Here is a 57,299-nt window from a genome sequence, read left to right on the forward strand (position 1 = left end):
AAAACAACACAGGCTATTGCCATTTCTCTTGGTTGCCCACCATATGTTGATGGCAAAGTCCTATTGCTAAGGACATGACATATTTGGGCAGAACATAGGGACATTCGTCTTGAACTGACCAGGAAACTCTCTCTTTAATGGCTAGCTTTCATAGTATCAGAAGGTGGTCTAGGATCGGCTCCAGGAGGAGCAGGGGCATGTCATCAGAGGTCTTACTCGGTGCTGGCTCTTGCATGCTACAATACCGATCTGCTGGGCAAGATGTACCCACTGGTGCAATTGTGGCAAAACAGTTACAGGAAATAACCAGCTGCATGCTGATTGGCTTGGATTCGTGCCTAGTACTATATGCCTGTTCAAAGGCCCATGTCTGAGGAGTTCACAAGCTCTAGGAAAGATACTAGCGTTGCCTCGCTAAATGGTTATGTCATCAAACTGCTGGCTAGACATTATTTTTATACCCATAAAGATGTGATGCTTTCACCTTCAGCCAGAGAAGCTCCTCTTTTGCAGTTGGAAGTGGATTGTGCAGAGATCCCTAACTCTCAAAATGCTGAGGACTTTGTGACTCTGAGGGGTCAACCATGGGTGAGTCATCTGTATCAGTGTCCCCACACCAAAGGGGACATTGCAGAAGAGGAGGCAGAAAAAAAAACTGTAAGAGTAGGAAGATGGGAAGAGGTCTGTGAAATGCTATCTTTTCAGCCTGACTTGACCATCGCACACATGGACTCAGCAGCTGAGGTTACCTGGCCACAACCTGCACAAGACCAAGCAGCAGGGGTGGGGGAAGGGCTCCCACCTCTCCACCCTTGTCATCTGATGGGTGGCTGCCAAGGGAAAGAGATTTCCTTCTGAGGGGATGTAGCAACATGGAAGTTGTCCACGCCCCAGTGGGCAGTCACACACCCATGTCCTTAGGAGGAGCACCGATTGGATTCTGTGGGCTATTAATTATTTAAAGAGGAGGAAGGCATTATTTATATTTATATTAATAATTTACATTCTAATATTTCATATTATTATAATAAAATTATATTTTATTTTATATTGTTCATGGTTATATGCATTATGATAATTCATATTAATTATTTAAAGGGGAAGAAGTTGAGGGGAGTGTGTTTAGGAGTTATAGGGAAGCTGGAGGGAGGTGGTGAGAACGGATGTGATCAAAATCACTGCATGCATAAATGGAAATTTCAAAAATTACATTTTAAGATATTACTAAAAATAGAAAAAAAAAGAAATGTAAAGGGACAGTGCATTTTAAATGGAGGAATCTTCTGAAGAGTCTCTGCTTCTTCAGTCAATGAAGAACAAAAATGGTACCAGCTCAACGTGCAGCAGATGGAGGAAGTGCTGGAGGGTAAAGCGGCACAGTACTGGTGTAAAGCTGCCGCCATGCACAATACGCTAAACAGCTTCTCACAGGGCGCTGGGGCAGATCAGTGGTGCAGGTCAGGCAGCAGTCAGTCCTGAGGACAGAGGACCAGCTTAGGCCAGCAGCTCTGAGCTTTCCCCCTGTGACTTCTCAGGGTGGCTCAAGCCCAACAGGGTCATTCAGGAAGTATGACCAAGTATATCAAATGCCCTAGGCCCCAGTGGCCCCTCCTTCTGGCCATCAGGAGAGGGTCTGCCCCCTCCCCCTGAGGGGGCTCACGGGCTTCCTGTAGCCTGGGCCAGAACTTGCAGAAGTGGGCTATAGTTTGAGACGTACCTGGGATTGATGCATCACATCTCTGCCCAGGGGTCATGTCATTTACCATCGAAGCTAGCCCATCTCTCACACAATGCATATCCCCTCAGTTTTCCCATGTAGCTCTTGTGGAAAAGTGTAATAAGAACTCCATTGGTATTATTAGTACAATGCATCCCGGCATTAGTTTTATTGGTGAAAGAAAAGGAAGAACTATTTGAGGCTTTAAATATAATTTCAGCTGCTGTAAAATTCTGAATGGCTGTAAAAATGGTTCTAAAACTTTTAACACCTACTCATGTGAACAAGTTCCTAGTCACGAGTACCTACCTGGAATCTGAACAAACGATCACGATGTCTGAGGTGTGAATTGCGCCGTAGCTCCTTGGAACATAGACAGTGACATATAAAAAAAACCCTGTGCTGGGGAAAGCCAGCTCAGCTTTCTCACTTAAAAGGGCTTGTAGATTTCTGTACATTTTATACAAGTTTACTGTGTACCATTCTTTATTATTTGCCTAATATTATTTCATCTTTCTTAAAACTGCATATTTTGTAATTTCTCATAGACATTAGGCCATGTAAAAGATGCTGTGAACATTTCTGCCAAGTCCCATATAGATACCCAAGCCTGCCCCTGTAAATCATTCAAACATTTTCATCATGACATGAAAAAGGCACATGAACACGAACCCCCAGAAATCTCCCCACAAAGCGCTGTGAGGAGCAGCCCTACAGCTTGGGACAACACCATATACCCCGAAAGAAGGCTTGCCAGTCCCAGACCCAAGCCAACCCAATGTGTAGCTACAATCAGATGCAGCCCAGCTGGGCCAGCCTGGAGTTGGCATCTCCTGCCCAGATCTGGATTGGAGATCAGCTCTAATCTGCTAAACATTTATGTGGCTGAATATATTCAACTGTCCCTCTTGCCCTATGGATAACCTTCCCAGACTACTTCACACACACACACACACACACACACACACACACACACACACACACACACGTGTACGCCGCACACACACAGGCTCACATGTGCCACATTTCACAGGTGTGACAGTTTCTATTACCTTTCATCGCAGTTTTCAGTCCCCTGCAGTATTTCTGGGTCTCTTTTCTAAGAGTGGCCACACGTGTGGACCTTTGAGTTATCAACTGTCAGGCATTGAGCCTAAACCCAGCAGCCACAGGTAGCAACCACACCATGAGAAGCACTCCACACAGAACGCCATTCTTGGTGGAAAAGATCTGAACCCTGATGAGGATAGTAACGCCTGGACTAACCCCAAGGAGTCTCCAACTCAGCTCAGGACAGAAGAGAACATACTGGTGCCCTCTTGGAGGTTCTCTGTCTGCGGCTAGCCTCCAGCTGTGAATACCGTCCCTGACCTCTGGCCATCTTTTTTTTTTTTTTGAGACAGGGTTTCTCTGTGTAGCCTTGGCTGTCCTGGACTCGCTTTGTAGACCAGGCCGGCCTTGAACTCACAGCAATCCACCTGCCTCTGCCTCCCGAGTGCTGGGATTAAAGGCGTGCGCCACCACTGCCTGGCTGGCCATCTTCTCATACTGAGTTTCCACTCAAAACAAGTTCCTGCATGTCCACTGTCAAAGTTCCTTACCACACAATTTCAGGAGGCTTTATCCACATGGTAGCTGTTGCGCCAGATGATCTGGTGACCAAGTCTACGGATACTGTTCACAAGGCAGGAAGTCTGGAGAAGAAGGGCAGTCTCTATCCTTAATGACCACGACGTGGGATGGGCAGGGGATGCAGCTGTGATAGCTGTGGACGATGAAGCAGACTCTGACCCTGAGCCTCCCCTCACCCTTCGTCACGTATTTGGCAACATCACAGGCAACTGTGGATGTCTGTGGCCTGGACATGCCCTTGAATTAAACACCAAATATCTTCTGTGAGGCCCGGAAAGCAGGTGTGTAATGACTCAGAGCTTTTCCAACCACAGCGTTAGGAAAAAGCATCCTGATGTTGCTGTCTCTTCTATTGCAGAACTAGGTCATCCCATCAGAGGCAGCCAGTCACGTGACACCCATCAGCAAAAAATCTGGATCCCCACCTCCCTAGCTCAGTCTCTTACAGAGCCTATGGAAAGTGACCAGAGCCCAGGACAGGGACAGAGAATCTACTATCCTACCCATTGCACTGTCTATTTAAACAGACCCAACTCCCCAAGAAGAGGAGAATCGGTTGTCTCTTGAGAAACTGCTTCTCATCTTGGCTTCAAAACTACATTCTCTCCCTTCTCTTTGCCTCCTGGAAACACAATACATAGTTTAAGTGAAAGCAATTAATCTAGCCTTTTACCCAGACCGATGGGTGTTTTACTCTACGATGTACCAGTTCATTATTTAATGGCCTAGCAGTGCCAGCTGCCTGCACGGGCTAAGGTTGCAGTGCATAAGAGAACCCGCCTCCTCTTGTCCACTCCTCCAAGGCAAAAAGGCTGAAGCCTGCCCTGTCCTGCCCTTGTCTTGGATGCGCCAGGGCTCAGTGTACAGCTGGAGAGGGCAGCACTCCCTACAGTCAGCATCTTGCCCCCTATGACAGCTGAAAAGAGCTACCGTCCGCTGCAGAAATTAGCATCTAGATCTGTTTCTCCCATAGCATGGATAAGGAAGGGAAGGAGCCTTCTTCCTTTGAATTCCAAAGGTGAGAGGCAGAAGACTCATCCCATTCCCACCCGGCCACAAATGGAATGCTTTCCCAGGGGTGGGAACAAAGAGAGCGCTTTGACAAGGCAGCGGTCATGGTCATTCAGGTGGTCAGTGCCCCTGTGAACCAGTGTCGGCTCGGCCTGCCCTGCCCACAAGGCAGCACACACAGGCCAGAGGGGCAAATTTTCACAAATTAGACAGACTTCCCCAGTAATCTACAATCATCTCACCGTGCACACTCTAGGGGCCAGAGGAAGGTTTGAGTTGAATCTGCATATTCAAAGCTTGCAGACCAGTTGACATAACACACCCTATCCACATGAGTAGACAGGCATGCCATGGTGTTCCTGCTCACTGACAGAGAGTCACATGTAAAGTACTGAATACACCATTACAAGGACAAATCCTTGGAGGCCTAAGGACACTGAGGCCACAGTATGCTTTGCAAGGCATACCTCTAAGTCCAAGAATAGGCATGCTATATATCCAGGCCAAGCATGGGTGGGATATGCCAAGTGGACAATGGACGCCACCTCCTGACTAGAAGTGACTTCATAGACACCATAAATGTGGACCTTCAGGGCTAGTGACGGATTTTGATGTGCTGCACTAAAAAATCTGTAAAGATGGTTAAGATTTAGCATGACTGGCTGCCTAAATGCTTCTTTTTATGTGTCTATAAAAGGGATATCATCAAAGCAGAGCCCAGGGGTGATTAATCTGGCTGCAGCCTTCAAGGAATCTAGGCTTATTGCTGAGGCTGGGTGGTACAGCCAGCTGCCTGAGTCACAGGGAGGGAGGCAGAGATGAGGTGAGAATGAGGCCCCCCACCACACATAGACATCAAACAGACCTGGGGGAAGAGCAAAGGGCACAGGAGCTCGAAGGTGATTCTTCCTTTGAACATGGTTGCTAGCAGCAGAGGTCACTCTGCTTCTCAGGAGAGATGTAGTTTCCCAACATCTGTCTCTTAGCTTGTAAACAAGGGTCATATTGTCCCTTAGTGTGAAGAATCATGACGTTTTATGGGGACGAGGAGCTCTGTGGAGATATCAAAGATGATATGATGAGAGGCCTTTGGGGCTGCTGCCCCTGAAAGCCAGGGAGGAAAAAATGCCAAAGGAAGCCTCACCAGCAAGTGAACCAAACAGTCCAGGGCTGCAGCTGCTTCAAGATGCACCTGCTTGGGTGCCTCAGACGAGGCCTGCAGCTGCAAGATGCATCTGCACAGGTGCCTCAGAAAAGAACTGTAGCTGCAAGATGCTCCTGCATGGGTGCCTCAGACGAGGGCTGCATCTGCTTCAAGATGCATCTGCTTGGGTGCCTCAGACAAGGGCTGCAGCTGCAAGATGCACCTGCATGAGTGCCCTGAGGGAAACCTGATAGTCCTATGTATCATCTGCTTGGTAGAATGGCTCTTCTTCTGTTGTGAGATGGAAACAAATGAATGCGGTTGTCTTCTCTGGCCCTCCATGCCCTGCCCATGTGGGACAGAAGCTAGAGCCCATGCCCAGTGCTTAGCCACCTCTATATCCGGCTCATTGGACATTTAAAAGCTATTGTTGGCCTTTGAACCTTATAGCATCAGCTTCTTTTTCATCCTTCTTTTAAACTCCTCTTCAGAGCACCAGACTCCACCGCCATCCTCTCCACACAGGAAGGCAGCATTGGTCCTGAGAGAGAAACTGGAGGCACATCAGCACAAAAGGACACAGGAGGCTGCTGCCCTTTCCAAACTCAACTGGAGGAGAAGCTCGTAACAGTGCCTGAAGAAGGCAATTTCTTCACTATGCCAACCAAGTCAGTTCGCAAGGTTCTTCCAGCTTTGCAAGGACTCAAAGCACAGAAGGGTCATGGCTGCAACGATCTATTCAGAAAGCTGCATCCTTCTGCTGGATCTTGGCTCTGATGATAAGCCTTATAATAGTTTGGTTGGAATGCTGAGATAGAGCATATATGCAATCTCCCGTTCTCCCAGGAATTTTCAAAAACCATTTGAGATGTCCCCTCCACTTTATATCCCCCAGTAGATGGCCCCTGCAATAATCTGACTTGTTGTTGATAATGTTGTTGTTGTTGTTGCTGTTGTTGTTGTTGTTGTTAAGATTTAATTTCAACATTTCTTCTTCTCTTCCCTCCCTCTAAACACCCTACCTGCTCTCTGAGCAGATTTCTGAAGTCCAATCCCATTAACATCACTAAAAGTGTTTTAGGACCACAGTGAAGAGCAGCAGGGCCTTTGAGAACAGCAGAGATCTAGATCTTCTTGGATCTGGAGGATCCAGGCCTTCTAAAACAGAGAACAGAGAACATGACTGGCCACTTATGGGTGGAACTGTGGCCCAACACAATTGGCCCACGGCCCCAGCTGGGAGAACAGGTGTGATGGGTTTGCTCATTCTAAACCCTCAATACCCATCCTCCCAAGCCAGGGTCCACCTGACTCAGTCCTGACCACCACAGCATGGCTTCAATTGCATCCTCACAACCACAGGTACAGAAAGTGTAGGATAGAAACATCACTCCAATGTCCTTGGCTTCCCTGGGATGGGGCTTTTGCCTTGCCCATTGTGGCGACTGAGTGTTCATGGGCAAACTCATAAGCAGAGCAAACACCAGGGGGAAGACATTGAAGGGGGCTGAGCCCACCACTATACCTCATTTCACTGGTGAGCAGACAGGAACTCTGACAGGCTAGGGAGCTCCCAAGATATGAGGGACAAGTCTTGTTCTGCTGCAGGCCAATATGATGTTGAAATCTACAAAGGAAAAACACAGCTCGGGCACCCTGGAGAAAATATCCTAGGCAAGGGTCCATAGAAGATTTAATGCTGTCTTGGAGGGTGATGAAGGCTGTAGAGTTTTGTGCACGTTCATGGCCCCTGGTAGACCATAGAAAGTGAGACTCCCTCATCATAAGCCTGCCTCCAGAATCAACCTGGCCCATCTAAAAAGGAAGAGGATTCCGTCCATATTCTTGGAATCTTTCTTGGCCTCAAATGGTCTTTGTTATTGTCTTTAATGCCCAAGGTGTATGTTAAATGCAAGAAATAGAGATGTGATCCTCTACTCATCCCTAGGCCCCCAGCCAATCCCCGTCTGTGAGTGGCCCTGGATTTATACCCAAACCCTTTACCAGCTGAGTCAAATCCATCATGTGATTCCTCTGTCTAGAGCTGAAGCAGGCAGTGAGCCAGAAGCACTCTGGGCGGTGCCCACCTCACCTCTCTCTGTGTCCAAGCAAGGCCCTTCTCTGGAAGGCTAGAAGCAGAGCCCTGGAAGACTTGCTCTCAACGGGAGCTATTCTCTCTGAGAGGTGGATGTGCTCTCTGTAGTCATGATACCTCAGCAAGGTGAAATAAGTCTCTCAGTGCCATCCTTTCCTGCAGTTGTTGGGATCAAAGAACAGCTTTCCTGGGGGAGAAGAAGGAATAGAAATAGTCAAGGTAAATGCAGCCAATGAGACAACAAGGTTCCACTGAGCTGGATTGGAGTCGGGCATTGCTTTGTCCTTTTCCTCCTTCTAAGACACAGAATAGAACTTCTGAGAGGCAGTGCATGAGCATCTCTGCAGAGAAGGGAGGAAGGAACCACCTAAGCATCTGGCTGCACTGGGCCTGTGTAAACTGCTGATGCTGGGCCTGGGCCCAGAGCTCTGAACTCTGATTCCATAATGAGTCACAGAGACAAAGGCACTCGCAAATGGTAGTAGATCCTAGCCTTCTGAGGACCATTGGGGTATTTTGACTGCTGCCCCATTCATGTCCCAAATGGAAGTGACACACAGGTGGCCAGTGTGGAAGAAGAGACGTGGACATCTGATCCTGACACCTGTGTCTTCACATGACACCAGGGCCTGGATAGAGGTTATATTCCCATGTATAAAAGCTGCTCTCCAGCCAGCAGCTGGGCACAGTCAAGGAACTCTGACCTGAGGGCAGGAATAGGCAGCATTTAAAACTGGATATTACTAAGCACAGAGGAGCATGGAGGAATCAGAATGCTTCAGAAGAAAGTTTTTTTACCCAAGGATGACAAGTCTATGGATCAAACACCTGCCGACCTGTGACAGATTTTTGGCTGGAGATGGCAGCATTGAATGATAACGTTAATAAAAGTGTAACAATAAATAGCCTGCAATTCATACTTGTTAAACACTTGCTATGTGCATAGCACTCCAAGCAGTGGGGGGGAAAGCACAGCAACCCATAACACATCCAACTAGTCTTCTAAGATCCAATTCATTCTCCTGTTCCCATTGGCTCCTTGCTAAATTTCGTAGTCTTTTAAGCCCCTCCCACTAAACCAGACACCACCACAAGAGAAGCTAAGAGATATTATGGAACACTTTCTTTTAGGGAACATTCTCTGGGTATAGAAAGAGTGGGCATGCGAAGCAGACTTTTTGGGTTGGGCCTCCCAGAAGTGGGAAGAGAATGGAAAACTTTCTGAGTAAAGAGACCAATGTTATAGTCACACAACAAAAAGGTTGTGTGACACCACAAGAAACAACTAAATGGCAAAATGACAAATGTCATCTGAGTGTTTCTGATGGCAAATGGCAGACAAGTGAGAACTGGGGTGATTGGGAACAGTGTGTGGGGAAGGGATGGTTTATCAGGCTCTAGAAAAGTGGGCATGCTTCACCTGAGCAGAACAGAAAAGGGGCTTGTCACCAAGAGCATCCTTCATCCAAGACTGGGCAGCTTTAAGATGGTTGGTCCACAGAAAGCGCAGGAAGCTAAAGGTGGAGAGATGGTGAATGCTTGGCAACCATCCCTCTGGAAAAGGTAGGCGAGTGCGCTGGGCCTCAGGCTTACAGGACACATGCATCACTTCAACCACTCAGAATGTCACCCTCTCTCCCTCCCCTCCAACACCACACCATGTGGGGACACTTTTGATTCGGAGCACTTTTTCTATCAATAACAAAACGGCAACCTCCAGGTCTCCTGAAAACGGCTTATCTTAAATTGCCATTTTCCACTTGTTCTCTGTGGGTGGCAAGGGCTCCCTCTCTATCCCTCATTGCTCTAGGCAATTTGCTAACACACTCCTGGAACCCAGATGAGCTTGTGTGCTCTCTGAGTTTCCACACACCACTGACAGACTGGCAGACAGAGCTGGGGACTCATGCTCAGTAATGCAAAAGAAGGCAGCCAACCAAAACCCAGGCTTGACCTCACCTCACACAAGACGGAGTAAGGCAGGAAGTGAACCGCACCAACTAGTCCTAATGCCACTCTGTCTCCACTGGTCCTGTTTTTTAGAGTTTTCATGCCAGTAATACCCCAATGAGTGAACAGGGTGTTTCCTGCCCTTTATACACACTGCCCAGGATCTAGATCCATCCCTCTCCCTCTCCTTCCCTTTCTCCTTCCTCCTCCTTCTCCTCATCCTCCTCCTCCTCCTTCTCCTCCTTCTCTCTCCTTTCTTCCTTCATTTCTTTTTTGTTTCTGTTGCTATTGGCAATGATTTGGATGGAATCCAGGGCCTTGCATGTACTAGGCAAATGCTCTCCCTCTGAACTACACCCCACCTCTCTTCCTTTCTCTTTTTTCCAGGCTCATGCCTACTTGTTGTTGGGTACCAACTTGGATAGTGCTAAAGTTTTCCGTGTAGGTTTTGCTACCAAAGGTTCATGTGACAGAGGCATAGTCCCAGAATAGCTATGTTGGGAGGAGGCAGGGAAATTTGAAGGGGTCAGCCTAGTGGGAGGTGATTAGATTACTAAAGGCACTTTCTTTTGTTCTTCCTCTCCCTCCTCCCCTTCCTTCTTCTGTTCACTTTTTTATTTTGCTGTTGTTGTTGTTGTTGTTGTTGTTGTTGATGATGATGATGATGATGACTTTGGTTTTATTTTCTTTTTCTGATGCTAAGAAGCTAACTCAGGGCCCTATGGGTGTTATCCACTAGGTGTTCAGCCACTAAGGTTCACTGCGAGCCTCAATAAAGGAGTGAATGCTGGTCTCCTGGAGGAAATTCTCCAAGAGGGTTGTCATGAAAGCACAACCCCTTTCCCACTTCTCCCTCTGATTCCTGTCTCTACATGATCTCTCCTTTCCACACATGCTCTCACCATGATGCCTCACAGAGATAGCACCTCACTAGAGGCCAAACCAAACTGTTTAGTCTCTCTTGGATTTCCAATCTCCATATGTGTAAGGTAATAAACCCAGATTCAGTTGTGTTGTTGTAATAAAACAGCGTCACGTCACAGATAAGACTCTGTCCCCTTGCCCTCCCACCATCTATTCTTTCCCATAGACTGCCTTGGTCTTGTATTTCTGTTACAGTCTCAATCAACAGTATCATGACTTCTTATTAAGAGAAACCTGTGAGTGTTATAACTACACTTAGCTTGACGACTATATCCACTATGCCTGCCATTGCTCCTTATGCCTACTAAATATTCAAAGGACATTTGTTGAAAGGGTGAATACCATTATTATTTCTTAAACATTAGTTTTCATAGTCATAAAATTCTTTATTTTAAGGATATACCAAAATTTAGCATAATCAATAATACCAGTATTCAACAATAACTGCTGAGCAGTCATTTATTGTCTAATTCATTTATTGTTTGTCCTCTCCGCTAAGTTGGGAAATGAAAACTGGTTTCCTACAATACATAAAGAACACAGGCTATTGTTATTTCCATTCACCAATGTGACCCCAACAATTAGTACAGCATTTATAATAACTAACAGATTTAACAGGCCTTGACAGTTATTAAATTTTAAAAATAAAAGAATTAATGGCCTTGTGAATTTTTTCCAATGTATTGTCATTATCAATACATCATAAAGGGCTGGAAAGGTAGCTCAGTGGCTGAGTATTTATCAATGCAGGTTCAGTTCCCAGCACCCACATCAGGGGGCTCACAACCACCTTCAACCCCAGTTCCAAGAGATCTAAACACATGCATACAAAAATACAGACATGCACATAAATAAAAATAAATCTCTCAAGTCATCATGATAAGCATTCTTGTGTACATTCAAGTACAGCTTACTTACATTGACCATATAGAACGGTTTCTGTTACATATGCACACAGTGCCAATTTATCCTTCAACCATCCATCATGTGAGAAGGCTGTTTGTCATGTCCTCCACACACTGAAGCACAGGAAAAATGTGCCTTCTAAATATTTGCCAGGAAGGCTGATGAAAATGGAAGTTTTGTTTTTGCTATTTTGCAAATATTTTATGTCAGGGGAGAATTTTTCATTGATACAGTGGTCTACTTCTGATCTTTGTCCATTTTCCTTCTGGAGTCTTCCTCGTTTTTGTTTCACTACAGATAAGTTATTCAGAACATTCCTGCATTGTCTTTGGTAGCTGTGGAATTTGCCTTTTCATTATAGATTCCTTTTGATACATGAAGATTTTTTTAAATAGTCAAATCTGTGGATATTCATTTCATTGTTTTTTGTCTGAAATATAATTTTTCATTTAAAGGCAAGCACAAGCTTAAATTTGTTTCTAACCTTAATATGGCTTCATTTTCCTTCATTGATATAGATCCTTCTTGTTATATGGCAAAAGTGAAGTTTGAAACTTTACATTTTCCCAATCCTGATGGTATGTGCACAGTGATCCATGGGTCCTGGCCACAAAACCTTCCTTGTCGGAGTTACCCATAAACAATAGGGTCCTCTGCTCTTCTGTCTTCTGAGACAATGACTCATGACACATTCTAACGCATGGAAAAATGAGCCTTCCTGCACTCAACATCTTTGTCATAACTTGAGGCTATTTTCAACCATTTGATTTTCAAATAATCTTTAAAATTATTTTTCAAGTCTTCCCCTCACCCTGCAAGAAGTCAGACTTTGAGGAAAACAAATGTATATGTTAATATGAAGAGAATCAATTTAAATGTTCACGTTGATATGAAGAGAATCGAGTTCTTCCTCAACTCAGTTTTCCTACTGGGCTTTTCTTTGGCTCTTTCTGAAGTTCCTGGGTGTCGCTGGGTGGATGTGGTGGGAACTAGAAGTGATCGGCCCCATGCAGGCATCTTTCTCTGCTATCCAAGCAGTACCCAGGCTGGCTCACTCTCTCGAGCTGTGGCATCTCTGACGGAGGTGCTCCTGTGAGAGTCGTACAGCAGTTATTCAGCTAATTTACAGCCCAAATGAACATTTTGATCTGAAATCATTTGGGAAATTGGGCCAAAATTAAGATGAGATATAGGATTTAGGAAATAGCAGTAGCGAGACACAGTTACATGCGGGCCTGACAGGGGGCAGAAGTGTCTCTTCCCCTCACAGGGCTTCGGTTTCTGCATCTGAGGGTTAGGGGTGGACAAGCTCATCCTGACAGTCCTTTCCCCAGTGGCTTCTACCAGCCACTTCACACACTGCCCAGGCCTGTCTGCTCACTGCTTAGCAAATTATGGAAGCTCTGATTTACTGGCCCCACTCCAATTATACAAAATGCAAGTTTCCTTTGCATCACTGTCTATGACTTCAAGGACAAGCCAATAGCCCAGATGACTAAAGCAGGACAGAAGGACAGGGAACACTGAGGACCATCCCTTTAGCGACTGGACTGTGAGATTAAGATGGCACGTTAATAGCCCTGGTCTGGACTCTGCAGGGACCGCCACTGTCCCTGAGGGTTTTCCTCTTACTCTGTGAAGACTGCAGTCCTATCTGCAGTCACCGCTGGGCAAGCCTCTCCCCAGTGCCTCGCCGACACAGAGATGAATTCTGATTCAGAGACAGCCTCCAACCCCAGAGGACAAGGCTCTGCCGAGGACCCGCCACATGTAATGCCAGCTAAATGAAGTCACTGACTCCCTCTGCGACGCTCAACTGCACAGATCCAGTACTATACTGTTTCAGTGCACACAGGGAATGGCTGAGAAGAAGGAAAGCTCAACGGGACATTCTAGGGACATCCTGAGAAGAGGAAAGACAAAGACGGTGAGACAGCTCTGGGGCCAAACCTTGGCACACAGCTCAGCAACTGAGCAGCACTGGCCCTAACTGCTTACATCTCTGAGCTTCGACTGCTTCACCTATAAATGGGCTTTTTTTTTTTAAGCTTGGTAGTTCCATACAAGGAACGTGCCTCCCGCACGAAAATAAGCGTGCGCTCTTTCTTTCCTTTTCCCACCCTAGAAGGAGCGATGACGCCGAGAGAAATATAATTTTTTTAAATCCCTTATCTCCATCTATTAATGAGGCAAATTAGACTCTCTCAAGCCTTTCTCTTCATACCAGTTAAACAGCAATAAGAATATGCACAACAAATAAGCTAATGGTTGTGAGCCTTCTTCATCAGGCAAAACACGTCCTGAGGAGGTAAAATGCCAAACTTGACAGAGGAGAGGAGAGAAGCTGCCATTGTGCCCACAGAGCCTGCTGTTGCTGGGTGGGGGTGCAGAGGGCAGGTTGGAGGTAATTAGCCCCTGGCTCCCATCATTATAGCTGCTCCTCAAGGCTGCCTGGGTCTGGAAAAGGGCCTTCTGCCTGCTGATGCTAATGATGATGTTCCTGTGTTAACCTTCCCCCGGGGTGTTCTCCATCACTGGGCAGCCAGAAGATGAGTGATTTCCTGGCTTGGCTTTGCCTCGCACAGCTGGGCAGCTGCCTCTGGGCTGGAACCAGGGGACTCTTCTAGGGTGATTTTCTTTCACTGTAATGGTATTTTCCAGGAAAATAGGATCAGAGGCTTCGGATACACTCCCTGACTCTCTAGAAAAGATCCAGTGTAGGCAACATGCCCTGGGGGCTTTCAGACTGGTGTCTGCCATTTCCTGCATGCAGGATGCTTTCCCTGGCCCTCTCATGAGGCTCCTTATCCCCCCTGGGACTCCCAGCACAGGTAGGTGCCTGGCATCCTCCACCTCCATCACCAGGCCATATGGATTCTGATCACTTTGGGCCCATTTCCTGCAATCTCCTGCTTGTGCCCTCAGCATCCATCCTGGTTAAGACAGGCTTCCTGAGGGCCTGACAGCAGAGTGAGGAGAGCATAGAGACACAACAGAGATGGGGGCTCCCTAGATCACCCTGTCATGTGGGACCTTCAGCCTCACTAGAGTCAAGACAGTCACAACTTTGATTTCTTCTATCTAAAGTAATCCCCCCTCTTTTTTTGTATATCCAAAATTAGAAAGTGGTATCTCGCTAAAAGAATCCGTTTTGTCAGGATAAATACAAATGTGAGAGCTATGGTGTATGTGGTAAAGTCCAGGGCTGCCTATGATCACACCACTTGGAAAAGACTTCTAGGGGGCTGGTCACCCTAACTTCAGGGAGCTTCAGGTTAAGGTGTAAAATGCTGATTGTAAATAAAGCCGATAAAGTACTTTGCAAATTAGTGTAATGGATGGTGACCCCAACACCACTGGGTGGGTCCCTGAGCAGCCTACAGCCCCCCACCCAACAGTGAGGACCACAGAGTGCTACAGAGGCCTGCCAAGAGAAGGAATGTTTTCTCCATCCTTCAGGCCCCACCTTGGTTGTTAGACCTAGCACGATCCCCTGAAGGACCTCCTTAAGTGACTTCACCAAGTATATGAGCTCTGCACAGGCCAGGGGCTCATAGACCAGCTGCACTCAAGACTCCCTTCCCTCCCACCAGGAGAAAACACAGACTTGCTGCCCTAAGAGATAGTCTTCTTTGGGATTTATTCCCTAATAGAGGAACGCTTGGGATGGAAAAGTGTATAAGCTTCTAGCCTTTTCATTAAAAGCACCAGTTAATCTCATGGTCTAGAGATGTGGTTTACAGGGAAGGGTCTCAGGAGGCAGGGATTGGGGGCCCTGGCTGCTAACAGGAGATACCCCTGGGTGTCAGGAGGCCAAGAAGAAAAAAGCTGCCGCAGCTGCAGACACCCCCCCTCCCATGCCCCACCCAGTGGGACTCTCATTTTTGCCCAGGAAAGAGAAGGAATCCATTCCTCCTTCAGAAAGTGTGGTCTGCAATGGACATGAAGGTTCCTGTAGGTGATGTGCTGCTTGGAGAGAAAGCCACCTGCAGACCCCACACACGCCAATCCCTCACAGCCATGCTTGTCTCATACTGCACGGACCCATGCCTCCTTCCCCCAGCTTGCCGCCTGCTCTCCGCTAGCTCCGGTACCCCCATGTGCTCCCACTCTCGTACAGACTTGGAAGTCCATGTTGCAGGTCCTATTTCACAGCTCTCCGGCCTCCCTGAGAGATGGCGCGCCACTGCTAGGCAGGTAGGCTGGCCTTTGGATCCGGCCTTTGCTCCTGCTCCTGTCTACCTGGCTCCAAATAGGATAGGACCAAGGCTACCTCCAGCATGATCTGTGTGGGTACAGAGAGATAAATACTGCTTCTTTAAGAGACTGCTGGATGTGTGACTGCCAGCAACTGCTCCCACTTGCCATATTTTGGGCCTCCTCTGAGCTTTCTTTGAACTCTGTTACCTGTCTTATCTGGCTGCCCCCTACTCACACCGGCTCTGTGGTTGGCCTGCACAGTGCTACGTCCTGATCTCCTCACCCCAGGAGTGTACTCACTGTCTAGCCAAGTTCTGGTTTGGGGGGTCTGCCTGGCTTCCTTTGAACTTTATTAAACTCATCACCATGGCCCTGTTATACCTGACAATCAAGCTCTTCCTCACAATGATATCAAATCGACACTGCAGGATTGCTGAAGTAATGAAGCTGATGAGAAACTGACATGAACACAAATTACATATATTTGGAGTTAGAGCGGTACATCTAGCAAGCCTCGCCAGTTCATTTCAGTGTTTAAGAAACAAGTCTGTCTCAGGAAAGGGAAACAGATGCTGGTGGTCACACAGCAAAGCTCTCCTTGGGAAGCAGTATGCATCCTTCTACAGCCATAGCCCATGGTGGAGGTAGCCTTGGCCCTATCCTATTGGGAGACAGAAACAGGACCAAAGGCCAGAGTTCAGCAACAGGAAGATAGATGAAAAGAATCCTTGAATGTCTCAACTTCTGTGGCCCCTTTGAGATTTCTGTCTTCACTTGAAGCCCAGGAGAGCAAAGGAAGCAGCTAAGATGTTTTTGTCTGTGCTCCCCAAATCTCAACAGCCTGAGTTTTCTGTTTATGAGGTAGCTCCCACAAATTCCATTTAGCTGTAATGAGTCAGCTAGGTGTCAACAGCTAAGGCAAACTGGATAGGTTGGGTGCTTGAGTTCCCAACCACTCTCTAACTGTGGGCCTGGGGACATGTTAGGGAGGAAAGACTGTGTTCCTGCAGGCTACACATCCCCAGATGCCTGCCTGGCCCATTCAGAGTTGCATTCCCTCAGCCAGATGAAGGGAAGCCAGCAGCAGGGGCGGCTGAGGGAACACCCTGTGTTTCTGTCCTTTCCCTTCTGGCCTCTGAACCTGGGTAGCGGATGTCTGTGCTGTTTTAATTGATGGGAGGAATCTGAAACCCACGACAGAAGGATCCAGCTCAATCTGCAGCTTGTACTGAAGAGCTAAGCCGCACGTAATTCAGTTAAAGAAGAAGGAAGCAAACCTCATCACAACAGTCGAAAACACAAGAACAACAAATAAACAGCTGCTTTGAGTCAGAACAAGGAGGCCAATTTGATCCTTACAGAGAGAAACACGCCGTTGCGCATGCGCGGGTGCGTGCGTGAGCGCACATGCAAGGAGGAACAGCTCTCTTCAAGCGCCTGCAGCTGTGAGTACAACGTTAACCAAGTTCCTCCAACAATTTGCTAGATTAGAACTACGCCATTCACAGCACGCAGATTCAGCTACGTCTCGATACTAACAGGCTGCCCCTACCACACTTGCTTTCCAGGTGCTGTACATAGTAGCTACATAGCAGGAAATATTTGTGCTCAGGGAGCCAAAAGCCCTGGATTTATAATGTATGCCATGGCCACCAGTCACAGGTGAATGTGTGGCCAATTACAGAGCTTTGCCCATTCTCTGTGCAGTAAACAAACGGGCTGTCCCAGAACTAACTTCCTCTGATAAGTAGACCAGAATCTCCTAGGGTTTTATGAATTGGTGTTTTAACAGGAACCCTAGGGTGACTCTCTTGCACATGAAAATTGAAGTGTGGGTAGCATAAACTCCCCAAAAGCATCAGCTCATAGTAACGCCACATAACAAGAATAACCCTCGCCATCTAAATGGTGTGAAAAAAACAGCTGCCAGAAATCAGTGGTCAACAGAGGCAGCTCAGCTCCCAGCTTGGGAGGGTGGGGTGGGGGCTGTTCCTCACGTAGCTATTCAGGGCCCAGGCTAAGAGCCCACTAACTCTTCTCGTAGCCACAGCAAAGGTGGAAGAAGGCAATGTGAAAATCAGGGCCGTTCCTTGAGGGCCGGAGTCAGAATCGCTTCTCTGCTACTTGTACCCCAAAGGAAATTACATAAACAGACAGAGTAGAAAGATGAGAAACGCTGCCTACAACAAAGCCACAACAAGGATTTTTATTCATAGAAGGGTAAAGAATTGTAGCCATCTGGGCCTTGCAACTATTTCCTTTAACAAGAGCCTCAATTCTCCTGTCCATAAAATGGGCAGAGTAAATCATGCCCTAATCTATCTCCTGAAAGTATTGCTAGCATGTTGTAAGAGATTTCATTTGACAGTATAGGTGATGTGTCCCTTTGCTGACATTTCCTGTCACAGGAGCCTTGCAGGTTGGAAGATCACAGTAGACCAGTGACCTTATGTTCTGCCGTGTACTAATTATATTGTGAGACCATATGTGTGTGTGTGTGTGTGTGTGTGTGTGTATGTGTGTGTATGTATGTATATGTGTGTGTGTGTGTGTGTGTGTGTGTGTGTGTGTGTGTGTGTTATGTATGCACACTGGTCCCCACCTATGCACCCTCCCTGTTTACTTGCCTTCCCCATAGCACAGAGGTCAAGAGAAGGCATCCCAAGCATAAAGTCTCTGTGGAAGAGACCTTGAGGAAGACTTCTTGGTATCCACCTCAGTCCCAAGAGCATCTGCTTGTTATAGTCAATGAATTGTGATTACCATACATTTAACTTGTAAGTGTTCAGCCTGATAATTTAAAATTAATATCAGGGGCATTAAAAACTGATGCTGCGGTGTCCCCACACCAGTACCTTAATCGTGACAACCCAATGGTGTAGAATCATAGCACAGTTTTTAACCATTACTTTCTCAGAGCTCTGTAATATCCTGGGGCCATTGAGAGACTGTATCATGTTCACACATGAAGGGAAGTGTGCAGAGATAACTGCGGGGATCTGGATCATGCCTATTCCTCCCAGTCTACCTGGTGTAGCCTTGTAGACAGACTCTAGCCACAGGCCCCTCCCTTCTCATTAGTATGCGCACGAGATTCAGCTCTTGTGTTCTTGTGGGTGCCCCAGAATCCCTGCATCCCAAGGATGAGCCTTCCCACAAAGCTGCCAAGGAAAATGGCATGCTTAGATAAAGGAACATGGGTCTTTGGGATGAGGAGGGATGAGGAAGATGTCATATCCCTGAGTTTCTCCAAAGGCACACCTGAGTAGGAGAGTTTTTTCCAGGTCTCACCTACAACTTCCGGCTTTTGATCTCTCAAGTACTTGGCAAACCAAATAAATAGATAAATAAATAAATACTGAGTTCATTCCTTTTGGAAACAATATCTCTCTATCTGCTCACTTTTCCCAAACCTTACAAGCAGTCTCCAGAATCCATCTTCTAAATATCCTATTTTTCCTTTGTATTTTCAACTATTTTTTTATTCAATAATTGAGCTTCTTTCTCCCACAGATCTTTGAAGCCATTAATTTACCTCTCAATCATTGCCATCTTCTTTACTCATCAGCTACCACATTCTCCGATTTGAAAGCAAGGATTTTAGTACCAGAAAGTATGCATTGTACAGTGGCTGCCTCTTCCCCCAGGCGTTAGTTTCATAACTCCTGTAGCTCCGAGTTTTACCCTGTGGGAGTGTAAGCAAGCTACTCGGGTGCTCTGGCTAGGCTTCTCTCGCAATGGTCGCCTTACGTGTGTTTTCATTCTCCACACCTTACCTTTGAGCCTTCCAAGCTGCTGAGTTTCCAAGAGAATGGTAACTATCAAGCCTCTACCCAGGACAAGGCTGAGAGAGAACCACCTCTACAACCCTCTGAAGCTTCTCTGGACCAAGAAGACCAGTGACATCCAGCTTTTAGCATCTCCCTTGAAATATTTAATATGTATCTCAAACTTTATGCCCAGCCCAAAACTCTTGTTTTTTTCCTTGGAAATTTATCACCCCACCATTCACCTCTCCCTTTAATCCACAAGCTAAGAGTTATCCTTCATTATGTAACTTCCTTCACTATGTGCAACCAAGGCCATCAAGCCCAATTACCACATTCTCCTAGAAAAATGTGTACACTTCAGCCTATAGTAATTGGGTTTTCTCAATTAGGATATAGTACTACATTTTGACATCTAACTTCTAAATATTTACTCAGGTATTCATGGCGGCAATAAGTATGCACTAAGTATCTCCTACATGCAAGGCCTTGGATAGGTGCTTGGAGATAACGGTGTGCAGATCTTGCTCTTTGCCCTGAGGAGCTTATTGTACAGAAATGAGAAAGCATGTACAAAAAGAGAAGATGCTGAAGAGAGGCCTGCCCAAGTACCACATGAGGATATGAACAAATACTGTAAGGATAGGACTATGGATGCCTATTACCTCTGAAATGTTGAAGGGATCCAATGTCTTCCTCCCTCTACCTTCATTATCTATTTCTCTTCAATAGAAATTTTTTTATTTTTAATATATTTTTAATTTATTCATATTACATCTCAATTGTTATCCTATCCCCTGTACCCTCCCATTCCTCCCTCCCTCCCACTTCCCCCCTACTCCCCTCCCCTATGACTGTGACTGAGGGGGACCTCCTCCCCCTGTATATGCTCATAGGGTATCAAGTCTCTTCTTGGTAGCCTGCTATCCCTCCTCTGAATGCCACCAGGCCTCCCCATCCAAGGGACGTGGTCAAATATGGAAAGTGGGACAGAGGGGAGGACATCCTATTGGGACTCTAGGTGAGAGAATCATGGAAGAATGGGGAAATAGAAGGATCCAGAGGGCCCTAGAAACCTACAAGAAGAACATTATGACGGGCAGATCTGGACCCAGAGGTCTTGTTCAAACTATGGCACCAGCCAAGGACAATACATGCAATAAACTTCGAACCCCTACCCAGATCTAGCCAATGGATAGGACATTCTCCACAGCTAAGTGGAGAGTGGGGTCTGACTTTCAATAGAAATTTCTAATAGCCTCTTTTCATCATGTGTCTACTTCATATTTCCTCTGACAGTTGCCCCCTCCTTCACACACATCTGTCCAGCTCCATCCTCTATGCCCTGGCAGAAGCTACAAACCCTTACCATTCATAAACTTCAGGAACACAGCTAGGAGCATCACATCTCTGTGCTTCTACCTCACACAGCAGCTGGACACCACATCTTATCATCATTCTTCATTATTTCCTCCTCTCACTATGCAAACAGCTTCAGAGAGGAGAAGCTTAGCTCCCTGCACCTAGGTCTAGGTCCCACCTGCTTTGTCTCTATGACTCTCAGGGCTCTTCTGACCTTTGTGGACCTCCATTGCAACTTTTGAAAAATGAATAAAATTAGACAAGAATCCTTTTGGGGAAAAGATTCCATCTAGACTTGACATTCTGTGAACTCCTAAAACCTGTTTCCTCTGCACTTAACAGAGTCTATGTCTTTGATCCTGGTGAAGAGAACGCTAAAGTTGAGCACCATCCTATCTGATGGTGAGCACCATCCCATCTAAATGTGAGCACCATCCCATCTAAGTGTGAGCACCATCCCATCTAAGTGTGAGCACCATCCCATCTAAGTGTGAGCACCATCCTATCTAAGTGTGAGCACCATCACATCTAAACATGAGCACCATCCCACCTTCACACCGGCTGTGCTTGAGAGAGCTTGTTATTATTCCAAGGGGCCTTCCTGGGCCAGAGGCATCCTCATCACTTTAAAAGACAAAACCTTAGGCCTCCTGGTTCAGAATACACACCTTACTAAGATGCTAGCCAGATGATTTCCTGGGTATTTTAAGTTTGAGGGGCACTGCTGCTGAAGATGACAAATCCCCAAGGCCCAAGGGAGGCAGGTTTCAATTTGACTAAGAAGAGATTTCTTTTATAGAGAGGAGACTATAGGAGATGAAATGGGACCTTTGCAATTGGGTGGGAGCAGAAGTCGGTCCAGCTTTTTTCAGAGATGGAGGATGGAAGATCCATAGGGGTTTCGAAGCAACAAGCCCTTCCCTTCTAACTCTGAGGCAGGGGACTTCTTTCCGTTTACTGCTTCCCCTTGCTGTGGTTTCATTCTGGGTGTCAGTAGAGGCAGAATCCATGGCATGGCTGTGTTGGTCAGGTTTTGATATAGTGTTTGCCAAGTGTGGAGGAAATGAAAGATGGAGGCAGAGCAAACAGCCAGTGTAACCGGGACTATCCTGACTGTGTGATTCTGGAAAGTCCATGGACTTGCTGAGAATCCTGGGAACCTCCCTCCGGATGACACAAGGACCCTTTCTCCCTTCCTGGTCAAGGGCCTGGATTCTCAATTTAGAAGCTAATTCTCATTCAAATTAGTCCGTCTCACAGATAGAATTAGAAGCTGGGCGATGATTTGGAAAATACAATCAATTTAGTCCAATTGTTCTTGCATGTCATCTCTGTCCAATAATGAAAAATTTGTTCCTCGGGCTCTAGTGCTGACAAGGAGCCATTATCCATGGGAGTGAGTTCATCTGCTGGGGCACAGGAGCTAAAGGGGTGTGGGCATGGTTGTAGGCCAGAGCCAGGAGGGAGACTGAGGCAAGGAGTCTGGTGATCAGATGGCCAAGCATAATACATCTCCATAAGGTCAGGCCACGAGACAAGGTCCACTTCAAGACAATGTCCTGTGTATCACTGCTTCCTTTGACTCAGTGAGGATGCAGTAACACTTAGAAGCCCATCTGATGTGATGAGGTCACACTGAAGAGCAAACAATTAATTTACGTTAAATCTCATTCATTCATCTATTTAAAAAATACGTCAGACAATCATTGCGCGTGTGCCAAACATTTTACTGGATGAAAGAGCAAGACATACTCTGCACTTCTGTGGCACTCTTATGAACTTATACACTGACTGTAAAAAGAAATAGTGGGGATGATAATAGTGGCACGGTGATGCTGATGACAATGATGATGATAGGCATTTACCCCAGAAGACAGCGCTGGCTGACAACTGACTGTAATGTGCAGTGAAAGGTTGTTCCTCCCATTGCTCTTCTGGGCTATGAGCTAAGAGAGATTAAAATGCTGTTGTAAGAAGCAAACAATATGCATATTTTATGAAACACATTTCTCTGCCTGTTTAATTGTGGGATGCTCAAAAGAGGCAGGGAGATTTGCTGCTTACCACTGTGATGAATGGTAGGGTTTCAGGGCAGCATCTGAAGGCTCCTGACCCCAGGTGTGCCCTGGCTTTCCAAGCCTACTGAAGATCATGGCCATGGCATATGGCTTGGCAGTTTCTCCCCTCCTTGGGCTTTGCTGTATCCAATTATAAAATATCTACTTTCTTTTATTGTTCACTAATAAATAACATGGATGTCTAGGAGGATGATAGCAGTGGGCTGGAGAATAAAAAGGAGCATTAGAAAGACTTGCTGTAGCTATTGTCACTGCAGCCTCATGGGAAAGAGTTGTTTGGAGACACCTGGAATTAACTCACAGGAATTTTTTTTGACCTTTGATCTTCCCACATGCTCACGTGTCTGGGTACCCCCATTCTTGTACCTCAGCCTCAGTCCAGAATGTAGACATCCCAGACTCTCTTTCCACCCCTAAAATAGCATTTGCAGATCCAATGGTGAGTTCCAGCTAGGACTTGCTGGGCTCTTCTCTATGAAACCCCATGGTTGTCCAAAACCAAGGCAGGCATTAAAATAAAGACTTTGTAATCATGTAGTCTCCAATGACAGGCAAACGCCACTCACTGTTTCATCAGGATGCTTGTGCCCTCACGGAGAAGGCCTTGCTCTGTGTATCTGCACTTCACTCTTAGAAATCCTTGTTCAGAATTTGCACAGGCTGCCCACTTGTAGAAATGATCATATCTTGGTCTGAGCAACCCAGAATGTCATCATAACTTCTCTACCCGGAGAACAAGTCACATAGCCTTCCAAACACTGTTTTTATCCCACACTTTTTATCCCTTCCTGGTAGACTCTAATCTAGGGCTGGGGGAAAATAGGATGTACTGTCTGGTAACAAGCACCTAGCAAGCACTTAGCAAGTGTTGATTAAATGAATGGGGGAAAAAATGAAACATTGTTGAATGTGAAAGACATACAATTCTCAAAATTAAATGGATCTTAGACATTTAGATAATATCACTTACTTACTAGAAATGGCTACATACCCCCCTCACATGCACATGCATATGCACACATAATTACCCTAACATGCCACTACTCAATCAAAGTAAACATCACTAAGTAGTCACGGTGCTCTGTCCTATTTAGCTCATGTGTAACTTCAGAACATCTCACAGCCTTTCATACATTCACGACCAATTTACAGAATTGGCATGCATAGTAAAATTGATTTGCTATCCTTGATAGGTCACTTAGCTTTATCCTGTCATCCCTTGAATACCCTGTTTCTACTTATAAAGAAGAGCCTATCGTTTTTCAAAGACACGCAGCTACGATGCCCAGAAACAGCTTCATGTAATGTCAGTCTAGCTTCCACAGCGTGATGCCCTCCTGCCAAGCACAAGCTGTGCCCCCAGAGCCTGGACACTGCCTCAGTCCAGATGTGGGAACATATGCTGCTTGTGAGTGGTGCTGGCCTTGGTGCTGAAACACAGATATGCCTGTAAGACTGTGAAGCCTACATTATTGAGGATTTAGGGTGTTTGCTTTTCTGAATGGGGGATTAGAGACCAGAAAGCCCAAAATGACCATCCATTTTCAGGAAACAGAGCTGGAGAGTTAAAACTGTCAGATGTGTGCTCAAACCCAAGGACCCTGATTAAAGCTCTCCCTAAGTCTGTGGACCTTTTATCTCTCACTGGGCTATGTGAAAGCAGATCACCAGCTCCCCACAAGAGACTTCAATGTGCTTTCAGGAAGGAAGAAAACGGAGGATAAAATGCAGTTTTTCCAGTTCTCAGCATAGGTGAAGACCAGAGGCTTGGGGATAAATTGTCTAGACAGCCTACCCTGGACTGCAAGCTTTGGGATCTCAATGAAGAACCAACTACTACATGACTTGTTAAAAATAGTTTCCAGAGATTTCCAAGTGACCTTGCCCCATCATATGTCTCCCAGATGTCCATAGAAGAACAAGCTTTGTCCGGAAATCCAACACTCTTTCCATGAGTGTGGAAGTTCATATTTCCTCTTTTTGTTCCCTGCTGACAGACTTGGGTTTCTCCCACAGAATCACAAGGGAACGTTCTTCGATGCTTTGCAGCTCCTACCACATTCCAGAGAGCAACAGGAGCATGTCCACGACCCCGTACCAGGCAGAGCACCTACTGCAGGCCATGCAGAGGCAGTGCAAAGGGAATCTGTGCACTGGTGTTTGATCATTCCCTCCTTGCTTCTGCACCCTCTTGGTTCCAGAGAAAGAGATAAGGAGAAATCACAGGCCTGAAGAAGTTTGAGATGGAGGGAAAAAGCTGGCTTCCATTGCACAAAATTGCTTCTCATACCTTTCAGAACAATGACATACCTAGTCAAAATTAATTCCTGGATGCATGAAATTTATTTGTGTCTATTATAAGCATCTCTCCCTCTTCCCCAGATACCCAAAGCTCACTCACTGTATACTGAACCTGTACATGATAGCAAAAAGCATTTGGACAGCTTCCCACTGTTTGCCTCTGTTCCTCTCCCATTTGTGCCTTCTGCTGCAGCCCCTTCCTGGATCTCCATCTGCCTGACAACCTGCCCTTTGCCTGCTTTTTCCTTCATGCAGAAGAATTCAATGGCAGGGCACAAGAGAAAAGGCAGATAGGAAAACTGAGGTATAAGAAACTTCAGACATGAAAGAAAAATTGGGCTGAAAATACATGCTAATCTTTAACTTCTGTGATTCCAGTACCTATAAAACTTCATAGCTAGAGAAATCTTTGAAGTCAGGAAGGAAACATGAATGGATGGATGGATGGATAGATGGACAGATGGACAGATAGATGGATGCTAGAGTTAGAGCACCCATGGGAAATGTCTTCTTATTCCTTTCCTACATTTTCCAAGTCCCAAAAGGAAGTTGTGCAGAGCTGTTCATGCAGAAGCTCTACGAACACCCAGAGGTCTAAGATGTTTGCTCATCACCCAGCTATGGAGGAGCATTTAGGCAGGAAATTAAACAACTACATCCATCATATTTATTGAACAGCTTTTCTCTGCAAGACACTAGTGCAGGATATCAGTCGTGCTCAAATTCCAAAGAGAGAAAGAATGTGCCTCTCTCTCTCTCTCTCTCTCTCTCTCTCTCTCTCTCTCTCTCTCTCTCTGAATCTTTGCTCATTGCTTTACATCCTTGCTTGCCTTTACTGGTTCCTTCTTCTAGCACTAATTTTGCTTTTCTAGTCCCTTGGCAAGCCCTGATCACTCTACTCGCCCTTCTGCAATTCTCAGCTCAAGTGAGACTTCCCTTAAAGGTCTTTCCTGTGTTCCTGCATCCTTCCTGAACTCTGACTCTGTCATGCCCCTCCTACAGCTCTTTCTACATCCATATGTGCCCTGGCTTCTTGTCTTTGGCACCCAATAGCTCCCAAACTTCTGAGGCAATCAAATGATGAAAGAGCTATGCCTTGGAGCTCAAACATTTGATTCAAAGCCAAATCTGTCACTGCTGAGCAGGTGACCTTGATTAAATTACCTAAACACTATGCCCTGTATTGCTGACCTATACAATAGAAATCATAATGCAGCCTTGTCATAAATGGTTCCTCATAAATAACGTTTAATGCACATAAAGACTTAGACCCTTGCCTGGTTTATGGAAAGGCCTTATCAACATTGGCTGTTCTGGTGTCTGTCAATCTCTGTTTCTAACTCCATGGACTGAGGTATGACAGAAGCTCAATAGAAATTAGGTAAACAAATGAAAGTATATGCATCTAAATAAAAGTCCCCACAGGAACCCAAGTAAGTGTAATCAGGATCAGAAGACAGGCATCTCATACCAGAGATGACAAAGAGGCTGTAGGAGAGCAGTAGCTCATGACTGGGTTGAAGGAAGCTTCAAGGAGACTCTGGAAAAAACAGGTAGGAAGGTCATAGACAACCTGGATCCTTCTCACTTCCCCAAGAACACACAGAAGAGTCCTCAGCTTGCCTCTGAGAGGGCTTCTCCCAGCACACAGGGCTCTGCTCCACAGCCTCTCATCCCCCTCATGCCCCAAATGCAAAGGGCAGTCAGTAAATTACAAAAGCATTTGAAAGCCGTGCAGCTGCACCATGGCACTGGGCCTGTCCATTCATAGCAGCAAAATCACTACTGAAGAGTCCCAGTGCCAGAGAAGGGATAGCAGGTGACTCCCTAAAAAATAGACGCCCCAGCATAAGACAACTAAGAGGGGCTGAAAGTGTGGGGCAGGGGCCTAGGGCAAAGGCCTGGCTCAGTTGTCCTATCTCATCTCCTTGCATAGTAAGCAGAGAAGGAAAGGCTGGCCTGAAAACAAACCACCAGTGAGGAGCCTAGAGCAGAGCAGAGCTCCTGATGAAAAGAGGGCCAAGCAGAGAAGCCCCTAGGGAAACAATGAGCCAGCAAGACTAAACTAATTGCTATTCATATTAAATTTGGGCACAGGTGATCTGGTCCCAGATGTGTTTTAGGTTTTGCATTGCAGATGATGCTTTTATGGGACCCTTCTGGGATTCAGATGTTGGGAGCTGAGCCAAATATCAGAGGGCAGGGCAGGGCTCTTGCTCTGCTTAACTACACAATAAACATATAACAGCTTGTCCCAGAAGGCAGACTGGACCCGAGCTTTGCATACTAAACATTCTGGTCCTAGGCTTTGGGAGCCTCTGGGAAGAGGGGCTCTATCCTGCAGAGAAGGGGGAAAAAAAGAGAGATGAGTCATTCAGGGATATCCAGGAGCTCCTCCAGATGTTTGGAGCAAGGACCAAGTTGTGGGGATGCAGGAAATCCAGATGTGGAATGAAAACACTGCTGCCTTTCCGCAGACAAAGAGAATAGAAAAGTGGTTCCTACAGCTCAGACCCCCTAGTGAAAGACTAGTGGGGGTATACGGGGTGGTTAGGCAGGTATGTGCACACATTCACACATGCACATGAAGTGTGTAAGAGGCTATTTGTACGCGCTCGTTTCTCTGTGCTTACTTGTGTATCTGCCTTTCTGTGCACACTTTACATGTGTGTAGACACATGTGTGTCAGTTGGTCCACACCCATGGAATACTGCCGAGATGAGTGGCAGGCTGTTGTCTCTCCACTGAGCCTTCTCGTGCTAATTTTAATATCACATTATTGTTTCAAGTTGGCTTTTATAAATTAATACTAAAAAGAATACCATAAACAGAGCCTGAGGCTAACTCGCAAGACAGGCTTCCAGAATTGGGGTTTTATTGCCACCCTTGTCCTCACAAGAATGGTGAGATAAAACTTGCAGCCATTCCTGTTCCATTTGGTTGAACTCCAAGCTCGAGAGGGAACCACCCCACAGAACAACCAGAGGACATTCACTGGCCTCAGCCAATGTGGATGGACAAGAGCCTGTCAGCTTACTGAAAGCCTGTCCTACTCCTGAAGAGTTGGGCCCAGATGGTGGTCTTTGGCTGGGTCCCTTGGCTAGTGTCTTCAACCTGATCATTACCCCCACCATTGTCCTGAACTCCTGACCTCGGGATTTGGCACAGTCCCAGGGGGAGAGATAAGGAATGGGTGTGACCCACTCCTGTCTGTGAGCACCAGCTTTGCTGTTGATGAGAAGCTGCATCCAGTTCACGGCTGCCCTGTCACTTGGTGATTTTGAGTGCAGAAAGCCAGCATGCGCTGAGCTCCCCAGTGTGGAGTAAGGGGAGAAGAGTCTGGAGGAAGTCTCTCTGGAGAGACAGGAATTGCGTTTTTCTCACATTGATGCGCTTATGTAGACTGTGGCTCCTACCTCACCTCAAAGTCTTCAACAACAGTATTGGTTCTGGAGCCCCTACAAATACACACCTTCGCCTAGGAGGAGCACCAGGCATCATCACAACAGGCAGAGGTGATGGTGAAGACTGTGACCTCAGCCTCAGCCCACAATGTAAAGTAAAGTACACGTTGATCCAGCAATGCCCAGCTGTGGATCTTTGGATTGGGGAAGGGGGTGACAGACCCTGGCCAAAGCCATGGAAGAGAGCTGGCCTTTTCCAGTTTTAAATAAAACACCGCTGGAGGTCTCAGTGAGGACTATCAGCAATGTAAACCTGGAGGTAGATGGTTGGTATCTTAGGCAAGTGGACAAAAAAATTAGGGAACCTCCCACTGGATGGATGGCTCCATGGCCTCTGCATGAAAACACACACACACACACACACACACACACACACACACACACACACACACACACACACACACGTTCCCTATATCCCATTTCCCCAGTACTGAAAAATTCCTGGATGCCCTGCCCACCCACTTTGGCCATCTCTTCACTGCTCTGCACCAGGCAATGCCTCCTGCCTCCTGTTAGAAATGTCCAGTGCATGGGGTCGGGAGAGAAGAGAGTGACACTCAGCAGCTTGGCAATGTCTTTAAAGAAAGAAGCAGTGCCCACAGGTGGTGCCGCCCCAGTGGCAGGCTCCTGGGGACTCTCACCTCCAGGCCATTCAAACAGCCCAGTACTCACTTCGGATTGTCCGGATTGTCCGAAGCCAAGCTGGCCGCCTCACCCTCTTTTGATTCTAGCTCAGTCCTTAGTCTTAGTCCTGCAGAACCATCCCCCGGCACCACCCCCCAACCCCAGCATCCCAGCCCGAAAACAATCGCCCTTTGAGAGAGGCTGCCAAGCCAGGGGCCTGAGCAACCAGGATGGAGGGATGGAGGCGGGTGAGGTGGGGATGCGGGCAGGGAAGACGCGCTCCCACTCCTCGAGCCAAAGCTAGGGGTGCCTTGGGCCCAGCCCGAGGCCATTCCAGTATCCGAAGCCCAAACCACCCCAGCGGGATGGCCACGGCAGGGAGCGTGGGGAGGTGATACCAAGCTCGGGGAGGGGGTCCAGCGCCGGCCCCCTCCTCAGCCCGCGAGGTTGGTACGGACCGCGTGTGGCCCGGGTCCCGGCGGCAGCTCGCGCTCGCGGGGGCGGGGTGCGTGGGGGCGGGGCGGGAGGCGCTGTCACAGCCGCGGCCGCGCCGCGCATCCGCCGCCGCCGAGGGCACCACGCGCTAGCCCGCTCGGCTGGGCTCCGGCCGCGCGCCCAGCTACCCGGGCCCGGCCGGCCCGAGCGTCGCCTCTTGGGGCCCCTATCACCGCCCCGCGCTTCGCCTCCCGCGCCCTCCGGTGCTCCGGCCGCCGCCTGGCTGAGCTCAGAAGCCGGGCCCTGGCAGCTGGCCGACCCGGGCTGCGGACAAGCGGGCTGACGGCTATGAAGTGGCCCCCGAGGGCACGGAGCCGGAGAACGCCCGGAGAGAGAAGCGCGCGTGTGGCAAGACAGCAGCCTCGGGGCGCTGTGGCCAGGGCATAGGACTGCCACCCGTTATGGACCACTCCGGGGACGATATGGACTCGCTGCAGCAGGTCAGTGTCCCGCGCCCAGAGCTCCCACCACCGCCGTGCACAGAACCCCTTTATGCGCCCCCATTAGTACCCACGCCATGTCCGCCTGCGTGCTTGGTGTGTGTGTGTGTGTGTGTGTGTGTGTGTGTGTGTGTGTGTGTGTGTGTGTGTGTGTGTTGCACAAAATGGGGACAGCGGGAAAGAGGGCCGGCTGGCAGGGCCTGCAACCTGAGGGGCTAGGAAATAAAAGCTAGACTTCCAGAATGCCGCCTGCCCCGCTCCATCACGATGAAGGCAAGAGTCTTCTAACAACTGGTCTTTCTCTTCGCTATTCTGTCCCTTGCCACCTCAGCAGGTGGTTCCTGGTGGCCCACGGGATCACCAGAGTAGGGGTCAGCTGTAGCCGCACCCCTGCTCACCAGCAGACACCCCAACTGCTCTGCCTTTCCTGGGCATTTACAATTTAATTCTTTTCTGGGGAGTCAAGTGCCTGCCAAGCACCTCTTCTGTGAATGCTGAGGAGCTGAGAGATGTCAAAAGTGACAGCGATGAATCCTTGAGTCCTTCAGTGCAGCAAAGGAGAAGGAGGCGGGACCAGGTCATGACTGTCCTCTGTGCACTTGATCATACAAGTTCAGGAAAGGGAACCGAGATGTGAGGCAAGAAAGAAAAGTATCAGATCCAGCACCTCGGGGACGGTATCAGCCTCACAGTAAGAAGCTCGAGGGGTCAAGAGCACCAAGCCCCGCCCTGGCCTGCCCCTGATCCCGGCCCCAGGAACTTGGTTTTGCTGGGCTACCACTTTCTCAGTGAGATCTAATCCTGGCAGAAGCTGGATCTGAGATGGCCCCCCAGATTTCTACTGAACAGACCCTGAGAAGGGCTTTTTGTTGACAGTGGCTTCCCCGATGCTTGTAGAGTACTTCGCTAATGGAGACCTGTGTAGCTGGAGTGCCCAGCAGGACCTTGATCTCGGACTCTTTGGCATTACAGTTTCAAGTGACTGAGGTGGACACCCGTGTGCCTGGCACAGAGATAGTGTGTGTGTGTGTGTGTGTGTGTGTGTGTGTGTGTGTGTGTGTATGTATACGCGGCAAGCACACGGCTTCAGAAGGGACTGGTGCTGAGGTGGATATTTAGCTGTGGAGGGCTGTTGCTCTAGGCTTCCTCTCCATACATCTCCCTTTCCCACGGAGAGTCACCACAGAGCGGGGACTCCCTGTAGAACTTGCTCAGTTGGTGATCACCATTGGCCTTCCTGAACCAAACATCAAGTCCTTTCTGTGTTCCTGCAAGGTACAGATACCTTCCTGGGAAACCCTCACAAAACCTTCCCCATCGCTCAGTTCACTTCCAGGATCTCCAAAGGTCCCAGGGTTGCATTCCATCTCCCCATCTCCATCCCTTTCAGCAAGAGAAAAATGCTTCCTGGGGAGACAGGACCAGGGATATGAATGCATTTGCGCCCCACTTGGCACTGAAGCCATTGTCTTGCGGCTCCCATTTGCATAGATGCTCCCTGAGTGTTTGGGGATTATCCTGTGCCTATGGGCATGGTTGCATAGGTGCTTGTGTTTCTGGGGTGATGTGCTAATGCATGCTTCACCTACCTGAAGCCTCGGGCAGGTAAATCACAAGAGAGGTCCCAACTGCTACTACCTGTGGCAGAAAACAAGCTACCCAGAGGAAGAAGCTCATTTCTTCTGCTCAAGCTTTGCAATAGACTTGGATTTTCCCCCACAGTTTTTAGGGAGGACCAAACCTAACATACCTTCATGATATGGATCCCATCCTGGTAAGCTTTTACAAGGATAAGAGATGGAAGAGGGTGAGCTGACCAAGGAGCCAGCCTCTGGGCCAGAGAGGCCGGTGGTGGTCCCATGTGAATAGAGGAGAAGAGCAAGGGTTCCAGGGCCCCCCTCTGCCTGACAACTGTAGGAGAGGCCAGGCCTCAGCAAAAGGAGAAATCAGAGACTGAGAAAGGCAATGAGGAGGCAGAGTGAAAGCTTAGACTAGATGCAGCCTTCTTCTGCAAGTCTGCAGCATCCCCCTGAGAGGCTCCTCACTGGACTGTCTATGGAGAAAGACTCTGCTTGAGTCAAGGTGGCTCACAACAGGGGTAGGTCATGGAATCAAAAGCACAGTGTTCCGGGACTATGAAGGAAAGCCACCTGCTGTGGCATCCATCACCCAGTGTTCAGAACTGGGCCACCTTCTGGCCTTCACCAACCTTACCTGAACCTGGGATGTAGCGTGATGGGGAAGGAGGCAGAACATGGGCAAGGCTGACACCTAGGGAAGAGGGAGAGAAGCCTCTTTCATGTAGCATCCTCCTTGTCAGAGATCTAGGCGAGAAGATCTTAGGAAATCCCCCACCACCACCAAAAGACCAGCAAGGAGACATGGTCATGGTCCAGAGGTGACAGGCCCCCAAATGGGCTTACTGGGGTCCTACCTGTCAGTACCTCTGTCTTTAGCTAAGTGGACTTTGAGAAAATAATTAGTCCTTTCAGGCATGTTTTCCTGACATTCTATAAATTGGGGAACTATCATCTTTTTAGACTGCTAAGGACAAGGGCCATGAGTGTTAATTTCATTTATATATTTTATACATGCTCCTCCTTCCCCTGTTCCTCCAGTATCTGGGTCTCCCTCTCACCCTTGACCCATGTGGATATCTAACCTCTGACTTTGACTTGGACCCCACCCTTCCTGATCCAGAACCAAATTCCCCAGAACATCTCCCCACTGAAAAGCAACAAGAATGATATTTTCATATCAAGTGACTTTTCATTGTAATCATCTCATATTATTGGCGAGTGGCCATCTAAAAATTTTTTGAGATTCATTAACACTCTAAATCTATGACCACTTCCTTCCTCTCCGTGCTGAAAAGTGACTATCTATGGCCAGAAGTCACCCAGAATTCACCGCGCTTGCGTTCACTCTAAGTGCCTACTGTGTCCCAGGCACTGCACCTGGTGATGAGGACCCACTGCATCAAACAGTCTAAACCCTGTGTTTTCTGTTTAGCTTTGGGAAGGTTGGGTGGATTGCTTGCACTTTTCCCCCTGCAGCTACAGCAAATTTACTTTTCTAATGAGGTTTAGCTCTGGCCAATATTAAAATGAGTCTGCGCTCCCTGTACACACACACACACACACACACACACACACACACACACACACACACACATACACCAGCTGACAGCAGCACAGTAGGCAGGCTCTGCGCCAAGTTCCTGGCAGGGATTAAGGCTTTGCCATCACCAATAAGCCCCAAGGTGGAGAATCTAAGTCCAGATCAAGAGCTGGGTGGGTTGGAGAACTTACCGTGCCCAAGGAGTCGGAGGTCTTCTGCTCAATGTGCAGAGCCATGGGCAAGATTTCTTTCTCCCTGTGTGCATAAACTGTCCAGTCCAGTCATGTGCCCCTGTGAAGGAAAGGGGACCAGTGATGGAGGGCAGAAAGGACAGAGACAAAGGTCTTGATGCTCAGGAGAGACCAGCTCCCCATTTTCACAGTGTGGCCTGGATCCTAGGGGTGAGGCTCTGTCTTCTCTATCTTGCTTGCCTTCCTTATTGCCAGGGCAGAGAAGGATCTGACCGCTGGGGCCAGATCCAACTCTCTGGGCTCAGGATTGCTGCTCGTTACTTGACTGTGCTTCGGAGCTCCGGGATAACCAATGCTGGGTGTAGAGTGGACCACTTCCCTTTGCACACCAAGCAGCCCCTCACTGCTCCAGTCATATTCAAGGGCTCAAGAGCCACCTGTAGCCAGTGGCTACAGTCCTGGACAATACATTCAGAATGCTTGCCTGCAGCCCACAAAGCTCTTAAACTGCTCTTTTGACCGCGCCTCCGCACAAAGGGTTTGGCATGGTGTGGTCACAGGAGCCACAGAGGACAGACTCTGATCCTGCCTCTGCCTCCTCTTAGTTCTACGGCCTTGGGGTGCTGCTTACCCTGCCCGTGCCTCTGATTCCTCACCTCTAAAATGGGAGTAATATTAAGATGGTGAAAAGAGAGATGAGTCACTGTAGTTCATCATGCTAATCGCTCAGAACGCACAGGAGCGGGTGCTTTTTTGTTTTTTTATTTGAAAATAGAAAGCAATTTGTAGTCTTCATTTATTTAGCAATTCACAGAAGCGCTTGCAGAGCAACCCACTCCGTGCCAGGCTGTCTGCCATCAGCACATGGCCTTGCATGCAACACCAACCCCTCTGGGGCCTCTGTCTCCTGACCTGAGATAGAATTCAGCCCTGAACATAAAATATGACTGGGATTGTGTCCTTACTTTAAATGACTGCTGCCAGATTTAAAAAAAGAAAAAAAAAAAAGGAGGCTGCTTTTGCTGTAGCGTCTAGGTTCATCCACAAAGTCAGCCACTGTGACATCTTGCTGAGTGGGATAAAGGGATTTGAGAGGGCTCTTCCTAGGCCTATTCCATGCCTGGTCTTAAGGGTAACAACACCAGGAGGCTGTGTCCCTGAACTCTATGGAGGCTGGAGGCCAGGAAGGGTTGCTGCCAAACAAGAATCAGCCTCCACCTACCCAGCAACTGAGTGAGTGAAAGAGCTGGCTTAACCCTAAGTTATTGTCCCAGCTCTGTCACTAACTCACCCCGATGCTAAAAACTGAGAGGTGCCTGTTTCCTCTTCCAAAGTCTGAAAGGCAGGAGCCAAGTGGCATCTGCCCACTCAGCAAAAAGTCACATCACATAGCTAGCCCCTCTGCCGCACACACCTGGAAAGTGGTGTCCCAGAGATGGAAGTGGCAGATGAGGAGAGCCAGCAGGGAGCCCCTGAGGAGCCTGTGCATGGATGCTTGGGCTCCCCGGGCCACCAGGCTTCTCCCAGCACTGGGCTCTGTGACTCCAGACTGTTTCCTACACTTGAAGATGAGGGAACGGATGCCACTGAGGCTCCACCCTTGTCTCAGGGCCACTCGTACCTAAGTGTCTCCTCCCATAGTGCACGCTAACTTTCCTAACACCCCGATGGCCTGCCTTTGGCGAAACAGGTGTGTGAGGGGTTGGGATCCTCCATGGCTTAACATCTGGTTCTGCAGCTTCTAACTACTCAGAGCCCAAATCTGCAGGCTTCTGATCGGGGTCTTCCTCACCAGCCCCCCCCCCTCATTGTTGCCCTGGGACCCAGTCAGAGCAGAGCTGCGTCCAGGAGCTGTTCTCAGGTGGTCCCCTGGGGTGCACGGTGAATGGGGTCATCCATACATCAGGGAAGATGCTATGCTGTGCTTCGGAGACATTTCCATGGTGGTGCTCGTAGATAGCTCTTCCCCTCAGAATCCTTCACACCCTTCCTATGTGCCTCATCAGTTCTCTCTCTCTCTCTCTCTCTCTCTCTCTCTCTCTCTCTCTCTCTCTCTCTCTCTCTCTCTCTCTCCTTGCCCAATGGCCTTTGCCCAAAGGCCTCACGGTAGAAATGACACTGTCTTCAGAGGCTGAGGGACTGCCCAGCTGGCATACACACTGCTCAGCCACAGGCCCAGGACCCTGGCTCCGCGGCCTGCTTAGGATGATGAACAGCCTGTAGGCGTGTGATTTTCTTTCTCCGTCAGAGTTTCTGAACTTAAGCTGACTTATGACTCTCCTAACTCATCACTTGTCGATATTAAGTTCTTCTCCCCGTCATAAATCTCCCTCTACGTCTCAGAGCAAGCGGCCACTATTCTCGCCTCCTCCCCTGCCAGGCTGCAGGCTGCCACCTACAAATACCCATTATTGTAAGGGGTACACCCATAGGTGCGCTTGTGCTCTGAACTGATTTCTTCTTGGTGACATTTCCAAGAGACGAACCAGAAAGGTTCGGAGAACTCACCTGTAACCTCATGGGGAGCCAAGCCTAACCCAGCTTCAAGGGAAGCTTGCTGGACCTGCTTCTTGTCCTTGTTGGCCAGGTCTAAATGGACCATGAGTACAACAAGCTCCTTTTAATTTATTGTGTCAAAAAATATGTAACACAAAACTTAACCATCTTAACAATTTTAAGTATACAGTTCAGTAGTCAAATATAATGACTGTTTCATAAAACCAAACTCCATCTTGCAATTTGGAACCTCTACATCTGTTAGACAGCACCACCGCTGCCCCGTGCTTCCATCTTGCTCTGGGTACGTCATATGGGTAGAGCTTACAACATGTGTCCTTGTGTGGCCCGTTTGCTTCTCTTATAATGTCCTCAAAGTTCATCCAGGCGATTCAGAATCGCCTCCCTTTGTAAAGCTGAGTGATATTCCCCCATAGACACATGTAACATTTCATTTAAACGTTCATTCAGTGGACTGGTTCTTTTCTGCCAAGCCATGGAGAACAGAGTGCTAGATCGATGGCAGTTGGCCCCAATTGCCCTTCCTGATACAGGAAAGACCCAGAAGATATATTGGTACTCAGCGTGAAGTTATGTGTCAAATGCCATGGGAGTACAAAGCGGGCAGGAGAGCCCCCATTTTATCTGGTGTCTGTTTGGGCCTCTGGCCTCTGTTCCCTCCAGAGTTGTCTACACAAATGTACAGGCCACAGAGGGATGTCCTGTGCCACCAGCACTCCTGCTGTTTTCCCAGAGCCCTGAAGGTGAAATCTATCTGCCCTTTCAGGATCCTTGTTTGGGGCCAGAGCCCATGAGGCCCTAGAGAGCCCTCTGCAGGGCGTAGCAGGCAAATCAACCTTATACATGTGCCTTTGTGATATTCAGGCTTCTTTGCAGAGAGGCAATCAGTGATGCACATCCGCGCTGCAGCTTGCCATGTAATATATAGTTCAAGACGCACATAGATAGTGTCAGCATACTCTCCACATGCGGGAGTTAGATTTAGGGTGCCCTCCATTCATCACTTACACACCTTGCGATGAACCACGTGCTTGCAATGAGCGGCACACACAAGCTGGCCGCTCTGGCTAATAATACCCTCACAGGCATGCTCACCCAGCCGGCTTCAGCACATCATATTAACTGTTTCTTATCCTGTCGGTAGGGATAGCTGATGCCACACGGCATGGACCTTAGGGACAGAGCAGGCATTCTAGAAGGGAGAGCTTGGAGTTGGGAGGTAACAAGAATGAAGATTCCCAGGAACCTACGACCTGAGATAAAAGGACAGCGAAGTTATTGCATCCAGGAGTACCCAGCCCGACGTCCCCAGTGATGTACCCCCCCCCAATACCCTAACGGCTTTGGCCATAGGACCTACAGAAAGAAACCCATAGTCCTTCTTTAGGCTAGAGAGGCATGCAGGGTTACCCTGTGCAAGAAGAGGGGAAGGAAGAAGCAGTCTTTAGCAGGGGTCAGAGCACCAGGGCAGGCACAGTGTCTGGTTCTCATCTCCTCGGGCATTTATTTCCAAGCCTCCCTTATTAAGCCCGAAAAAGCAGAGCTATAGGGAATGGGGTTTTGGGGTATTGTTAAGGAAGCCAACCGTGAGCAAAAGCAGGGTGAACCAGGGCCAGAGTGCCAGGTTCTAGGCAACGCTACCTTTCCACCCATGGAAAGCCTACCTGCCCTGGGCCACCCTCATTTAACATTCTGCTGCATGCCAACCATATATATTCCCAGGAGCTGGCGTCTCTGCACTGCCTAGCTTTATGGAAGGAAGAATATGCTAGAAAAACTACCCAGCAAGTAGTTTGTACTGACCCCTGGGAAATAACTGAAGTGTCCCCTTTCCCTTCGTGGTGGTGGCTTCCAACTGACTTTTTAAAGTTTTTGTTAGCATATATTAATTTTATGTAATAATGTTTCATTATGATTTTCATGCATATATAAAATGTATTTGATGATGCTGTTTCCCTCTCACGTCCCATCTCCCACTCCGGGAGCTCTGTTTTTGAAACAAGGTGATAGTGCCGGCTGCCAGTGCTATTATATTTTTCATGATCTAAGTAATTTTAGTGCTAATTGTGAACCAGATGCTTCCAATGGATTCCCTCAAAGGACTACAAATAGCCCTGTGAGGGTTATAGTTAAGGAAGCTGAGCTGCAGAGATATTGGGGACAGTTCCGCTTTGTGTTGGGCCCTGGGCCCCAGGTGGGAATGCACAGGTTTGACCTGGAGGACAAACATCAAACCCAGCAAGCTTTGAGTGTGATGACCGTACATCAGAGATGCTTGGGCTTGGGGAGGGTGAGGCTAGGGAAGGCACAGAGCTCAGGGGCATCTCGCTTTGCCAGCACCCTTCTCTCATAGATACAGCACAGACCACAGCAGCAAGGGGGTGGGGGGTGAGGCAGAAAGTGGCCTGTAACAGCATCAGTGTGAGAAGGACAGTGCTAGGGGAGTAAACGAGTGTCAGCTGACCCACCCTCCCCTAGAACAAAAAGCCCTACAATAACATGAAAGGCTCTGCATGCTCTTTCAACATACTCAAGGTTCAGACACTTGGCTCCAGGGAGAGACCCACCCTCTGTTCCTTAGCCTGCCTGGTCCTGGTACCCAGGTCTAGTAAGGATGGAGTAAGTCTCCATATCAGGCTCCATCTTGTATATGGACACCGTCACCTCCACTTCATTCAGGCACCAGAGCCATGGGCTATCCTCTGTCTTGAGGGTCTCGGAGGGCAAATGCAATATCTCTCCCAGCCTCCGAGCCAAGGATGGTAGAGGCATTGCAGTGCCTCTCGGTTTACAACCATTCTCTGCCAACTGTTGGTGCACGGCAGCCTGGCACAGGGAGAGATGTGGCCTCCTGGCCAGTTGCCCACATGGCTTCTGCTGCTGCTGTTTTGGAGCAGCTGTAGCTCTACTAGTCCCCACTGCCTGCCTGGTAGCAAAATAGGCTGAGTTCCTCCCCTGCAAAGCAGGCATCCACTGGCAGTACTAGCCCAGTGGGTATTCAGTAACTGTGGAGCCAGAACCACAGATGTCCTGAGTAGCCCACAGGCCTCTCACGGAGCACTAAGCATTGCAGTAGGCTGGGTGGAGAGATTCTCCAAAAGCAGACCTTTGCCTTACCACGTAGAGTCTAAAGGCAAGACAACGCCCTCGTGTGGTCTCTTTGTGGCATGGAATGACTTGCACTGCTGGTCCAGTGCTGGTCTCCAGGGAGCAAGGGGAGGGGGAGGATACGAGAAGGCTCCTGTTTGCAGCAACTCACACTCCCTAGCTCTCAGAGCTCATAGCACAGGAGGGAAAGACAGCTTTTGGATCTGCTAGCTCCTGAAGGTTGATCATGAAGCCTGGGACAAGGCTGGGCACTCATTCAGGGATGAGGAAAAAAGAAACGTGCCCATCTGTGCTCAGCACTCACACTCCACTTGGCACTCAGTCCCACACCTGCATTAGGATTAAGCAGTGGGTCCTGGACCACTGGTGATACCCAGCTGTCCCACAGTCTACGTGCGGCTGATCTGTTAGCTCCTGTGAGTTATTCTTACTACCTTGTCACACCTTCAAACCAGTCCTGTTTTGGATTTTTTTTTTTTAAAGTGTAAAGTCACACCAGCCCTGGTGAGCCAGAGGCAAAGGAAACTCAGTTTCTCAACTGCCATTTGAGCATAGGGCTACAGTAGCCAGTAGGGAAGAGCCCTCTGTCACAGGACTAAGAGGAAGGAATTGCCACTCTCGGGAAGAAGACTGTCCCAGCAGGAAGTTAACAACTGACTTTAGCTAAAAGAGCTGTGGTACAGTCACACTACCTGCTACCTGGGACATTTAAAGAACTATAACCCCCACCCCTAGGCCTAGGCCTCAGCTTCCTCATCTATTGCAAAAAGAAACAGAGAGAAAGAGGGGGGCCTACTTGGAAACCACCCTCATGAAAGTTTTAGAGTGCTGCCTCCTGCTCCAGCGCTGCAGAGAGAGCAAGCTGGCATGTTGACCTCATCCCTTTTTGTGATAATCCCAGGCCTGAGTGTTGGAAGCCAAGGGCACAGGAGACACCCTTTCCTTCCAACTGGGACTCAATCACAAGAGTCTCCGAGAGGCAGTAACCAAAGCTAAGCCGTAAACTCATCGCAGGTGGCATGCTAGGCCCCTGCACACATGTGCACACATACACATGTGTGTCAGGAAGAGAACCCCTTTCCTGAAGCCTCTCAGGACGTGCTCTGTGGTTTGCCATCAGCCCTGATGTGCTGTCAGGATGGAAAATTTAGAACCAACCCTTTCCTGATTTAAACTATAAGCATTCACACCTAAGAAGATGAAGGGCAGGGACCTGAGACACTCTCATCAGATAAACTCTTTCTACCCCATCAGCGTTATGAGGGCAGTAGGTAGGAGTCCTGTGGCTGATCTGATACCACACTTCCTCCTCCTAGGGTCTGTGACAGCCACTGGACTCAGGTGCTCACCCTCAGGCAATCAGACAGTGACAGGAACCTGGCAAAGAGAAGCAGGGACTGTGGAGGCCACAGCAGGGAGGCAGATTAACATCTGAAGGGCCCTGGGGTAAAAGATGCCCTGCTGGGCTTGCCCCCAGAGCATTTATCAGACCTCTCCCTGGGGCTGGCCTTGGCAGTGACTCTGATCCATAGGTTCATGGCATGTGATAAAGCCAAGGTTAGCCCTTGAGAAGAAGATAGTCTCTTACAATCCCAGACCCTCTTTTCCTGCACTTCTTCTTTTAAGGGATCCCTAGAGGAGCAGTGGGTTTCACTGGGAGTAATCAAAGGACAAGCTAGGAATCCCATGCCAGACCCTTCATAGGCTGGGCAGATCATGGTTACAAAAGTGTCTGTTTATTGGTACCAAATACATGCTAGATTGTTGGTGCTAACATTTCCCTAACTACCTAATAACATACGTAGGGAAATGCTGTCTTATTCCCATGAGACATGGGGGCTCAAAGGAGAGGAGAGGCCCACAAGATGCACCATTCCTCCATGGATCACTCCAAGAAAAGGAGAGCAAAAGGAGCAGGCAGAGAGGTGATGGAGATCACAGAACCTATGGCTTGGCTGGTCCTTGATGTTAGCGGCGGGATCTGTGATGAATGGGCAAGAGCTAAGGATCTCAAAGAATGAGAGGACGACCTGGCAGTTTGGGGTAGGCAGCCAGCCACTAAAATGGCCCTCATGATCTGTCACTCCATGTGTTCATATATCAATATTCTCCTGTTTCTGTCACTAGCCTCTAACCAATAGAACATGGCAAAAAAAATTGATCTGTCACTGCCACAGTTCCGTCCATCATATAGGACTTTAATCAGCTCTGGAGTCTCTCCTTGCTGAGTTTACACAATAAGAGGTCAAACAAAAGAGAGCCTTATGACAAGGTGTCATGGCATAGACAGGCCATAGGAGGTAAGCGCCTGTGCACCCAATGCATTTTGCCAACAACCTGAGAAATCTTGGAAGTAGGTTCTTCCCCAGTCAAGCCCACAGATAGAAATGCAGCCCAGTCAATCCTTAAATGAGACTTCAGTGACCCAGGCTTGGAGGCCTGATCTCAGACTCTGAAGATGGCAAATAATTGCTATTTTAAGTTTCTTGGCACATGGTAATACATTAGCCAGCAATAGCTAATGGATCTGCTTCCCTTGTGCGTGGTGACATGCCCTCCCTAAAGTTGGCATGTCTTTCAGAAGACGCAAGGAAGAAGAGGTAACAGAATGAAGGGCCACAGAGGTAGGAGAAACTGAACCTCTCCCTCAGATTAGGATGTGAGGTTCTTTGCAGGCAGGGACCTTCTCCCACACCGCAGAGGCAAGGGCTGAATGGCCCTATGCTAGCCAGCTGCTGGCCAATAACTGGCCATTAAACACCTTCCCTCACTGACCACTGACTACTGTCCCTGAACCAAAGCAGTCATCAGCCACATGTCTACTGAGTGGCACCTCCCAACTGGTGCTCCTCCCTGGACCGCCTGGCCATTTCCAGCTGCCCTCAGTTCTCCAATAGCTTTCCAGTTGCTGTGACCTGTTTGGCTCTGCCCATCCTCAAGAGCCAAACAGTGAGTCGTCTGCTAATGCCCTACCTACTCCTCAGGATGGGTATTTGATGGCTCCTCAGGACAAAGTACAGGTGTTTGATCCAGGTCCCCCTGTGCATTAGATCTGGGGAAAGTGAATGTTTCACCTGTTTTGGTCTACGAACCGCTAGCATGACCCAGGTAGCTTCAGGAAACCCATTATTTATTCTGTTTAAATTTCTGCCATAGACTAGAGAGGGCTTATTAGCCTTGCAGAGAATCATGCTAAGGTAAAACCCAATTTTCATTTTTAACATAATCATAATCTAAATCTAATTCAAGGCTGTTTCCAGAAAAGAAAAAACAAAGGAATTACCTTAAAAAAAAAATCAACACACCATGTCGGTTTTCACAGTGTTGGGCTGGAAGAAAATAAAACCATACTTTACACACCAAATCTGGGGTGACATAATGTCCCCTTCTCCCTGAGTCCTCAGCTTGGTTTCCAAGCAGAAAGGAGACAAGATGACAGGAGATCAGAACCTCATGCTGTCCTTCCTATCAAAGTACCACAAGTGCCAGGCATCAGGAGCCAGGACACAAAGGGAGGATGCCATTTCCTGCCCTAGTCTTCCTCTCTTCCAGCAGCATAGAAGTAGGGCAAAGGCAGCCAAGCGTGGTGGCACACCCCTTAATCCCAGCACTCAGGGAGGCAGGGGTAGGTGGATCTCTGTGAGTTCGAGGCCAGCTGGGTCTACAAAGCGAGTCCAGGACAGCCAAGGCTACACAGAGAAACCCTGTCTCAAAAAAACAAACAAACACAAAACAAAACAAATAAAAACAAAGGAGAATGAAGAAGCCCTAGAGCCTCAAGAGCTTTATAGTTCCTTCCCGAGGCAGAACTCTCCAGTGAGTCGGCTCAAGGAGATCCAGAAGAATCCATAGAAAGGAGGTAGAGTGGATATTGAAGGGAGAGGAAGCCATGGTCCACAGCCTCACCTGCATTTAACACTGGGACGCTGGGCCTATCAGGGAGCTTCTCTAAGCTCCATGCCCTCTTATCCAAGGTGGGGGCAAGGTCTCTTGCCTACCAGGCAGAGCTGTTGTGACTATCAAAGAGCTGGGCTCTACAAAAATGCCATGTGTTAAGGGAGGGTTCAGAGTGGAACTTTCAGAAGGCCCCTCCCCTTTCCTTTCCCTCCCTTTCTCCCTATGAATGAAGAATAGGAGGCGCTACCAGCCCTCTATGTGTTCCAGGGGTCGTCACAGTGGGGGCAGCCAATGTCTGTGCCCTGCCCCGCAGGAGAGACTATGTGGGCCCAAGGCAGCAGTGCTGTGGCTCAAGGGCTGGGGCTGGGTTAATGAAGTATGGATTGACTAGGCTGCAAGCTGATTAGCTCTGGCATCGGGCTTTTCCTGAGCAGCGCCTGCAGAATCAATACTAATCCCTTGATCCCATTAGGGGCTCCTGTAGATCTCTGGGACAGAGTCCATGCCTCTGCTTCTGTGGAGAGGCCCTGTGTAGGGAAGAGAGATGCCTGGTTGGGGCCAACACCTCATCACACTTACATTCTTTACAGTTTCTCCTCATCCTTCTGCTTTCACCCCTCTCCCATGGAGGGCCAAGAACCTCCCCAGTCACCAGGGTCACCAGCTCCAGCTCCTCCTGAGACGATGGCTGTGATGTTGTGTATAAAAAGAGGTTCAGTCGCCTCTGTCAGTTCCCAGGCTCCCCAGAAAGGTTCCACATTCTTCTACGCATATGGGAAGTGTTTTATTGGGTGTTTTGTTTGTTTGTTTGCTTGCTTGCTTGCTTGCTTTATGATGCTGAAGATTGATTCTAAGAACTCACACATACTAAGCAAGAATTATCTCACTGAGAATAACATCACATTGCACAGTCTGGAAGACACATCTTCTCTTCATGGGTTTTCTAATTGAGAAGTTAAATGAGAGAAGTTAAGTATACAGAATTGCTGGGCATAAAGGCTTGATGCACAATTAATACTTTTCAAGTGGAGATCAATAGCCAATCTTCAGGTACCAGGGGCATTGTTTAAACACCTGTGGGCTCTGAAGAAAGCCTTCTGTCTCTGTACAACCAGCCAGCATTGAGGCCCACCTCACACACCACTGTGGTCTTCTTGGGCCAGCGGCTTCTGGTCCATTCAGCTTAACTGTCCCTCCAGCCTTGATAGAGCTCTCTGTTTTGATCCCCAGACACCTCTAGTTTTCATCTGTAACCCACAGCACTTTGAAGCCTGTAGCAAAAATCCTGTGACTAGCTCTCCCCAACTACGCCTATCTCCAAGAGTTTTGGGGGTTTTAGTGTGACCCAGTTCCATAGGGAGCAATAATGGTGGCCCTCTGAAACCGACTCTGGAATGGTACCCTTGCCTTGTGTAGGACATGTCTTCATCCTCATAGAGCCAAGTCATCATAGCTTCGGGTTATTTTTAAAATGATTCCAGTCCGCTTCCATGCTTTAAAGCTAAGAGCAGAGAGCAGGGAGGTGAACGGTGTGAACACAGCCCCCCCACCCCCCGGGGTGACATGGCTTGCTACTGTCCTAGCTCTTGCTCCCAGTCCAATAGATGCTCCTTACTTATGCCTTTCCTATTGCACCCACAACATAGCCTCTGTCCCTGCTCACGGGATGCTCAGGGGAGCGGGGGCTCCTCATGTCCCTACTTTCCGGGAAGAGGGGTCAGAAGTCACTGGGTGATATAGAGCTTGCATGTGAGCAATGGCATGGGAAATCATGAACACAGCAGCCTCGCAGCACCCACGCTTCTCCACACAAACACGTCCCTCCTCACCACAAAGCCCCTTTCAAAAGCTGTTCGTTTCTCAAACGCCCCGTTCTCTTCACCTTGCCTCCTGCTTTCTCCCAGCTTTCTATCAGTTCTTCTGCCCACCTCAGCCAAGGCCCTAAAACCATACTGCGGTCCATGCCGATGCCACGGGCAACCACCGCATTCTTCCTAGCCTAGGCCAAAACCATAGTCTATGTGTGGCAAGCCACCTTGGTCTCTGAGCCCGTTGTAGGGCCAGCCGGCACCTCTGGCCTCCTGCCCACAGCCAGGCACCATTGCCATTGGACCCGTCCCCTGCTGACCAGATGGTGTTCTCCAAGTCTGGGGGTGCTCTCTGCTCTACTTAATAACTGCCTGGTAATTAGCTCCACGAGCTTGCCACTATGCTTATAATAGCCTCCATTAAAGTTATGGGGTTTTTCGAGCTGTAATGGCTTCCAGAGTAATTAATGCACAACTGGGTTTATTGCTAAATTTATTTTTAGAGCTTGTCTCTCTGCCTCCTCTCTCTTTTCTTTCATAGATTTTTTTTTACCAAAAAAAAAAATAAAAAGTAATAGAATCAGACATTCCTAATGGCCCGCTACATCATGCCCACATCCCTCCCATTGTCCCTTCCTGTTCCTTCTTCCTGTTCTAGCACCCAGAAGATACTGAGAACCATAGTGCCTGCCTCTCAGGGTAGCTGTGAGGACAGCACAGAGGAGATGTAGGAACATTGTCAGCCATCTTTATCGTTGGGCACCATGAACGCTGTAGGAAAGCCAGTCACCATACGCAGTGCAGTAGACAAGAGGAAGGCTGAGTGAGCCACAGGTCTAAGCAGCTGCCCGGAAGAAGAGGCACGGAAGCAGGAGAGCAATAGGCTGAGCCCACCTCCCTTCTTCTGCTTTCCCAACCTAGACTCAAACCCTTCACCCAATTTGAGAACCAGACATTTCTGAAGCCCCAGCTAGATGTGGCCGCCCTGTGCTGGTCTGTTGTTTGTTCCTGTAAGAAAATACCTAAGGCCGAGTTGCTTATAAATGAAAGGAGGGTTTTGGGTTTTGGGAGGGTTTTTTTTTGGGAGGGATGACATGCAGCATACAGGCTGGTGAGGAGTGTGTGCTGCTTCTCCTCACAGAGGAAAGCAGAAGAGCAAGTGGACGGCCATGGAAGAGAGGGGACGTGAGGGGTGACCCTGCTTTACCACAACATGCTTTCAGAGGGTTGAGAAAAGCATTCATCTCTGTTTTGGGGATGGGTGTTTTTGTTGGTTGGTTGGTTATTGAGACAGGCTTTCTTTCTCTCTGTTGCCTTGGCTGTCCTGGACTCACTTTGTAGAACAGGCTGACCTGGAACTCACAGAGATCCACCTGCCTCTGCCTCCCCGAGTGCTGGGAACACAGGTGTGTGCCCCTGTGCCAGGTTCATTAGTTCTTCTTAATGACTTAATCAGGACTTACAGGCCTCACCTCGCAACACTGACACAAGATAAATCTCAACCTGTGTTTCAGAGAGGAGAGACTACACGAGTGGGGAGCTGCAGAGGATGCTGTGCCATAGCTCAGCATTTGCTCCCTCCCGAGTGCCCCACCGTTAGCCTATAACATGGCATTTAACCCGCTGCTCTCGTTTCCTAAGGAATGAGGTGGAGGCAGATGACACTGATTCTAGAAGCTGTGAACCTTTATGAGAAGGGCTGGGTGTAGGATGCTGGCTTACCCAGGGCGATGCTCTTAAGTAGAAAATAAAACTTGGCCTCCCAGAAGACACCAGGACTAGCAGAAAGAAGACGTGAGAAGAAGAAAATTGCATTCTAGTTCCAAAACTGGGTCACAAAAAGTTCTGGTTGACCATAACTGTCAACATTGGCAGAGACCAAGAACGCATGTGGACTGGGTGGGGCAGAAAACATGGCCTCTGGGGTGACTCTCAGGGTGACTGTCTAGCGCCTAGTGATGGGCTCTGGCGTGTTGAGCATACTGAGGGCCAGCCAGAGTGTTAAATGCTCCTCCCAGCCATGGGCCCAGCAGCATCTGCATAGGAAGAGAGGGGAGGAAGAGAAGGCAAGGGGGTGATCATTCCCAGCGGGGCCATGAGCTGCTTACACTTTCTCTCCTGTCACAAGGGAAAGCCAGTTCCCGAAAAAGTGTCTACAGCAGACCCTCTGCCGAACCAGGAGAGAATTCCATGGGCCGTTCAGTAGCATGGGTCTTTCTTGGGGCTCTCACAGCTGCCGTTTCTGACAAGTGTCTCCCTACTACCTGGCAGCTCCTTAGAGAACAGCCCTTCTCCCTCCCTGTGCTGATGCTCAGCCCTCACCTGAGGCTCATCCTGTGAGAAGAAGATGCTCTGCAAGAATCCCCCTCAGACATAAACAGAGGAGGGCACTTGGGACCTTTCCTGGTGGTGTCCAACCTTATTCACCTCTGCTTATCCTTGAAGGGGGTCTCTTAAATATGACACTGGGCCAAAGCTATGAAGAGACCACCAATGCCACTATGAACATCATAGCAGCCAGAGTTTCTGGTACATATCTATGAGGGATGACCCTGAGTGCTTTCTGAGAATTAACTCATCTAATTGCGAGAACAGCTTTGGAAAGCAGGTGACTGGTCAGTAGTTGAGAAACCAGTGCAAAGTTGATGGAACTGGCCAAAAGCCACAGCAGATGCCTCTAAGATCTGTGTCCTTAGACACCGCATCCTACTGTTCTTGTACAGGTCTGCATGTCAAGGGAAGTTCGTGGGCTCGTTCACCCAAACAGCTATACAAAAAAAACAAACAAGCAAAAAAAAAAAACAACAACAACAACAACAACAAAAGAAAAAAAACCTCTGTTGAGGGATAACCTCTTGAGTAGGCTAGCCTCTGAGATCCATGTCCACATCTCTGGCCCACCTATCGCTGTTCTCTCTTGCAGGTATCAACCTCTGAAGGTTCCTGACCCTGCCCTGGACTACTACTACTGCCCCCTTCGCAGGCTCCCATCAGGCTGGATTCTGCGAACTCGCTTCCGCAATGGGTGGGTGTGAGCGCTGGTGAGAGTTACAGGCCAGTGTTCGGCTTCTGCATCCCTGTGCCTGGCCGGCCGGCCCATGCCTGTTCTATTTCTCCCTTGTGCTGCCGGCGGCGTTCCGTGGCCACGCTCCCCTGACCTTGCCACCGCTCAGGGAATGAGGAGCTGTGGGTGCAGCCAGCCTTGGAGATGCCGAAGAGACGGGACGTCCTCGCCATTGTCCTCATCGTGCTTCCCTGGACACTGCTCATCACCGTCTGGCACCAGAGCAGCCTCGCGCCTCTGCTTGCTGTGCACAAGGGTGAGCCCACCCCTACCCCAACCCACACCCACACCCACACCCACACCCACACCCTGGCCTGGCTTTGGTAATAAAAGCTACCCCGCTGTCATTCTTTCTACACCTGCCCCGCCCCCCGACCTTACCTTGGGGGAATCTGGGGCCCTCTAAGACTCCACTGAAACCATCCTCCTGTTCCCCTATCCTTCTTCCTCTTCCTGCCCCCCACCCCACATCTCCCACACACGCGTTGTTTTAAGCACCTGGGATTTATTATAATCAAGTATGACACAATGCAGACAGACACCAAGTCAAGTGGCTTGAAGAAGCAACTTGTTGCTCTCAGTTCTTAAGAGGAGTGGGTATGCCATGATACATGAGGCAACATGGGGAAGGACTGGGGCTCTTGGTCAGGAGGCAGCGGGGGTGAAGCAAGCTCAGACAGAGCCTACACTGTGGTCATTACACATAGAAAAGAGCGCAGAAGCAGCCAGGTGGGCTTAGAGGCAGATGGTTTGGTTTAGTCAGATTTTCCTTTTTTGAGATTACTGATATTACAGCTCTGATTGGCCTAGTACTCAATACATAGTCCAGATTGCCTTCAGACTAGTGTCCTTCTAGCTATGAGTCTTGAGGTATCTTTTTTATTCACACTCAAATCTCCACCCTCAGGCCTTCCTTGCCTTCCACCTCTAGCTACCTTTCAGTCAGTCTTAACTAAAGCTACCTTCTGCCCCAGCAGCAGTTCACACATTGTAGTGTGCACCATCTTTCCTAGGAGCAAGGAAAGAAGACGGTGCCCAAGCGGTTCCCGTAACAGAGCAGTGCCCGGGAGGCTGCTATGGTCAGAGACCTCAGCTGATTTGGTTACAAAAGTTTGCAGTTCACAGCCCATGCTGTGCCCCCCACAATGGAAGGCAGGCAGTCCTTCAACCCCCCTGCAGCTCCACAGCCTTCCTGCTGTGGTCCCACTGCCCTTGCTGAGCACTCGGGTCTTCTCCATGATGTCATCCCCTTGCTCAAAAGCCCAGGGCCACTCTTTGGGGCTTGTCAGATTAGAATCATGGTTTTTCTGTGAATACATCATTCCAGAGGAGTTGAAACTGCCATATATAAAATGACATAATGTCTCTTGTCCTCTGGGCAGAGTGAGGGTCAGAGACATCACACCAAGAGCCTTTTAGGATTCAGAGGTGCAAAATCCCTGAAGGCAGGGTGAAGGATGGAGGGCAGGTTGCTGCCAGCCCTAACACATGGAGAACTCCTCAGGACACAGGCTTCCACCTGTTTAGGATGATCTGGATAGCAGAGGGCTATAGAAAATGGCTCTGAATCTCCACCCTAAACCCTAGTTTCCAAAATATTATCAGCTACCAGATAAATGAATTCTTATATCCTGAACACTGTCCCCTTTCCCCTCAACATTGTTTCTTTTCAATTTAACCCAAAAACTCCCCTTTGATGAGCTATATCTCTGCCAGTGTCCTTGGTTCCCCTCCCCCATCCCCACCAAGACACGCAGCATTTGATCTATGGCCTGGGTAACACACTCCATGTCTCTGTGACATTAGCTCGTAAGCACTCCCTCGGAGACAAAAGTTGATCACTTGGTCTCACCTGCACTGGACTCCACCTTGCAAAAGCACCTGTTGTTAACTGCGATGGCAGGACAGTCGGAGAGAGCAGTGGGAGATGTGGCCCAGCCCTTTCATGCGGCTTGCTCATATCATCCTCACCATAATTATGTGGAGCCACAAAGAAGCAGGTTAGCCAGTGTCCTGCCCAGGAGTAACTGTTCCTAGTCACAGTCCAAGCCCTTGATGTGTGTTGTTATCTATACAATAACTCCAGCCAACAGATGCTATTAGCTAATATTGCTAGCTCCATTTTATGGCCACTGAAGTCAAAGCACCAGAAACTAAGAAACGTATTCTAGGTCACACAATTCGTCACGGCAGGCAGCAGAGTCTGAGCCTAGGTTTCCAAGTCTGCCCTCCGGCCACTAATAGCCTACTGAGATATGTGTGAGCAATGAGCACTACACTGTATTTGACTCGTGAATCATTCAAACCTAAGTGTGTAACTCGGAGATCAGGGACTTGATGAAGACAAGAAGGCCAAGAACCCCAATTGCTCTTCCTAGTAGCCCTGCCAGGTTCCCCAAGCAGGAAACAGACCCAGATGTACAGAATCTTCAGAGCTGCCCAACTTGGAACTGGTTACTTTAAAATAATAAGAAGAAGAAAGTAATCCCGCCGCACCCCCGCCCCATGTCTGTGAGCATGCGCCCAGAGGACAGGCTTCTGCAGGTATCAGTGTCCCTTCATGGCCTTTTCAAGGTGTAGATGTGAAACCCTTACTAGACGCTAAGACAAGAGAGCTGTTTATAGATGCGAGGAGATACATAAGTGTGTCTAGAAAGAACCAATTGGGAGATTGACACCAAACTAAACAAACGCCTACTAAATGGAAGAATGTAGAAGCTCAGTGCTATCCAGGACTCCGAAACTGTATTGACGCCTATGAGTAAAACCCAGTGGAACCAAATGCAGGAGTGAAATGCTATGCTGTGCACCCAAGTCCCGACAACTCCTCACCTAGGCAGAGCAGTTCGCTTGACTAGAGGGTTTGTGGGGAAATGTAAGTTTCTCTGAGATCCGAACTGCGCTGTAGACACCCTCTCCCACCACACCACAGAGCATGGCTGTTTCTCTCGGCCATGTGGTCAACTTTGCCATATGAGGAAGAAGTCAGGACACTTTGCCATTTAAGACCCAGTGCATTGAGGAACTGGAGATAGATGACTGGAAGGTGGCCAGCCGCCTTCAAATAGCTACACACATGCCAAAATATGATGAAAGGGTCATTTTATGTCATCACAGGAATCCAAACTAGGAAAATTTCTCATGAGAGTTCCAGGACCACAGGTTGGAACCTCAGGTCTAAAGACAGAAGTGAGGAGGCAGGTGCTGATATTGGTTCTTCAGAGGGGCAGAGGACAGGACTGTCTTGGAAGGGTGGGTGACTTTGAAAGCCCTATATCAGAGCCAGGCCAGCACCCTCGTCCCCTCCCTCCCCGCACCGCCTTCTCCCACCTCTGCAGATGAGGGCAGTGACCCCCGGCATGAGGCACCACCCGGTGCGGACCCTAGGGAGTACTGCATGTCTGACCGAGACATCGTGGAGGTGGTGCGCACAGAGTACGTGTACACAAGGCCGCCACCATGGTCCGACACACTGCCCACCATCCATGTGGTGACGCCCACCTACAGTAGACCGGTGCAAAAAGCAGAGCTGACGCGTATGGCCAACACACTATTGCATGTGCCCAACCTGCACTGGCTGGTAGTGGAGGATGCTCCACGCAGGACGCCACTGACATCGCGCCTGCTGCGCGACACTGGCCTCAACTACACACACCTGCATGTGGAGACACCACGCAACTACAAGCTAAGAGGTGATGCCCGAGACCCTCGCATCCCACGAGGCACCATGCAGCGTAACTTGGCCCTGCGCTGGCTGCGAGAGACCTTTCCACGGAACTCTACTCAGCCGGGTGTAGTATACTTCGCTGATGATGACAACACCTACAGTCTGGAGCTCTTTGAAGAGGTGCGCTGGGGACCAGAGGAGGGAGAGTGCCAGGTGGGGCTCCAGCAGACTGAAGGATTTGGGGGCCATACAAAGATAGGAGCAGAGGACTGGCCCCATGAGGGGACAATATGGCACGTTTAGGCACATACAGGGAATATTGGGCACACTACAGAGAACTGGAGAAAGAAATGGGAAAACCTCAACACGGGTTAAAATCTGCCAGGTGTGGTTGCCCACACCTGTAACCCCAGCACTCAGGGAGGCAGAGGCAGACAGATCCCTGGGAGTTCGAGGCCAGGCTGGTCTATAAAAGTCTAGGACAGCCAAAGCTACACAGAGAAACCTTGTCTCAAAAAAACAAGAACACAAAACAAAACCAAAAAAATAAACAACAACAACAACAACAAAAAAAAACCAAAGCAGGTTAAAAGAACCCAGCCTGTTAAAAGGGCTGTTGAGGCTTGTAGCTCCCAAACCATCATCTGGGCCTTCGAGGTTTGTTCTCTGAAAGAGACTTTTTTATGGGTCCACTTAATATGGCCACCGGAAACCTCTTAGAAGGACAATTTGAACATCTCTGTTAACTTTTGAGGAATAAGGCTCATTTCAAATTTTAAAATGACAATATTGGGAGATTTTGTACAAGGATTAAAAAGAGCATTGGGCCATATAGAGAAGGTGACCAACATCTTGGCTGAGAGATGCCTTGCACGCAGCCTGGGTAAGATTCCTCTAGGGGTTCCCTTAGAAATCAGTAGCGGGTGGCCTGGAAGCCAGAGTGGGAGGGACCCACACAGGTAACCTTATACACTCATTAAGTGATACACCTCCTGTGGGAATGCGTAGCATTGTCATCCTAGACCCAAATGTCCTGACTCAGGTTCTCACCTTGTAGATGCGCAGCACACGGAGGGTGTCCGTGTGGCCTGTGGCCTTCGTTGGTGGCCTGCGGTATGAGGCCCCACGGGTGAATGGGGCAGGGAAGGTAGTTGGCTGGAAGACAGTGTTCGACCCCCACCGGCCATTTGCAATAGACATGGCTGGATTTGCCGTCAACCTGCGGCTCATCTTGCAGCGAAGCCAGGCTTACTTCAAGCTACGCGGAGTGAAGGGAGGCTACCAGGAAAGCAGCCTCCTTCGGGAACTTGTCACTCTCAATGACCTGGAGCCCAAGGCAGCAAACTGCACCAAGGTAAGACTCTCTTCCAAACTGACAGCTAGTAATACAAGCGCACACACACACACACACACACACACACACACACACACACACACACACACACCACACCACACACACACATACATACACCACAACACACATCACACACACATACACACACCACACACACACACACACACACCTCCAGACCTTCTGTTGATCAGTGGAGAAGACAAGGCCTCAAAATAGCTTTGCTTGTCTACAGTCTCCACCTAGGATGTAGCTTACTCTGTGTAGGGTGGCCACCATGATAGGTTGGCAGGGAAATGGGGAAGTGTTCCCACTGAGGAGTTCCAAGGATCACTGACTCTCCGTAGGGTTATCTGTGCTCCATGACTGCTGCTGAGCACATACATGCACATGCTAATGCAGGTGCACACTTGCATACATGCACATATACATGGCACATGCATGCCTGCATACATGTGCATGCACATATACACATATGTGTACACACAGGCACACTTGGGAAATCTTGATCTGTGTCTATCTACTAGGTTTCTTGCTTCCAGAAGGTATTTTGAGTGTGTCACATTTACAAACAGAAAGAATGAGTTGGGGGGCGGGGTGGATGGAAATAAAGAACAGTTACAAAATGGAGCAAAGGTGGGAAGGGAGGGAGCAGAAGAAGTACTTGCCGGGTGTGGGAGGGGACAGAGGGTGACAGAATGAGCTGAGCACCGCTTGATTTCGTGTCTCTGGATATGCAGATCCTGGTCTGGCACACGCGGACTGAGAAGCCGGTGCTGGTAAACGAAGGGAAGCAGGGCTTCACCGACCCCTCGGTGGAGATCTGAAACTAAGACGCAGGTAGGAGAGAAGGCCAGAGTGGCCGGGGCCAGGTTGGGATACGCCCTCCATCTCTGAAGAGTTTTCCTTTTGATCTTTAATTATGGGACATCAGGACCAAAGAGGGCAGGCAAAGCAGGAAATACTATGGCCCCAACAGCAGCTGGCACTTCCATCAGCATAGCTGATCCCTTCTGCTGGCATCGCTTTCCTCCTCCGTTGCTATTGGCGTGCTGGCCGTGGGGTGTGGCCCACGGTGAGGGAGTGCGGGATAGACCTGTTCATGTGGCTCTGGGCATGACTTCAGACACACCGCACCAGATCAGGGAACCTGCACCTTTCGTTAGCAGGTCAAAGGACTCACTAAGCAAAAGCCCTGGAACCCACTCCCACGCCAAACTTTTCAGCTTTGGCCTAGTGTCGTTTTCTCTGCTCCTGGCTCTTTCATACACGGAATGGGCTGCCAGTGCACTGAAATCAAGCTGTGGCACATACGTCCTATGAAGTAGTTTTGATTGTTTACATCCCATTGGGCTAGGCCACTGTATCCACCTACACTTTAGAAGCGACAGTGCTGTCGGAAAAGCCAAATGACTTGCCCAAAGTGCAATAGTGTACAATAGTACAAGAGATTTATGCCACGTGACTGAGGAGGCCAAGTATTTTTGAGGGACTTTTTGTCCTCTTGCCTCTTGGAAGCACTGCTTTCAGGATTCACTACTCCAGACCCTACCACAGGTCTGGAAGCTCACACCAGACAAACAGCTTGATTTTCACCTCAGTACATCTGCAAGCGCCATGGCTGTGGGACTACAGGGTGTCATCCATGAACTTAAAATCCTCGACCAGGGCCTCTTAGAATGTGTCAGTACAGAGATGCACCCCACCTTCTGCCTTCATGGGTCACTAGGAGAATTTCCATCACTTGCTTTCCAAAAGGTCTCCGAGGGGAACTCAGAGAGGCTCTGTGGAGGCCGCTAGGGTCTCAAGGTCAAGCCTTCTGTCCTGCTTGCAGTCCCAGCTCTACCTTACCCCAAGCTGAAGCCCGTGTTGTTCCTACTTTCCCCACACAGGAATCTCCTTCTCAGACCCTGAATCTCCTTCTCGGCCTTCCATCCTCTCCCATGGCTGACAGTCTCTCTGAGGCAGACTCCCGAGGAACGGCATCACCTCCTGTCTATCCTGAGGGCTTCCGAGAGAGCCTGGCTCGATGCCAGGATAAGAGACAGAACTTAAGCACAGAATCCCAGACCTGTTGTTCGCTCCATCAGCACGGCCAGGGGGCTCAAAAGACCCGAGGGCTGGGGATTCCAGCTGCCAGCAAAGCCTACGCTCAGTGCGCCCCCCCCCCCCCGGAAGCTCCCTGCCTTGATGGGGCTGTGTGAGCAGGTGGCCCTGCCTTGGAGTGATGCTGGAGCGAGGGCGGTCAGAGAAACCCCACTGTCAAGTGCAGCATGGCTCTCCGTGGTTCCCTGCTCTTGGGCCCAGCATGACTACACAGCATGTGCCCAGCCCAGGGCATTCTGAAGACCAGAGAGCAGCCTGGGGCATGAGGATGCCCCAACACCCGCTCTTCCTCAGAGCTGCTCCCAAATCAGAAATACCTCTGGCTCTCCTCTGGTTCATGTTTACAGGGCATAAGGCTGTCTTGGATCCCACCTGGCACCCAGCCCTGCATTGGGGGAGCCTGGGCCTACCTGCAGCTCCCCCTGTACCTCAGGCTGTGGGAGAACAAAGCCCCTTGTCCCATGTCCCTCAAGCCTCCTGTGCCAGAATCGGCAAGGTGGTGGGCCTAGAGCCAGCACAGGTCATTGATTGACCTGGATTAAGAACCGAGTCACCCCCAATGTCTGCACTGCCTCCCCAGCACCCCTAGGCTGTAATGCCCCTTGCCAGGCTTGGACTAGGGAGGCAACCGCCCTCCTCCTGGAACTCCTGAGAAACACAGACCTCGGGGGCTGGAGATTAACAGTCATAGAAAGGCAGAGCTCTTCCTGAGAGAATGTGAGGCGCAGCTACCCCAGCCCTCTCCCACTCTGGTTCCTGTGAGGGGTGTTTTAGCAGGGAACTCAGGGGCAAGAGCAGGAAATGTCTGAACCCAGAAAGACCTGAGCACATGACTGCTTTGGGAATCACTCAATCTTACACACAATGGGAAAGCCTGCAAAGCCAGCCTGCCTTGTGCCCACTGCCCGCCCCCCACCCCAGACAGAACAGTATGCCCGCGCTGTTGCACCCACCCACCCAAGGAAAGCATCTGCATGGGTGTCCAGCATCTGAGAGGCCCCTGGTCCTGGATGCATGGGGCGCCCTCTGGTGGTAATCTCACTCCAGCTCCTGCCAGTTGGAAGCACAATTTTCCTCCCAAGTGGGGAAAAAGGGAAGGGCGCAAGCCCACCGAAGAGGCGTTTATTTTTTAACTGCTAACAGCTCCCCCCTCACACTCCATTAAAACTCATAGGACAGGCCCTAGAGTCATTTAGAACCCACTCTGGGGTGGGTGAGACTCAGTCCACATCTCTAACATTCAGAGAATAGCATCCGCTGACTATTTTGAAATGGATTTAACTTCCCGCAGCCTTCAGGAAACCACCTGGTGGAGTCGGCCCCCACAGCCACCTTGTAGGACATTTCCCTCAACCATTTATACTTTGGATATCGCTTTGAAAATTTACCCCTTGGCATCAAATGGGTGGCATAGGAGAGGGGCACAGGGCATCCATCTGATGAGTGGATTTACATCTGGGCACTCTACTGCCCATTCATAGAAACTGTCAGTGAATGCCAAGGTCAAATCGGCTGCTGAGGCTGCCTTCTTAGCCAAAACCCAGTGTTCCTTTTTAGGAAACTGAAAATGAAAATAACAAAATGGGGAAATTTTTAATGTTTTTTTTTTTTGGCAGATGCTAATTCAGTTGTTTTCACCTATTAGCCTCTCTTAGCTGCATGTGAATTTATTTATAATTACAACCCTGGTGGACTGCGGCCTTCATCTTGCTGGGAATGAGTTCGTTGTGAATCAGAACTGGGTCTGACAGCTTGTTCTCCAAGCCCAGGCTGTTCCTTTGCTCCCTCACTGGAAAGCCCCATGACAGAGGAGACAAGCCAGGGGTTCAGGAGCTCCATGGGCAGAGGCTGGTGTGAGGGTGGAGCCCAAGCTGCTGCACCATCTGGTCTGTTTTAATTTAACTGTATTTAATTTGTTTTCAAAATTAAAAGTCAAATATGGTTTTTAACAGTTGTAATTCTCCTCAGCCCTGCCTTATTTTATTCACATTTATTAATTGAACCATCCAACAAATATTCACCAGATGCCTGCTATGAATAAGCGTTCTTCTAGGAACCTGCACATAGCAGGCTTCGTGGCGTTTACCCACCAAATACAGGAGACAAACAATGATATAATGCAGCATTTCAGGTGTGATGTGCTATAAGGAAGACAGCAGAGCTGTTGGGGAAGATGGGGGTGGCGGGGGGCAGGTAGCAGCAAAAGGGCCTGGGGCTCCATAAAGTACAGCAAGAAAGGCCTCCCTCATATGGGAAGTCGGAACAGAACAGCAGCTTGCCACTGTGCAGCTGAGGCAGACAATCCTGACAAAAGAGAAATGTCCCCAACTGCAGAGTGTTTCCCATACCTCCAGCTCAGC

At 48.9% G+C, this 57,299-nt stretch overlaps 1 protein-coding gene across 2 annotated transcripts; it reads left to right on the forward strand.

Moving 5' to 3' along the window:
* The first annotated feature begins 29,748 nt into the window (after positions 1–29,748).
* B3GAT1 (beta-1,3-glucuronyltransferase 1) lies at positions 29,749–56,888 on the forward strand. Of its 2 annotated transcripts, none has more exons than XM_084781553.1 (7): positions 29,749–30,110; positions 47,675–47,792; positions 47,925–48,071; positions 51,154–51,662; positions 52,540–52,836; positions 53,574–53,673; positions 54,726–56,888. In XM_084781553.1, exons 3-6 carry the CDS (start codon positions 47,960–47,962, stop codon positions 53,658–53,660), a joined length of 1,005 nt encoding a protein of 334 aa, XP_084637679.1. In that variant the 5' UTR covers positions 29,749–30,110; positions 47,675–47,792; positions 47,925–47,959; the 3' UTR covers positions 53,661–53,673; positions 54,726–56,888. The 2 variants fall into 2 exon arrangements, with proteins under 2 accessions (XP_084637679.1, XP_084637678.1); XM_084781552.1 differs by having other exon boundaries at positions 47,675–47,776.
* The last annotated feature ends 411 nt before the right edge of the window (positions 56,889–57,299 follow it).

The sequence above is a fragment of the Acomys minous genome (genome assembly GCF_964271855.1).
Source record: "Acomys minous genome assembly, chromosome: 5".
Classification (NCBI taxonomy): Eukaryota; Metazoa; Chordata; class Mammalia; order Rodentia; family Muridae; genus Acomys; species Acomys minous.

Bases quoted from the DNA above. Each gene is read 5' to 3' on its own strand.
- B3GAT1 (XM_084781552.1), top strand. The intron at 51,663-52,539 runs GTGCGCTGGGGA...CTCACCTTGTAG, and splicing joins GTCTGGAGCTCTTTGAAGAG to ATGCGCAGCACACGGAGGGT. The intron at 52,837-53,573 runs GTAAGACTCTCT...CTGGATATGCAG, and splicing joins AGGCAGCAAACTGCACCAAG to ATCCTGGTCTGGCACACGCG.